Here is a 72,089-nt window from a genome sequence, read left to right on the forward strand (position 1 = left end):
AGCCTGATTTTAGGCTAGAGCAACTGTGCAATTGGACCCACCTCATGATAGCTTGTTCTTGCACCCGATGTCAACATTACGGAGTTCATAAGCTTGGGGTATTTCATCTATTTTCCTGTTATTTCTGTGGTGGGATGAGGCTAGGATGATGATGATGGTGATGTAAATAAATAAAGAAAAAGAAATTCAAACAAAGATTAGTGACTGACCAGGGAGTATTGGTGTGAAAATGGAAAATGGTTGTTAAGCTATTAGCGGCTCTTACTTTTTTGGTTGGAGAGCATTCTGATTACAGTATATCTGCATCCAACATGACTGTTCATTTTCTGATACATATGTATCCCACCTCATATTTGATCACTTTGGTCTTTTTTCTTTTTTCTTTGGGTCAAATTGGGCAAGTTGAGTTGAAGCTTATTGAGTTTGGAGTGTGTCGGAGAAATGTCGAACAAGGCTACTGTGTTGAAATGCATTGAAGCAATTGAAAATGCTGCTTAGTTCTCTATGATCATTACTTGGTGTCACCTTGAGTCACTCTATGATCATTCCACCAATCCAAACAGCTATGTAATTCAATCACCACCCTATATGGCCTCATGGAAGCAACAAGCACACGACATCGATAAGCTGTAAAAGAATTTAGAAACAAACCTGAAAACTAACCCTGAAGCTTGAATCTAAGCAATTGATTATATATATATAATTGCAAATGAAAATCTCTGCTTTCCCTAATAGCTCACTACCTCTACCTTAATAGATTCCTCAATCTGTGGTATCTCATCAGCCAACTGCATCTGTGAAAATATCTACTTTCCCAAACAACTCACTAACTCTGCCTCTTTTCTTTTTTTCCTTTTCTAATTGCAATTGTATTCTGTGAAGAAGATTTGGATAAGGCTACACTATTGAAGTTGAGATCCATGATGGCCCATACAATGTCATCAAGAACTGGAACTACATTGCATTGATTGACGCCATCCACAATGGCGAAGGCAAATGTTGGACAGCCAAGGTAAGTAGGAACCTTTTATGACGCCATCCATAAAAACTTTTGAGGTTTTTATGCTTCCAATGGCAGGTTATTTCTATTCCCAGTCAGGACGGTTAGTTATGGATGATAGGTTATGCTTTAAACTTCATTGATGTAGTGAAAAATAAGAGTTTCCTTGGTATTTCATTGTAGATTTTAATCAATCTCCACCATTCACATTACACATTTCAGCTCGATTGAACTGTAGAAATTTGTACATAGGCACATGCCCATCATTCGGGCACAACAGATTTTTTGTGTGGGTATTTGAGATCTGATAAATGAATTGGGTAAATTAAAGATGGTAGTTTGGAATCCTCATGATTCATTTGTTGTATATTTCAGGTTATGTGAAGGTGGGTAGCACTTAGAATACTTTTCAGATGATTCTTTGTTGATTACGTTTATTAAGTTCTGTCATCATGGTTTCATTGCATTCAAACATGAACTCAAAAGAATCAATCCTGAAGCTTTTGAAATGGACTATTGTGTAGTTTAATGAATTCCAAAATCTGAAAATTTGAGATTGGTGGCTGTTAAGTCGATTGATCTATGGCCATGAATTCTGTTAACAGTTTCAACCCTGTTTGCTACATGCCTAAAAATGATTTCATCTCATTTCATTAACAGTAATTATATTTTAGAGATTAGGAACTCTAATACAGAATTATTGTTAACGTGAACTCACAATGTATTAGAGCACCATATGTCTAATAAAAAATAAAAAATTTACAGTTAATTAAAAATGAGATGAACTCATTTCAGGCAACAACCAGACGGCCAAAATATTTTATGAATAACCTCTGCATTCTTCGAAAACTACTGTAAGATCCTTGCTTTCTGAAAATTTAAAGCTAAGAAAACCATACTACTTGGTTAATTCCGAAGCGACCTCCAGTTTTAACTTTTAAGAAAGAGCTAGAAATGGTTAGGGCTGTCAATGAGCCAGGCTAGAGCCATGTGGAATCAAAATTTTGAATAGGTCTGGTCTCTTGACATCCCTAGAAATATTGTCAATGAGCCAGGCTGGAGCCATGTGAACTCACTATGGGCTATAAGGAATGGCCTGGTGGTGATCTGTTGGATAGGCTGTCAAGGGACCAGGCTTCATACTGCCAAATCCAAGTAAAAAGTCCTCAAAGCTAGCCCAAGCTTTGAAGACTATAGAGTTGTACTATTCTATTTCCGAAAGTAGAAAAAAAAAGCTGTGTCTACCAAATAGGGTGAGTATAAATATCAATTGTTGATTTTTTTTTAGTGTGATATTTTTACATATTCATATGGAAAAGATTACGAAAACACTGCATGAACCAAGGTCAGGCATAACATGTTATTAAAATTATAGTATTTTAATACATTGTACAGGAAGTATCACATAAGAATTCTCATAGATACATAATCCAGTTCAGTCCAGATTCGAGCACGGGCAGGGGTGTAACAACACCTGGTGCATTTATTAACCAGGCTAAAAAACTTACCCAAACCCATGCCCATGCCCATTTAGCCAAACTTTGGGTGCAGGAACCTGTAGGGCCTAGCCAGCTCATTTACAGCCATACTGAAATGTCATTCTTATCCATTTGCACGTTGGATTATGCAATATATGCTGATTTTTATGAAACAACAGGTCTGCATTCAATTTATTTTAGAAAGACCCATGTGATGCTTTGTGGAAGTTGCAACTCTTCTAGTATCGCCCATTGCTATAATGACAGATCCGTTGATTTCTTCCTTCTCCTGTCATTTCAAAATACAAAGGCACCCACTAGTGTTATAATATTGCCAACCCTCCTCCATTATTTGAAATTCACCAAATTCTCTCGATGTGTTGAAAACTTTGTTAAATGCTCCTTATGTTGAAACTGAGTGAGACATTAGAAGTTTGAAGTAGCTCCAGATGAATTGAATTACAAGGTTCCAATGCATCAGGTTGTGTGAATCTTTTCTTTTCCTTCTCTTTCTTTTTCTCTCTTTTTCCCTATTTCTTTTTAGTTCTAGGCATCACACAAAGCTGGATACTCCAACTGGTTAGAAGTATATTGGATATTATATGCATCATAAACCTATTGTTTTGAAAATGTAGCCTGAAACTGACAGGGAAGCAGGAGGAAACAAGGAATCATCAGTGAAGTTTAAGTCTAGCTAGTCCTTTAGCCATTGTCTACTTATAGAGACCTAGAAGCTGTAATGACCCGAAAAATTTCGTGCTAAGACCCGAGTACTACCTCACATCCTTGAGAAGTTATGTGTGGGTTAATTAACGCTAAACTCGATTGCTTGTGAAATTAGTATCAATCACTTTGAATTTGATCTACAGGACTCAAAACCTGTAGAATCGTTAGCGCTAAGTTACTCTGAAATCTGGGATTCAACGCTAAATCCAGTTGCTCTCGAGAATTTTTGGAAGCTTTGGATCGGACTTGGACCGCGCGTCGAAAGTCCGATAGCGATGATCTTAGACAGTTATGGTCACCTTGTTGGGATTGACCATCACCTCAGAAATCAAGTCCAGATGATGTCCTAAGTCGATTTGCTTGAGTCCGGAGTGAAGAGGGTGAGAACGGTGAGAAATTAAATATGATTTTATGAAATCTGAGTCGTGTCGCTTGCGCGACGATTTTAAGCAATCTGACCGTTGGATTCTGACCCAATTTCACTCTTGGATCAGGGAAGGTAGCCCAGGCATGTCATAATGCTTGTGGAGCTGATCGAGTTTCGGTGACCGTTAAATTGAGATTGGTCCGCCACGGCTGATCTGTAGATCCGATCGATACGAAAACTCAGTCTGACCTAGATCCATGGTCAGTGAGCTTAAGTCCGACCGCACGTGGAAAAAGGACCGCCAGAAGTGCTCCGTTGGATCGAGAGTGGCCTGATTTGGTTATAACCTAAGTATACCTTGGCCCTGGGGCTATTTTCATCAATGTTAGGCCTATATAAAGACCTTAAAACCCTCACTCTCTATTCCATACGAATTTCTTAAACCCTAGCTAAAAGAGAGAGAGAAAAAGAGAGAGAAAGTAAGAGAGAAGTTGGTGAATCATTGGAGATTCTTTCTTGTTTTCCTGCATCCTTAAACTATCACTTCTGAATCGTTATTCCGGCGATTCTAAGTTCATCCTTGGGTAAGTTAATCTAACCCTAGTCTATTTTAGAGCTTAGAATAGTCTTTGTGTTGATGTAGCTCATTACTATTCTTGCCTTAGGTTATCTAGTTGCCATTGACGAAGACATATCGTCTGAATCAGTTCGGTGTGCTTTTTCTAGTTTAAGGTGCAGACTATATTCGTATAGGTTATGGTTTTCAAGGCTTTCAATGTTAGATAATGATTTATTATTGTTGTGGGTGTAATTTCACATGCCAAATGTGATGTTTATATTGTGTTCCTGATATATATGAGTTATGTTGAGAATTGTGTATTCTATGTGTATGTATAAAGTATCGTATATGTATATAATACAAACATGTGTTTGCCATGATTAATTGTCGTATACTTGTACTAGTTGTATGTGTGTCAACTCCTTGGCAAAAGGAATTGTCCAAATATGTGTTATCACCAACATATGTTATGTATGTTGGAATATGCAGTCTAAGTGTTTGTAGAAATGTCTACATGATCTAATGTGTAATATATTATCCTATTTACGGGCATTGAGAAGAGATTCTCAACTCTCCTATCGGTGTGTATGATTTTCTACATTCAATTTACAATCTTTGTTCTTTAAGTTCAAGCACTACTTATGTTGAAATCCATGTTAAGTTGATATTCTTCAAATGCTCACATACTGTATGATTTGGGTTGTTGTTCCATTACTGTTCTAAAGTGTTGATATGAATATCTGTTGTAATGGAATATGTTTGGGACTATGGAATAGTCCAGGAAATCGGTAATCGGCCTTGAGTTCATGGCTGAGGTTGCTTTCGCCACGAAGGACGTGTTTGATGAACCCGAGTCGTATTAGAGTTGTCGGCAGTGGTTTGGCCACACGGAGTGTTTGCACACTCTATGTCGTTCAACCCAACGTGCGCTCGTGCTAGTCGAGTTCGTCAAGTAACCCGATTGTCCGATGTATGTTCACCATGTATGGACGCTATTGTTTGAATCTAGGGTACCAAACTTACCGATGAAATCCCATTAACCGTTGTACCTTGATCCGCTAAGACTCACGAGCCGGACATGGTGGTATGGGACACCGTGGTCGAGCTGTCGGACTACGCTGGGGTGACGAGCCTCCCTGTAGTGACCAGTGAGCACACCAGACTCGTGAGCCGATTATGGTGGTATGGGACACTATATTCACGCTGTCGGCCTACATTGATTGGTGACAAGCCCTTTGTAGTGACCTCGCGCATACTGCGATACTGCATTAAGGCAACAAGCCTTAGCGTAGTAACTAAGGTATGATATGCATGCATTGATTGGTGACAAGCCCTTTGCAGCGACCTAGAACCATATGATCGTATGATATTTCCTAGGACTGACAACCCTAGAATGGATCACTGTGTGGAAATTGATATGAGGAAGGTACCTTAGCTTCTCAATCATGTTGTATGAAAAGAACTAATAATAACTTGGTAATCATGTTCATGCACTACATTGCATGTGCGTAGAAGTCGTTGGCACTGCGGGAGGTTGTCATGCGTAACGTAAGATGAAGACACTGAGGGAGTGCAGGCGAGGGCATGCATCATTTATACATACATCCTTGCATTAACAAGAGTACTTTAGACTTGTTTAATTGTATTGCCTTATCATTACTACTTGATTGATTTAATATCATGTTAACTTTTACTGTATAGTTCCACTGAGTTGATCACTCACTCCCACATTCTGGGATGGTGTTTCAACACCAACCAGACTCTGTCTTAGATGCAGATGATGACGCGACCCCTGAGGCAGAGCAGGAGTTCGAGGATGATGAGGATGCGTTTTCTATTATGCAGTTCTCAGGCGGGTTCATGTGAGCCATGTCCTGATCGACGGAGATTCTGGGTTTTCTTTTGGGATTGATAACTTCATTTTAATACTTGTATTTTGAAGATAAACACTTGTATTATGACCTGGCAGAGCATACATACCACAGGGACTTACACATGTACACATATATTTCTTTAAGTCTTCCGCTTGCGTTTTTCACTTATCCCTGGATTATGTTTGCAGTTTGGCTTAATCTATTCCATGTTTTATGCACTCATACAGACAACATACATCCATCATTACATATGTTGCATAAGTGATGTTTTGGAACTCGGGAGCTAAGTTATGCTCGACCCCTAAATTTCAGGGCATTACAGAAGCATTAGCGTAAGAACAGATACAAAGCAATAATTTATTTATTTGTACAGGGTTTTGACAAATCTCTTGATGTGGATCAGGTGAAGTTCTATAAATCCTTTACCTTTATGAGTGTATGCATGTGCTTGTAGTAGGTTTTGTACTTGGGAGTACTTCACTAGGGGTGTTAGACAACTTTATCTGAAGGAATGCTACTCTTGGACCTGCATCCATGGTCATTCACATGTGTAGAGTTGGCACACGTGCATGGTCCAAATTTATTTTGTCCTTTTTGCCTTTTTTTTTGTTGGTAATTTTTCTGTTATACCAAATCTTGCTAGTGACATTTTCGGTCACTGACCAATGGGCTCACTTGTACAAACTAAAAATCGAAATAGTACTCTGTAATCCTTCAGATAGAACATTGTATAATAGATGTTGTACATCATGCATACCAACTGTTGGATGAATTACCTCAATAAAGAATGTTTTGTGTGGATCTCACTTGTGAGACCATCTTTCTCTATCGATGAATGGGCACACATGGATGTATGGTTGAAGACTATAACATTGATGCCCCTTTGGATAAAAGTAGAGCTGGTCTGAGCATTTAAACTTTCCTTTCATCATTGTGTGTTTTTACACCTTATAGATTTGATGAACTTTAACCATTTTTGCTTTTAGCCCTGTTTGAGGGATACCATTCCTATGATAAAAATGCAATTGCCAAAGTAATTTTCAGTCTGTCCAGATACATAGGATCCATCAAAGGAGGGATGTTTCAGATCATCAAAATATACAATCATGTGTGCTTGGCTTGTCCATAATTGCTTGAGCCAAGAAATGGACCTCAACCACCAATTATCCTTATGTCGAATGCTTACATAGATGCATTGAGATCGGAAAGCCTCGAGCGTGTGCAACCCAGCTCTCTTACAATCCAACACAGGCCTGGCTAGAAGGTGTGCAATATCCAAGCTTTCCATCAGGTGGTTCCCCACTTCTTGATGCCACGGTCCAAAAATCAGGCAAGTCCATTCCATGTAAGGATCACCAAAAGCAAGGGCCCCACACCCTTGGCTTATTATTATTATTATTATTTTTCTTACCAATCTTCATTGCTTTAATATAACGAAGGGTTTTCATAATGTTTGACTTGTATTATGTATTTATCTTTGGTTATAAGATGCTTATTCAAAGTGGAAGTAACTATATAGAGTGTAGGCTTAGGGGTCCACAATGCTTACATGGATGCATGATCAAAGCTGCTCATCAGGTACAAGCCACTATATGGCTTTCCTTGTGCTGAATTCAAGTCCATCCATATTGAGTTGCATGCTAGTTAATGCTTCTGTAAAAAGGCTCATATTGAGTTGCATGCTATGATGCTTATGATGCAGTTTTATCCTTGAAGAAAAAGGGAAGAAAAATCTGTCCACATATTTATATATAAAAAAAAAAAAATCCATAGCTATTCTCCTCCATCTACTAGTTACAAGTATTTATTGGTTATTTTATTTTGTTTTGTAAACTTTTGTCTTTGCATTGGTAACTAAAGGTGGAGCATTGGTAACAGACGGGGGCTTTGCTGCTTCATATGGGGATGGATATGGACTTCATTCGGTATGGTTGTTTTTGCAGAAAATATTTATGAATAAAAATTTAATTTTAGATTGTGTAACTCAGATTATAAGTGTACATACTATTTTATTACTTGACCTCTATGCATGGCAGGGTGGTGCTGACAAAGGTCCTCTATATGGCATGAGTTCTGGTTCTTGGGGTGCATTTGAGAAGTCTCACCTTGGGTGTCGTTGAAGTCCGTTGATTTTTTTATTTCCTTTTGCTTTTCCTTGTATCTCAATTTGTAAATTTTCTGTCCATTATGTAACCTTTCATTCTCAGGCCCCCTGTAAATGAGGCTGGTTGTAAATGATTTACAGGTTGTGTTTGAATGCTAATTTAAGTCTGTAAAGGTCTTTTGATTTAGAAGATTCAGCCTAGTAGAATTTTTAATTGTTTCTATTATTTTTTCTTTTACACTGCAAATGATTTAATGGTGTTTTAAACAGATTTTATCAGCATTTTAAATCTATCATTAGCATTTGTTATAGCTTTCTATCGGCGTTTGTTGTTACTTTTAGCAGCGTTTATTGCAAAATTTACTTACGTTGCTCATATATTTTACTGGCGGTTTTAAAGTTTTTACCGGCATTTAAGAAATTTTTACGGCGCTTTATGTCGTTTTTAGCGGCGCTTTTGTAGTTTCTACTGGCGCTTTTACAGTTTCTACCGGCAGTCAGTAGAGTCGCCGGTGAATGATAATAAGCGCCGGTAGAGGCAAATTTTTAGCAGCGGGAGCCAAAAACGCCACTAAAAAGGATGAACGCCGGTATATGTACAGCAACACTCCCCTTTTGCAGCAGCCGCCGACCGCCGGTAAATACCGGCGGTTTTGGCTGCCGGTAATGCCATTTTTCTTGTAGTGAGAGGGAGATCGAAAGAGAAGAGATCGAGAGAGAGAGAGAGAGAGATCAAGAGAGAGGTTGAGATCGAAAGATTGAAAGAAAGGGAGATTGACAGAGGGAGACGGAGACGGCGATGGAGATGCGAAATGAGGGATTTTAGGGATTTTGGCGTTAGGAAAGGGTTAAAACCCATCGGTAGTCTACAGCAGATATAGAGCAACGTGCCTCCTAGGCCTTGTGGGGTCCACTCAGAGGTTTTTAATAGAATCCATTCTGTCTATCTGTTTCAAAATTAAAAAAATAAAACAAAATCATAAGAAATAACAAGATCCAACACTTAATTGGGACACACCAACAAAACAGTGGAAAGAACAACCTATAACACAACAATTCCAATACGGCTGATTACCATTTCCAATCAGGAACGGCTTAGAGCCGTTTCTAAACCAAATTTCCAACCATACCAGTTTGACGATTTTGGTGTAGTGTAATGGTTGGATTATGTTTTTATCGCATGAAGGTACATGGTGTAGGATATACACGCGATTACCAAATTCTTTTTAGATTTATAAATTGTATTTTTTATGGGATTCTTTGTCAATTCTGGGGACTCTGGAAATAGGTCTAGGCATGGTCTGATGCGAAAAGTAAACTAATGGATTCAATGGGGGACACCTACATGTCTTGATGATTGTCATTGTTTGATTTTTAGGTAGGTCATCCAATGGATATGATGTGAAATCTGTTGGACTGTAGATCTCATGAGTTAGATCCCAAAATTGATGATGTACGGGTCTATTAGGCTAAGTTTTTTAAAAAAAAATTATCGCTATTGGGTTCCTAGAAATAGATTTTCTAATGTTCGGTGTCGAGTATGTACATATCCAAACTGAAGATGATCAATGGTTTATATGTAACCATTAGAATTTGATTTTAATGATGTAAAATACTCCTATGTATATCAGGATCATGATGTAAAGCTCAAATTCGTTGATGCTCGGGTATAAATGGCTTAAATCATGTCCATTATCTATTTAATGATGATGTAAGGGTCCACATTAAAATTAAATGATTGGACAGCTTGATTGGTCCACAAGGTGTATTCTCAATGGTTCAAATAGTCGATAGATTAAGTGTGTTATGATATATGAACTCGGGACATATAGAAGAGTTATATGTACATGTACTTGGAAGTGGGGTCATTAAATCTCGATTCCGACGGTAAGTTAAGCTTATACTTGGGTAACAAGTAAGATGAATGGATCTGAATGTTGATCAGATGCTTTTATGGACAGATATGACAATCTAGGGTTTGATTTACTATGATTAGGTGGTCCAAAATCGAAGTGGACGATCAGATATCTTTATCTAGTGATGATTTGTGTTTTCAATGTCTAGTTTAATAAATGATCGAGTATATGATGACAAATAAGGGTTTAAAGTTCATAAGGAGGTGTATGTGAGTCTAAGGGTGTGTACATGTGTGTTCATTTATATAACTCTTAAAAACAAAATCTAAGTGTTAAATTATACATGTTTACACATGTGGGAAAGCACTCGTGTACTTACTCGTGCACAAAAAATTTTAGGATATTACATGTAAGCTCACTCTTCTTAAGACTGATAATATTTTGGGATAAGGAATGTGTTAAGAGGATCGAGGAACGGATCCAAGACTTCAATAAGATAAATGTTTAAGTTCATTATTCTCTATAATAAAGTAGCTAAGTGAATGAAATTGATTTGGAATTTTTATAGAAGATTTTTCCTTATTTATATATATATTTATGTGTGAATGTGATTATCATGTTTATATGAATGAGAACTTAGTCCTTTGAGTATCCAAGCCGGGGTTAGTTATAACCATGGACTCAAAATTGGAGGCGTAACATTAACAAACTTCCTTCAAAGTAGGGTATTTTAAAGTTCAAAAGGAGGTAAAGCACCATATTAGTGTGCATCATTGAAACTTTAATACCTCCTTATTTATAAATCCTATCTGAGAGGAGAGGGGGCTAGAGAAGAAAACCTTGGACACCAGCCTCTCAGGCATCACTTAGTAGAGAGAGAGAGAGAGAGAGAGAGAGAGAGAGAGAGAGAGCTAGACACCTCCCTTCTTAAATTTACACCCTTCCTCATCTCTCCTTCATACATGTAGAATACGTGGGCTAGTGTGCATCTTCCTTGAACCCTACTAGAGGAGTAGACAAGGATTTTTTTCACCTCTCACTTTTAAGATTAATCAGGAAGAGACTTTTTTTATTAGAGGATCGGCATCTACAACTATATCATGGAAATTTTATCTACACAATCTTGATCACATTGAGATAAGATCTAAACTATTCTCTTAGATTTTTTATTAAAGATCTAATTGGATTTTGAAAAAGTTTGTTTTCTATTACATTTCAAAATTTAAATGCAACAAATATCAATGAGGGATTTTGTAATTGATACAATTCATCTTTGCAATGATGAATAAACAGAAGGCTCAATCCTTAATGTGTGACATTAAATGGGATAGGATTTATTGTTGATAACAAATATCTTAAATCTGTCAGCATGGTTCGATGACATCGAACCAGCTTCGATGTCTTCAAAGCCAGTTCGATGACATCGAAGTCGGTCGATGCCATTAAATATTTTTCAGATTTTCGCCCCTACTTGCTGGACATATTCTGTCATTTTTCAATGACATCGACGCTAGTTCGATGTCATCGAAGGTTTACACAAATTTGTTTGCGAAAACGCAGATTCTGTGATTTTTATTTCCTATTCCATGTTGGCTTCTTTCTAAACCTATATAAAGGGGTATATACGGGATTGAGAAGAATTCTAAGGGAATTCTAAAGCATTCTAAGGTTTTTAAAAGAGTTCTAAGGTTTCAAGGGGTGGAGAAAAGGTGAGATTTGAGGATTGCTCAAGCCGGGTAAGTCCTCTATCTTTGTAATATGTGCTTTCATAGTGAATTTTTTGTCGCTTTGTGCCGTGGTTTTTTCCCAAAAGGGTTTTCCCTGTTAAATCTTTGTGTTCTCTTATGTTTGCTTGGTGCTCTTGGATTGTTATCCTAGATCCATCTCTATGTGATTCCGAAGCTCAACCCAGAACAAGTGGTAATAAACCTATCGTTGGGGCACAGATCGAGATCTATAGGATTAGCAATAATGGAAAGTACTAGGTATGATATGGAGAAGTACTCAGGTAAAAATAACTTTGAGTCATGGAAGATCAAGATGATCAGTTCCTTAACCAAGCAAGGGGAGGATAGTGCTCTTGAGGCGAAAAAGTTTACTATGACTGATGATAAATGGAATACCCTTGATAAGAAGGCCTTATTCTCAATCTGTTTATGTCTCACGGATGAGGTTCTCTATAATATTTTGAGGGAGAAAACTGTAGCTAGTTTATGAGCGAAATTATATAATATCTATGCGAGAAAATCCTCTGAAAATCACCTACACTTGAAGCTACAGTGGTATAACTTCAAGATGGCAGAGGGTGGAGATCTTAAGGCTCACTTCAGCAACTATAATAAATTAGTTTGCAAATTGGTGGATATGGAAGAAGTGATTAAAGATGAGGAATAAGCATGTATGTTGTGGAATTCTCTTCTGGCATCGTATAAGTCATTCAAAGACATAATATGCACCGCAAATAAAACCTTGAGTGTCGATGTCGTTATCTTAGCCCTTCAAGGGAAGGCCATGAGAAAGCTAAACAGTGATATGGGGACATCTTCTGATGCACTAATTACGAGGTGAAGGAATACTGATCGAGGTACAGGATCCTCAAGACCTAAATCCAAATCCAAGGGCAAGGGCAAGGGCAAAGGAAAACTAAAGTGCCGAAACTGTGGGATGACTGAACACATGAAAAAGGATTATATCAATCTTAAAGTGAAGAAAGAAAACTCAATGACTTCTTCTAAGGAGGCCAATGTTGTCACATCTTGTGAAGAGACAAGTGGTGGTGATGTTCTTCCGTGTCTATGGTCGAACACTTGCATGACAATCTTAAAGATGAGTGGATCCTTGACACGGGAGCATCATATCACATGACTCCTCATCAGAGTTGGTTCGCCAAGTACAAGGAATGTGATGGTAGATAGGTTTTTATGGGTAATGACAATGCCTGTAATGTTGTGGCTATTAGTACTGTGAGCATCAAGATGTTTGATGGGATGGAGCGTACCCTAACTGATGTCAGGCACGTTCTTGATATGAAGAAAAGTCTGATTTCTCTCAGTGCACTCGAGGCTATAGGGATCAAGTTCACTGATATTGACAGTGTCCTTAAAGTTTCAAAAGGGGCACTCGTGGTTATGAGAGCGCAAAGGTACAGAAACCTTTACAAGTTAATCGGGAGCACTTCAGTAGGTGAAGTGGCAACAACTATTGCCGATTCTACGTCTCTATGTATGTGGCATGCTCATCTGGGCCACATGAGCAAGCGAGGCATCAAGGTACTATCTGATCATTGTTTGATTCCATCTTTTAAAAATTCTGATTTAGATATATGCGAGCATTCTATATATGATAAACAATCTATATTATCTTTTAAATCTAGAAAAAATGTATATAAGGGAGTGCTTAATTATGTGCACTCTGACATATGGGGGTCATCGCTAGAGGTTTCCATTGGGGGGTCATCATGGTTTGTTTCATTCATTGACAACTACTCTAGGAAAGTTTGGGTTTACTTCATAAAATGTAAATCTGAAGTTTTCACCATATTTAAATAATGGAAGATAATGGTGAAAAAACAATCAGGGTGAAGAATTCACTTCCACTAAGTTTAATGAATATTGCAAGGATGAAGGGATTATTAGGCACAACACAGTGCATTACACGCCCGAACAAAACGATGTGGCTGAACGAATGAATCAGACTCTCTTGGAAAGGGCCCGATGCATGTTAAGTAATGCTGCACTGGGCAAGGACCTTTGGACAGAGGTCATCAACACAACCTGCTATTTGGTGAACCGGTCTCCTTCTACGACAATTAAATGTAAGATCCCATAGGAAGTATAGAGTGATTATAAGATTGACTACTCTATTTGTACATATTTGGTTGTGAAGTTTACTCTCATGTACCGTCAGTTGAGAGAGATAAGCTAGACCGTAGAGCTAAAAAGTACATTTTTGTTAGCTATGGTGTTGGTGTAAAAGGTTACAGGTTATTTGACAAGGTCACACGCAAGGTCATCACTAGCCGTGACGTCAAATTCGATGAAAGCTCCCTATTTCGCAAGAATGATCAAGAAGAGAAAGAGGAACCAGAAAGGTTGATCGTAGACATCTAGATTGACACATATGATACTCAGGCAAAGACAAATACGCAGACAGAGGTACAAGATCAGGTGGAGTAGCCACCTGTGAGAAGAAACCCACCGCGTGATCGTAGGTACCGGCAAGGTACAGGAACAAATCTAATATTGTATATGCTCTCGTTACAAATGAGGGGGACCCGTCTGCTATTCAGGAGTCTCTCAGTGATCCTGATGCAGAAAAGTGGAAGGCAGCTATGGATGATGAAATGGACTCGTTGTATAAAAATCACACGTGGGAGCTAGTGGAGCTTCCAGTGGGTCGAAAAGCGATCAGATACAAGTGGTTATTTAAAAGAAAATATGATAGATACAAATCTATATTGGTTGTGAAGGGTTATGCTCAGAGAGAAGGAATCGACTTCACAGAGATATTCACATCGGTGGTTAAGCAGGTGTCTATCAAATTCGTGTTAGCGTTGGTTGCTCAATACGATCTTGAGCTAGAACAGATGGATGTCAAGACTGCATTCCTGCACGGGGAGTTGGAAGAGCAGATATACATGAAGCAACCAGAGGGGCTACAAAATTAAATTGATAGAGAAAAAATTTTACAAGTTAATGAGGTCGTTGTACGGCCTAAAATAGTTGCCTAAGCAGTGGTATAAAAAAACTCGATTATTTCATGTTGAGTCAGAAATTTACTCGGAGTGAATATGATCATTGTGTCTATTACAAGACACTGAGTGATGGTAAATTCATCATCCTAGTATTGTATATTGATGATATGTTGATTATCTATTATGATATGTCTAAAATCAACATATTAAAAACTCAGTTATCAGGGACATTCGAGATGAAAGATCTGGGGGCTGCAAAGAGGGTTCTCGGCATAGATATTCATAAAGACAGGAAGAGAAGCAGGGTATAGTTATCACAGGCAAAATACCTTGAAAAAGTGTTGATCAAGTATGGGATGGACCAGGCAAAGCCAGTAAGCGCTCCCCAGAAGGCTCACTTCAAGCTTTCCTCAGAACAATGTCCCAAATCAAATGAGGAAAAACATGTTATGTCTCATGTGTCTTATTGAAATGCAGTTGGCAGTTTAATGTATGTCATGATCTGTATAAGACCAAATATTTCACAGGCAGTTGGTGTTGTGAGCAGATACATGGTAAACCCCAGCAAGTAACATTGAGAAGTAGTGAAATGGCTACTTCGATACATTTGAAGTACGAAAGACTATGTCTTAACTTTTGAGAAAGCAGGAGCAAAGTTGGTAAGATATGTATATTCAAACGACGCAGGTAGTTTGGATTCCAAAAAGTCTACTTCAGGATACTTGTTTGTACTAGCGGGTGGAACAATTAGTTGGATGTCGAAACTTCAGTCTGTGGTGGCTCTTTCCATAACAAAAGTAGAGTATATGGTAGTGGCGGAAGCGTTTAAAGAATGTGTTTAACTCAGAGGCATGATAAATCAATTGGGACTTCAGCAGGAGGTCATGCAGGTTAACTGTGATAGCGAGAGCGCTATCAATTTAGCTAAAAATTATGCTTATCGATCACGTACTAAACACATTGATGTTCATCACCATTTTATCCGACAGGTGCTTGAGGAAGGAGGCGTAACATTGGAGAAGATTCACAACAGTGTGAATCTAGCAAACATGCTCACCAAGGTCATTCCTACGGAGAAGTTCAAGTTCTGTACAACTTCTCAGGGCTTGGCAATGGCGTAAAAGGAGGACGGAGTGTGCACAAGAAGCGAGGATAAAGCTATGACGTGAGGCAAAGATAAGAGAGGAGGACAAGAAGATACATGTTTGAAGATTGAAAACATGGTGGAGATTGTTGATAAAGATGCCTTAAATCTATCAGCATGGTTCGATGCAGCTTCGATGTCATCGAAGCCAGTTCGATGACATAGAAGTCGGTCGATGCCATCGAATATTTTTCAGATTTTCGCCCCCTGCTCGCTGGACATATTTTGTCATTTTTCGATGACATTAAAGGTTTAAGTAGACTCGTTTGCGAAAATGGAGATTCTGCGATTTTTGTTTCCCATTCTGTGTTGACTTCTTTCTAAACCTATATAAAGGAGTGTATGTGGGACTGGAAAGAATTCTAAGGCATTCTAAGGTTTCTAAAAGAGTTCTAGGCTTTCAAGGGGTAGATAAAATGTAAGGTTTGAGGATTGCTAAGCTAGGTAAGTCCTCTATATTTGTAATATGTGCTTTCATAGTGAAATTTTTGTTTCTTTATGCCGTGCTTTTTCTCGAAAGGGTTTTTCACATTAAATCTGTGTTATCTTGTGTTTGCTTGGTGCTCTTGGATTGTTATTCTAGCTAGATCCATCTCTGTGTGATTCCGCAGCTCAATTCCCAACATTTATATATCACCATCATGCCACTAATACAAATCATAATGGATGTAAAGATGGGAACAAAGCATATAATATAGAATGGTAATGGAGGAGCAACGAGTCCATCATAAATCTTATGCATCACGATGGACACCACCACTCTCCTTATGCTCTATATGATAAATCATATAAACTAGTCAATAGAAGGGACAAGACAGTTCCTCATGACTCGTGGCACACGTTCTTTTAAGAGTTCATGATGATCGAGATGTGATGTCATTAGGTGGCATGCATGGTGAGCACAACATTGCTCATGAGGTGCTTAATTAGGGTGTTGCCAAAATGTACTCAGTAATCAAAATATTGTTCTTTTCTTGGTCATCTGGAGAGCATGAATAATCTTATGCATCTGATGAATTATATTCAAAGACTGACAAACCTGTAGGGTGCACTGGTCATGCATATGGTTGCGTGCTATAATATAGGAGATAGGACGAAACAATTACTTCAAATGTCTTTTGACATGCATTTGATTAAGTTTAGTGTTCTAAGACTATGGATGGATTGTTAAACACTATGATGCATATGATTATGATAAGACAAGTTGTATGTTGCACTACAGGTCAATCCTCTCATATGACTTAATCTCAATTGTCGTTGTTGGGATCGGAAAGTACTGCCTTTACATTTTACAAATTTTGACTAAGTATGGTATTGGCATGACTCAAATTAAGTACAAAATGAAGTTGGCACGGACATTGTTCATGCTGGCGTGGTCCGAGGAATGAAGGACATTTCCCCCATAATCCGGGCCACATAACCTCCAACCACGTTGACAAAAGAGATTCATTGTCCTACATGGCAACATTAGTCCCTCCTAGCTCGGTACAATTGACACATGGAAAAGTTTCAACAATGAGAGCTTGTCCCGTCATCAACAACTCACTTTAGATGCCTATAAACACCCATATTGATGGCTTTATTTGTACTTTTTCACTTATCTCTTTTTCAATTTTGTTGAGTCTTTCTCCTTTAGGCTAATGCGACCATCCCTAGGTAAAACTTGAAAAACATTATAAGGAAAATGGCCAACTTTGAGGTTGGTGCAACTGTGCTAACCCTTAAGCTAAGGGAGGGCCACACCAACTCATATATAAGGCCGCGTCAAGTCCCTTTGTCACTCACTAATGTCCAGATGTTGTCGAATTCTTTGGGACATCCGCACCAACTCCTCTAGGAGTGTGCCTACCTTAATTCTCCTCCATTTTATTATCCATTTCACATCGTGTATTAGAATTATTAGTCTCGTCTTTATTATCACCCACATGGTGCTCAAAATATAATATTAAGAAAAATTGTGTACGGTGGATGAGTTGCCACATTCAGGTGATGTCCAGCAGTGAAAGATAGTGCCCTCTCTCTCTCTCTCTCTCTCTCTCTCTCTCTCTCTCTCTCTCTCTCTCTCTCTCTCTCTCTCTCTATATATATATATATATATATATATATATATATATATATATATATATATATATATATATATATATATATTTATATATATATATATAATGCATTCTCTAATGTAGATACAATGCTTTACTCCCTGTCTAGAAGATTATCATGGATTTGTATTAGAAATGAAAATGTCACACCTCAACTCCAATAACTCGAGTTCGCTCGACCCATTCATGGAGTCAGAAGTGTGACTCGGGTGGGGAAGACATAAAAATAGTTTACATCATCATATTAACCATAATTAACCAATATTATAATCATCATTTAACCCACAAATGTAAATATCCAATCACAATCATCCACTTGGCCAGACTTGATCGAACATATGCATAAACATTATTAAAATTAAACCATAAATAACAATCTTTATTCAACCATCAAATCTCCAGGAGCATGCTTCTCAAATGCATCAATCTACTATGTCTCCAATTCTTTTCCAGAACCTAGATGGTTTTGAAATCAATAATGTGAGCTAATAGCCCAGCAAGGAGTTACACGCATGATTCATAACACGATAAAAATACAAAAGTATGAACAAATAAATCAATATGCCAACTTTTATATACAGTTATAAGGGCCATGGCTGCACATAACGTTCGGCTTGTCAACACCCATTCAACCAAGACCTACACAAATCCATCAGATCTAGGAGCCTATTCACAAAGATAACTCAAGCTGGCCAAACTTCTTCCCCAACCTTGACCTCAGTCTAAGGAGGAGGCTATACTGGTACCAACTCGGATTCAGTAGGACGCTCTCCTGAGAATTTAAGGAATACTCTCTCTCTCTCTCTCTCTCTCTCTCTCTAAAAGTTATTTGGTGTTATAAAGAATCAGTCATCATATAAGGAAGTTGCATACTTAGAATATATCAATAATAATCATAGGTAAACAGGTAGATGTACATGGTATGCCATGAGATACATGTGGGAAAATTCATCATGTAAGTTACTACTTACCCAATGTGTCCACTCTTTTTCTGACCACTCAAGCTTCTTGATCATCCCCCCAATGATCTATTGGCTAGATTCTGATTTGTTTTTTTTTTTTCTTTGCACAGTTTTCTCTATCAAGTCATGAGTAAAATTAAACAATCTACTCAATGCACTACGCAAGGTCTTTTACACTTGGATTAAAAACAAAATAAATAGTCATTAATAATAATCTTACCATTGATCGACAAAGCTGGCCCCTAATCATTAGATCCATGCCATAGATGGTCCATTTTGTTTTACATAATATACCCTTTTTAATATAATATGAACTATTCATCAAGTTTAAAACTTACAATTAGGTCAATATCTTACTTTAAGATATGTTGAATGCTAAGATCTATCTGATTCGACCATTGAATTTCATGATTCGTCTCAAATTTACATTTATTAGTTTTGAATTAATGGGTCAGGTTGAGTGGATTTTACTTTCCATATGTTAAGCCTTTAAAATAAGTGTCTATATTCAGAATGAACAGTTGGATTGGGCTCGATTGCAATATTAACAATCCAATTTGTTCATTTGTCTTTTTCTCTAATTTCCATGGCTCTAATCTAAGATCGGTCCAATGATCATGGTGATTATGGCCAGATAGATGTGATTATACGATTTAGATCACACGTTAGCTTTAGATATCCAAATCTACTGTTAAAACTTAGCGTAGGCAGTGGGGGCCCACTTTTGATGTACAGTTTAGAGTGGTGGGGCTCACTAGTCTATCACTTGATCATTGGTGGATTTAGTATTTAGGTAATTAGATTAAGACTATATTCTCATTTTGGTCCTCATATCGAAGTCCAAAGGTGGAGTCGACATGAATCAAGATTTTCAATATCAACTGAATCCTATTCCGGGACACAAAATTGCCTTTCATGCAAATCATCATTCCTTACGCTATCTTGGTCTTAATAAGATCAAACTATTAAATTTAAATCAAAACTCATGGTGGGGCCCACTAAGATGGTTGTGGTCAGATAAGGTGGGGCCCACACAATTATCATGTCTCAATATCTAGGATCTTCAAAATTATTCTCTATATAGCCATATATTTTACATTTCTAACATCCGATCTCGTGGTGGACCATCCAATAAATCCTTGGGTTAATTAATTAACATTGTCAATTAGGCAATTTAAATCCAGAGAATGAATTGGATTTTCTTACTTTCACCATATGGGGCCATCATGTTTGATAGGTGTTGATCCATACCATTGATCAGTGATCAAAATTTTAGATCTATCTAGATCTACCTTAAATAAGTTTCAAGTCCACATGTACAAAAATACATCATCATTATACAAATCAGCATACACATACGAAACAACTCCACATCTTCATCTCAGGATGGTGTGGTGTGGCCCATTTATAAGATTAAGATCCGAATATGGGTCCCACTACATTAAATGATGGGGAAAATCAAGATCTTACACATACAATCCTATGGCCATGATTGATCCCAAATCTATTGCATTTAAATTATGATGTCCAAAGTATAGTTATCGAAACTCAGATTTGTCCTGCTAGATATATAAAATCATATATCCAACCCAATATTATCATGATTCAAAGTATATACAATCTACATTTCGGAAATACCGTTCATACAAAGTGGGTGGGGTCCACCATTAACATGGGGGAAAACCTCATTTTTTTTATTCATCCAATAGGGTCCATGTGGGGCATTTAAGTGCCTCAGTTTGTCAATAACGAGTATTTGTGTCTTAAATCGGTTGATTCCCATTGGAAGATGAAGATACCAAAGACTTGAAGACTTGCAACATCAATATATGAAGATACAGGTAAATTGAAGTGCCTTGGTGAAATTAGCCCTATACTACTTTAGTTCCAAAACAACCAACATTTAGATGATTCATTCTTTTATAGGAAAACACCTCCTTAGATCTTCAAAGCCTTAGAATAAAAATTGCACAAGTTCATTAGGCTAACAGAGGTGCTCCACGGATTTTCAGTTCAACTGGAACCATTTTTGGTCCAACCGAAAATGCCTAAAGTAGTCCAATAAGCAATTAGAAAATAAATGAATTTTCGGTTCAACTTGGTAAATCCTTGACTCAACTCAGTACGATCGAATTTTCCATTCAGTCGAACTGAAAGTGCCACTTTCTGTCCAACAACCTTTTGGACTTATCATCGCTATTTTTGGTTGAGCCAAAGTTTCTCTGGTCTGACCGACAGATAGCCATTATAGATTCATTGGAGCATTTTTCTAATAAAATGAGCACTTGGACCTTTGCAAATGTGATTTTTTTTAATGGTTTTAGAAGGCATGTGTGCATAACTCTTTTGTTTCTAATTTAGGCTCCAATCCAAGGTGTTCATGTCATCTTCCTTGTGATTCATTACTCTACATGAGCATTCCAAGCTCACCTTAAAGATGAACATGTTCTCATTCATTTTATAAGGACTAGATTTTGATCTCATAAGTAAAACATTAGTATGACAATATTGAAATGCGAATCTAAATGAATCTTTATTTGGAAATAGCTATCTCATTAGTTATAGGAGATTCTACCACCATCTCACTCTCCCTTTACCTTTGGCATTCTCATAGGAAAATTATTATAAAAAGTTGACTATTAGAAGAAAAGACACTTTTACCTACGAACATTTTCGTCGATAAAAGTCTTTTTTCGTAGGCAAAAACTTTTGCCGACGACAATTTTCGTCGAAAAATTCGTTGCTAATAGAGTAAAAGCATTTACCAACGTTTCTTCCGTAGGCAAAAATATTGACAAATCTTTTTACCTACAATTATTTTCGTAGCTAAAACTATTGACAAATCTATCCATGGCTTTTACCTACTAACATTTTACTAACATTTTCGTAGGTAAAAATATTTACAAAATATTTACCTACGGATATTTTCGTAGCTTAAAATATTTACAAAACGTTTACCTACGAATGTTGTCGTAGGTAAAAATAAGTAAAAAAAATTCTCCCCTTCCAATATTTTCATATTTACAAAATGTTTACCTACAAATATTTTCGTAGGTAAAAACGAAAGTCTCTTTCACCACAAAATTCCTCATATACACCTGTCACAATATATTTCATCATATCATACTCTTCCTGGTATACACCTGTTGTATAACATATTTCATCATATTCACATTCACATCCATCTAAACCCAAACTACGTAGATCCATCCAAACATAAACTAAAAGAAAAAGAAAAGCAGAGAGAAATTAAAAAAGTGACGATGCATTGGTAGGTTAAGAGATCATAAGAAGAATGCGTACATGGAGATTCATATGCATGAACAGCTTGATGGAATAGAAAAGAATGTCATCCGTTAATCATTTTGTTAAAAACAAGAAAGATTACATTGAAGCTAAAAAAAATATCCTTGGTTTTTTTTTTTTTTTTTTTTTTTTTTTAAGGATAACTAAATCCTCAGGTAGAAGTTTACATAATTATTGTTAATTAAAATGAGATCAAATCATTTTTAAGTGTCTACCAAATAAGGCCTAAGAATGTCCAGGATTTTGTGATTCTCGGGTAGAAGTTTACCTCGTTGTGCTCTTCTTACCCCGTTTACAGTAGTATAAGCTTGAACCTAAGATGGCCACTCGTATAAATGTTGTCACGCTGGCGAGGATCGCAATTTTTGTTGCTTTCCTATTGTCCCCTGTTTTAACAGTGAATTCTTTGCATTTCAGTAGCAATTCTACAACCAGCCAACTCCGCATATCAACGTACACTTCCAAGTTTTCATAGGAAACCCTTTATCAGACATAAAATCTAACCATTCCCTATGAAATACTATGCCAACTCTAACATCACCCAAAAAACATAAAATCTAATCATTCACTTCTTTGAATTTTTTTTTATAAATAGGTACTTGCACCATAGAATTCCTTTCAATTCTTTCCCAGTATCGAATTCCTTTCAATTCTTTCCCAGTATCCAAACAAATTTTCTGGATACAACATAATCACATTTCCCATGCCCAAATGTGACAAATAGAATCTTTCTCCAAGGATTTGGCTTCCTACAAAATCAAGTCTTTAGGCCCGTTGAAGAAAAAAGGTTTGCATTCATTAAAAAAAAATGCCACTAAATAGTATATACAATATTAAATTTCAAGATTTATATTTTCAGTAAGCAAGTGATATTGAGATGAAATCTTTATCTGAGAATGCATATAGCTCATTCCTTGAGTAAAAGAACCCTGATGAGCAATCTAGCAAATTCATTTACCATATAAACAATCAGAAGACATTATGATAAACTCATGCAAATAACACTCAAATCTACTATAACCATGTGATGTGAACATGATAATAAATAAATAATAATAAATCATAAGGGTCTATTCAATTCCACCTAGTTGCTAGGGCCAGGCTGCACTGCGACCACATCCTTTTTGCCAGATCCATCGCCAGCCTTGGCAGGTCCTATCACCCTCTCAAAAGTTCCACTTAAAGAATTATATATATATATATATATATATATATATATATATATATATATATATATCATAACCTAAAACATATACCCAAACCGGTGTATAACCAAAAATGAAGATGATGTAAATTTTGGTTACCTCCAGCTGCAATGGCAAATCCATCCCCAAAAATCAATTCAAAAGAAAATAAAAGGGTGTCAGTTTAAACTCCTAAAACCTCAAAATGCATGTAACTTTTACCAATTCAAAAAATGAAGACTCTTCTCCATTAAAAAATAACAGCGGACTTCTTCCCATTGCACGCAGGACCATTGGCTATATATTATACTTGCAATCGATCATCAATAGGACAATCAACAAAAAGAAAAAAAAAAAAGAGACTAAATGTAAAAGAGTCATTGATCAAAGGGTTGTGATATTGCTATATAAAGGAAAAACTTTAGTCATGGATGAAAGGTTCACATTCTTATATCAATGACATGGATAACATTAAAATTTAAAAATGTCACAAGGAATTATGAAAGTTTTGCAACAAATCAATATAAAGAGCATTGCATCTATGACCCAAATTAGATTCCCACATATAAATGGAGCTTACCTGCTTAGCTCGTTTCCCAAATACAAAGAGCATTGCATCTATGACGTTGCTTTTACCACTTCCATTCGGACCCACTACCGCTGAAAAACTCTACAGATAACAGAAAATTCAAATGAGACAATAAACACCTGAGTCAAGATGGAGTGCACCAAGCAAAATTGTGTGAAATTCACACTCAAGTAACCAGAAAGGGACCAGATCCAGTGCCATTGGAGGCATGGGAGGTACCATGCCGCATGTCATTGCTACACATGTGACATGCATGCACTAGATCCATAAGCCAATGATAATTTGATTGGCTTATGCATCTGAACAGTGAACTATTTGGCACAAGGACAAAAAAAAAAAGAGTAATTAAAGGAAAGAGAGATATAAAACTTACGGGCACATGCACGGAATATAGATTCTACATAATCTGACTTCCTCAAAAAAACCTTCCAGTAGTCTCAACATAACACATATTTGGCTTGCTGCGAATGGAACGAATATTAGTCTGCAACAAATTCCAGATGTGGTTTAACACAAATAAGCCTCTGATCTTGAAACAAATTATCGACTGATGAAGAAATCATTCTAGCATTGACCTCAGTGAAAGGACGGTGAGGATTTGGATTGTAGCATGCAAGAACAGCCACAGCTGCTTCCCTGTATGCCAACCTCAGCTTTTAACTCCTCCAGAATTTCAGTACTATCTTCTTGACCGGTTTCAAACGTACCCTTTTGCTGCAAGTGAGTAGATTGAGAACATGTGTACACAGTTGAATTAGTGAAACACTATAATTATCCATGTAAGCGGGAAAAAAACAAAACAAAACACCTACCCTCTTCAAGGCTTCCAACGGTTCTTCTCATCCAATGTAGTCTAAATCCTTTCTAGCAGTTAAAATTCCAGGTTCATTCCTACCAATCAGTTGCAAGATGGTTTTAAAAAAATCTCCTAATGGGAAAATAGAAACAATTCATTAGGAAGTAACTAAAATATATTTTGCAGCTTTGCGCCAGTGAAATCTACAGTAAGATTTGCAGTTTCTAGTAGAAGGATCTCCATTTCCTCCTCTGACCGGAAATAATACAAAGCAAATGGACCATAGGAGAAGGTAGCTTTTATGATAAGGTCCAATAACTAAGGGACCAAAAATGAGAACTGAAGAACCAGCATCATTTGAACTAGGTTCCTCTACTAGAACATGTTATGACCAATCTAGAGAAAAGCCCACATGGTATAAATAAGCAGACGTAAAATGACAAAGAAGTATGAAGGCTTATCAACATCTGTCACTGCCATAAGTTTTGAGCATGCCAAACTACATGGTTCAGTGGTTTAAATTGTTGATGTGATGCACTCAAAAAAAAGAAAAAAGAAAAAAAAAAAAAAAAAAAAAGCTAAGATTGCCAGATCCTAGTCATTGATATTTGACCAGTTTTCTATTGAGGGTATTGAAGGGTTGGAATATTTCAATCTTGAGGAACTTTGGCGTGTGGGTCATCAATAGTGAAACCCATCATATTAGTGGTTTGGATAACTGAACCATGAGCCACACTAGCACAAACTCAAGGCATGAAGATCATATAAGAACTGAGGCTCAAAGCAGGCTAGACTACTACTTCCTTATTTTCCACCATCTCTATTACCATGGTGATTCATCCAGCCCACATGGGGGATGCAAGAGCACAAAATCTGAGCTCGTTGGCCATCATACCTACAGTAACGATAAAAGAAAATCAATTTGACAGTTTATGCTTTGAAAAAAGATGAAACTATCCAATCAAATAACAAGAGAAAAAGCTGTCTTTCAAAAGACAATAAATAAATAATCAAATGATAAGAGAAAAATATCAGAACTAGCGAAAACCTTCTCATATATGTTCTAAAATTTGCAAAATTCAGAAAAGTTAATCAGGTCATGGCTTCTGTTTGTGAGCTCCTAAGTCAACTGACTGTCATGTTAAAATGTATAGTTGCATTCCTTCCATTTGCACCAGTTGCCATCAGCTGACGACTTTGTGCAATTAGTTAAGTATATATCTTGTATTTTTTACTTATTGAAGTACCATTTTCATGGAAAAATAATCAACAAACATAAACATCAAAAAAGAAACAAATAAAATCATCTCAAAAACCTAGTTTTGCCTCTTGAAAATTGATACATATCACTCGCTCTCGAATTACATTCATTTGCTATATCCATCCATATATATATGGATATATGGATGGATGTGTGTATGTATGCCTAAATGAGAAGAAGCAAGAGCATGTCCACAAGCTATAAATCACCCTCGCCTTGTATGCAAACACATGATTTTTTTTTTTTCAATGGTGTAGGCAAACGCATGATTAGAACATTTAAAGCTACAAAATTTGAGAAACCATAAATGAGAAGTGCAAATCCCTGGATCTATCCCATACACAATTCCTAACTTAGTGAATGATTTTTTTCCCTTAATGAATAGGAGAAATGATTCACACAGTCCCCTCCTTCCCACCAACCTGTCATGTTTGGTAACATCCCACCTATGAAAAGATGGACCCCACCAAATATCGCCTGCTGTAAAAATCAGGTTGATCTATTTACTTAGATAGGCAACACCTGTTGGTGGACCCTGCTGATTTTTGGATGTTCTACACAAGTGACAGATTGACAAGAAAAATAAGATTTTTGTGATCACATATAATAAGAGTAATCATGGGCAAAAAAGTTTTCTGGATAGTAAAATAGAAAATGTTTAAACATAAAGAAAACCCACAATCACCACATAGGTTTGTGTACATACATACATACATACATATACATACATCTTAGGTATATACAGATATACATATATGCATGTGTGTATATGTATGGAATCAAGGGAGCAAGGTGAGTTTTAATTTTGTTTAAACATACATAAATACATATATACATGCATACATACATATCTGGAAAGCCCAACCCTTGTGGAAATGTCATGTTACCATCTCAAGATGGTGTATTGTAGGGTAACAAATGGGTTCAGCTCGGCCAATGCGGGCCATGATGAACTTAAGTTAAAGAGAGCACATGAGGTAAAGAACCTAGTCCCAAGCCAGCCCAGACTGCAGGCCAAAGATCGCAGCCATCCTTGTTGTCATCGCTTGGCTGGGTCAGGCCATTGACCCAGTGGGATCTACCAAATGGAAGGCTCGCAATCCTCACACATTGCAAGTGGTGCACACTTACAATTGAAGAGTTTGTTAAATCATTTCAAAGTGCCATTTACAATGATGCTATTTGTTTCTGCATTTTGTTCTTTCCAGTTATATTTGACTGATTTGTAAATACTTATTGCTACCTTGTTTCTGCCATGAGACATGAAGCTTTTGCAGTTTAGAGGTGGATTTTTCTGGTTTTGTAGTGATGTTTTCTAGATTGGATTCTTATTACTACAAAGTGGTTTGTCTTATTTTAAAAGATTGCTTTTGAGCTCCATTTTCCAAGAGATGAAAGACTGGTAAAAGGAGTTTTCCCTTTCCCTTTTTATTCTGTGTTGCTATGAAAGTACTGGATGCTGTACTGCTTTGATTTTTTTTATTTTTTTGGCTTTTCTCTTTTGAACAGATAGATGCTTTAGCCTTGTTTTCAATCAAAGAAAACAGGGTATTTTCCTTCTTTCATAGATCCTAGTTTTTCTAGATTCTGTGCTTGAAAATCCTCACATTAAAATTCATATCTCATCTTATACAAGGTGGGTCTTTTTCCTTTTATGTATATGTTTCATTTAATTGAGAAATCCAGATAGATGTTGAATTTTCTTTTATCATAAATCGTTCAACAAACTGCCTCTAATTAGGTTTGTTCTAATGGTAAAAAAGTTCTATTGGAGTTTAGCTGTTTTATCTCATCTTATACAAGGTTTTTTTTTTTTCATATATCTTTCATTTAATTGACAAATCCATATAGATTTTGAAATTTGCTAATCCTAAATCGTTTGATAAACCTCTTCTAATTAGATTTTTTTTGCTAATAATAAACAGTTTTTCTTTTGGGGGTTAGCTAGTTGGGTCCTTTTCCTTTAAGCATAGATGTGTTTCATTTAATTGAGAAATCCATATAGATGTTGAGTTTTCACTAATCCTAAACTGTTCACTAAACCACATCTAATTTGATTTTTTGCTAATAGTAAACAGTTTTATTGGGGATTTGCTGTTTCAAGCCTTCAATTACCATTTAAAACCTCTGATCTTTCAAACTGTAGATCTGCTCCAAAAAGCTTAGAGGAAGGTTGTCATTTGAGCTATGGGCCTAAGTGCCTTTGTGGGTTTGGGGCTAGTTTGATGGGAATCAAGGAGCTGCCATTGCAATTTTCTTTTGATGTTTTTGTCTTTTTAGCCTCATTATCAAGAGAAAAAAAAAAAAAAAATCAAAGACAAAAACATCAATGTGGCTTAGCCTCATTAAGCCCTTCTCTTGATTAAAATTTCCCTGCAATTGTATGGAAGTACTAGAAGGGTAATCCTATCTATAGTCATGTCTTAGACTTCCATCAATGTGGCTTGTATCCCCACTACCTATGTCTGTAACTTTGCATTTTAGCTTCTTCTCCTTCTCCTTCTCCTTCTCCTTCTCCTTCTCCTTCTCCCTCTCCTCTCCTCTCCTCTCTCTCTCTCTCTCTCTCTCTCTCTCTCTCTCTCTCTCTCTCTCTCTCTCTCTCTTTTCTTGTCAAAGATCCTCCTAGAACCTTTTCTATTTCCTCAATCCACCCCAGACCCATTCTTCTTCTCGAGTTTCTTTACAACCATTGTTATTAGTCCGTATACACCCGAATCCTGCCTCTAATGGCCATTCACAATCCTAATCCCTTGCTACTTCCAAGCTTCTAATTCTCTGAAGGCATTTCCCAAAACGAGCCATATTTCTATGCCTACCGTTCCCTAACCTTAGGCCTCACGTCCTCTCGAACTTATGGACATGCTTTTACTTAATAAGATGATCCATGGCCTCCCTAACCCTCACCAAGAAAGTTTCTTCAATGCCTTCTTGTCTACGAAGGAAGGAACATTGCATCTTAAACAAAGACACGAAGTAGATGCAAGGATTTGCTTCCAAGTTAATAATTTACGCTCAACCCTCTCTGTGATTTCCTTTAATACTCTAGAGCCTTTCCACTGAACTCCCTCTATCTCAACTTGGCAACACCCCACGAATGCTTTTGCAGAAACGGCCCATGAAAAACATTATGTTGATTTGTTCTTTCCATATAGCCGACAACCTTGCTAGCATGGATAACCTCGATAACTTCTAAGCCCTTCTCCATTGGCAATCTTATTTACCAGGCTTCTAGACAAGCCCTTGTAGACTCGGGCATCACTCAAGCTCTATGAATGCTATGGAAACCTCTTTGATTTTTGTCATTTTCTCTTGATTAGTTTTGGGCTAGTTTGTCTCGTCTCCCCTACCATGATTAGAGATCAACTTCTTCCAAAGATCGATGGATTTATGCGTAATGGAAACAGTTCTAATGTAAATACTACAATACTAATGTTTAAGTTACAAGATGGAAATAGATCCAAAATGGAACCTTGAGAATGGCAGGGAGATAAATTGCTGTCGCATGTATTTCATGAAGAAAACTACTCTAAAACAGAAAATCCAATGGTAGTAGTAAATGTTAGAAAGAAGCATATACCTTTTTTTTCTTGAAGCTCTTGCAATGGCGCCTCTCAATCTAGCAACAAAGAGGGAAACCAGTAGTCCCAGATGCACACGCGAGAGAGAGAGAGAGAGAGAGAGAGAGAGAGAGAGAGAGGTCAGAGATTTGGGGTTTTTTTTGGGCGGGCGTCTTTTTTGAGAGCGCGCCCAAATTTGGGTCGAGGTCTGGTATGGCTCTGTGGGCCCCACCATGATGCATGTCAAACATCTACCCCATCAGTCAGATGCATCATCCCATGGTGGGCCCAGGTATTAAAAATCAAATCAATCTAACTTGTGTGGGCCACACCACATACAAAAGTTGAGAGGGGTTACCCTCCATTAAAACATTCAAAATTATTTTTTGGGCCCACAGAGATGTGGTCCACAAATCCAGCCCATCCATTATGTGTGTGCCACTTGGATGAGGGGTCATACCAAATTTCAAACGCATCCAAATTTCAGGTGGGGTCCACTAAGTGCTTTTATATGTTTTAGGCATGTCTTCACATGATTTTAGATGGTATGGCCCACCGGAGTTCCGTATATGGCTGATTTTTGGGATATCCCATAATTTAAAGGGGACCAATCAAATGCATGGTGTTGATGTTTGACACACGTCATGGTGGGGCCCACACAGCTTGACCTCATGGGGACGGCATGGATTAAACACATACATCATGGTGTGGTCCACCTGAGATTTATATCCCGAAAAATGGATGAACAATGTGGGTTGATCCCAAATTTTCAGTAAATCCAAAACTCAAGTGGACCATGCCACACGAAACAGTGTGGAATAATGATTTCCACCGTTGATACCTTCCTTGGGCCCATAGTAATGTTTATTTGACATCCAACATGTTCATAATATCACAAAGATATGAATGAAGAGAAAACACAAAAATATATGAATTATTATAGGCCAACTACGATGAAAGTGTAAAATCCACTCTGTCCATCATTTTCTCTGAATCATGATAGAATGAGATCTAAAAAATCAGATGGATCCATTGTCAAAGAAATGGAGAGAAGATACCACCATTTGTACCAAAGTAGCCCATGGGTGCAAGATCTAAGTTGTACATCAGGTGAGTCCCACTGTGTACGTCTCTGATTCCAACATACTACTCAAGTGGATCACATATTTATCTTCCCCGACCTTCAAACAGCTGCCCTAGCTATAGAACCTTGCATCACCCATATGCCCCTAGTTTCTTGAACCGCAGTTTTTTTTCTTTTCTTTTCTGTTGGAAGGTATAATCTCAACAAATGATTCAAGAAGACTTCAACGACCTTGAAGCAGAGACTAGAAAGTCAGATCTTTTGGATCCTCAATGATCTTCACTAGAGTTTGCAAGAATGAAGCCAAATCAACACCATATATAACACGATGATCTGCAATAACATTCACGTGCAAGCATTCATAGTTTTGCCCAGGTGAGTTTGTGGAAGGCTCAAGACTGGAGGTTCCAGGCTTCCAAATAACTCACCAGGCAGAATGTTTCTCACTTGCACAGCTGACTTTTCACACCAATCTGGCCATCCTTGGTAGAAACTATAGTTGGTTGGGATGCTCCAATGGCCATGATTGCACCGTGCAGAACAGTCCATTACAAATTTGGCAGTCAGACTCTCAATTGAAGAGGGGATAATGTATTTGATTTAAAAAAACTAAAACATAGAATCCCCTTGTTTTTCTTTTCTTTTCTTTTCTCAAAGTGGGATTGTGTATTTGATTTACGTGGTGCAGCATCTAGGGAACTTCCTGAAGACAAAAGAGTCAGGAAATTCAATTTTCACCCATGGCATAGAATCACAAGCGTTCCCTACACTTGTTAAAATTAAATGACACTAGCAGTGCCACCGATCCTTTGGCCAAGACATGACCCTGACTGCTTATTGAGTGGACTGCTACTAAATTAGTTTAGTGGGTGTTTACACAAAATTATGCTAACTAATGAAGAAATTTCATGATGCAACCAAATGCACCATTACCCAAAAACAAACACCAATTGGATTATCCTAAATATCCATATTATGGGCTGAAAATGGATATTTAAAAACAAAAATCACCAACACATATATAACAAATAAGAAGAAAATCAACTCTGATAGCTATTGTTGGATTAGGGTAACTTCTGTAGCTATTCCACAATGAGACCCACCAAAATAAATGGTTGGAATTACAGGGGAATATCATTTCCCATACACAATATAAGGATAAAAGAAAACATGAACTCTGTTGTAAGTGACTAACTAGTGCATATACCAAGTCATACTCATCCAAGTGACTAACTAGTGCATTTTTTATCACCCTTTGTGAAAAACTACAATAATGCGGATTTTTTGTACCCTGAAAAACTACAATCATGTGGATTTTCTATATTTGTTAAGAGGAGTTTCTTCAAGGCATATACCAAATACTCAAGGCATCGGTCGGCCTAGTTTCTCATCTCTGTTATGCTCTCTCTGCGAGGTTTTCTTGCACTATTTTCAACTGATCCGAGCTCGTGCCAACCAAAATCATAATGTTAAACAAACCCGGCCCTAGTGTGGGGCCCACCTTGAAGATGTGTTCTATATCTACATCGTCCATTCATTTTACCAGTCCATTCTAGGACGTGGTTCCAAAAATTGAACAGATCCAAATATCAAGTGGGGCTCCTAGACTTGGTAACTGGTGTCGAACATCTACCCCATCAATCAGATGTACCATTCCATGATGGGCCTAAGGCTTAAAAATCAAGACAATCCGTGACTTTTTTGGGCCACACCACATACAAAAGTTGAGAGGGGTTACACACCATTAAAATACTCATAATCATTTGTTGGGCCCACCGAGATGTGGTTCACAAATCCAAACCATCCATTATGTGTGTCCCACTTGGATGAGGAGTTAGACCAAGTTTCATATGCATCAAAATTTCAGGTTGGCCCCACCAAGTGCTTTTATATGTTTGAGCCATTTCTTTACATGATTTTAGATGGTATGGCCCACCTAAGTTCCGTATATGGCTGATTTTTGGCATATCCCATAATTTAAAGAGGTCCCATCAAATGCACGGTGTTGATGGTCGACACGCATCACAGTGGGGCCCATTTAACTTTGACATCCTTTAAACCGTTCATACAACTTGGAGCACGAGGAGCGTCAGCGCATAAACGCTCTCCCGACCCTCTCTCTTTATTCCTCTCTATCCCCCCTTCCCTCACTCTCGTGCCCTAAATATCAGCAGCGAGGGGCCATTGCAGCAGGTATTTCTCTCCTCTCCTCTCCTCTCATTGATTTCATGCTTGGTTGTTTTTCTTTTGTTGAAACTTGAAGAGGATTGTCAAAAATCAGAATTGGATGGGGTCCCATTCTCAAACTGCCTGCATTATTATGATTGCCTCTATTAAATTAAGATCCTCAAAAGGCATTACCATCGAAAATTCTGGATTTTCATAATTCTGGGCTATGCAAGATACTACAGACATATTTTTGAAATCGTTTCATCCCTTTCGAATTCCGAAATCCACTAAAACCGCATGTAATGACCCGGAAAATTTCGTGCAAAGACCCGAGTACTACCTCAAATTCCTTAGAAGTTAAATGTGGGTTAATTAGCGCTAAACTCAATTGCTTGTGAAATTGGCACCAATCACTTTAAATTTGATCTACAAGACTCAAAACTTGTAGAATCGTTAGCGCTATGTTACCTTGAAATCTAGGATTCAATGCTAAATCCAGTTGCTCTCGGGAGTACTTGGAAACTTTGTATCGGCCCTGGACCGCGCGTCGAAAGTTCGATAGCGATGATCTTAGACAATTATAATCACCTTGTTGGGGTGGACCATCACCTCAAAAATCAAGACCAGATGATGTCCTAAGTCGATTTGCTTGAGTCCGGAGTAAAGAGTGTGAGAAAGGTGAGAAATTAAATATGTATTTATGAAATCTGAGTCGTGTCGCTTGAGCACCGATTCTAAGCTTTCTGACTGTTGGATTCTGACCCAAATTTACCCTCGGATCAGGGAAGATGGCCCAGGCATGTCATAGTGCTGATGGACCTGATCGAGTTTCGATCACCGTTGAATTGAGATTGGTCCACCATGGCTGATCTGTAAATTCGATCGGTACGAAAACTCAGCCTGACCTAGATCCATAGTCAGTGAGCTTAAGTCCGACCGCACGTGGAAAAGGGACCACCAGAAACGCTCCATTGGATCGAAATAGACCCGATTTGGTTATAACCTAAGTATACCTTGGCCCTGCGGCTATTTTCATCAATGTTAGGCCTATATAAAGACCTTAAAACCCTCACTCTCAATTCCATACGAATTTTCTAACCCTAGCTAAGAGAGAGAGAGGAAAAGAGAGAGAAAGTGAGAGAGAGTGAGAGAGAAGCTGGTGAATCATCTTGAGATTCTTCCTTGTTATTCTGCGTCCCTAAACCATCACTTCTGAATCGTTATTCCGGCGATTCTAAGTTCATTCTTGGGTAAGTCAATCAAACCCTAGTCTGTTTTAGAGCTTAGAATAGTCTAAGTGTTGATGTAGTCCTTTTTATTCATGCCTTAGGTTATCTAATCGCCGTTGATGAAGACTTATCGTCTGAATCAGACCTGTTGCGTTTTTTCTGGTTTAAGGTGCGGACTATATTCGTATAGGTTATGGTTTTCAAGGCTTTCAATGTCGGTTAATGGTTTATTATTGTTGTGGGTGTAATTTCACATGCCAAATGTGGTGTTCATTTTACGTTCCTGATATATATGAGATATATTGAGATTTGTGTATTCCTTGTATATGTAGAAAGTATCGTATACGTATGAAATATGAATATGTGTTTGCCATGATTAATTGTCGTGTATTTGTGCTAGTTGTATGTGTGTCAACTCCTTGGCAAAAGGAATTATCCAAATGAGTGTTATCGCCAACATACGTCATGTATGTTGGAATATGTAGTCTAAGTGTTTGTAGAAATGTTTGAATGATCAAGTGCATAATATGTTATCCTGTTTACAGGCGTTGAGAAGAGATTCTCAACTATCCTAGTGATGTGTATGATTTTCTACATGCAATTTACATTATTTGTGGTTTAAATTCAAGCATTATTTATGTGTAAATCCATGTTAAGTTGATATTCATCAAATGCTCACATACTGTATGATTAGAATTGTTGTTACATTACTGTTCTAAACTGTTAGTATGAATATCTGTTGTAATTAAAGATGTTTAGGACTATGAAATAGTCCAGGGAATCGGTAACAAACCTTAAGTTCGTAGCCGAGGTTGTTTTCACCACGTAGGACGTGTTTGACGAACTCGAGTCGTATTAGGGTTGTCGGCAGTAGTTTGGCCACACGGAATGTTTGCGCACTCTATGTCGTTCAACTCAACATGTGCTCGTGCTAGTCGAATTCGTCAAGTAACCCGATTGTCCTGGTGGATGTACACCATGTATGGACACTACTGCTTGAATCTCGGGTACCAAACTTACCAATGCAATCCCGTTAACCATTGTACTTTGATTCACTAAGACTCATAAGCCGGGCATGGTGGTATGGGACACCGTGGTCGAGCTGTCGGCCTACGCTGGGGTGACGAGCCTCCCCGTAGTGACCAGTGAGCACACCAGACTCGTGAGCCAATTATGGTGGTATGGGACACTATATTCATGCTGTCGGCCTACATTGATTGGTGATGAGCCCTTTGTAGTGACCTCGAGCATACCTTGATACTGCATTGAGGCGACGAGCCTTAGGGTAGTAACTAAGGTATGATAGGCATGCATTGATTGGTGACAAGCCCTTTGCAGTGACCTAGAACCATATGATCGTATGAGATTGTCTAGGACTGATGACCTTAGAAAGGATCACTGTTTGGAAATTGATATGAGGAAGGTACCTTAGCTTCTCAATCCTGCTGTATGAAAGGACTAATAACAACCTGGTAATCATGTTCATGCACCGCATTGCATGTGCGTTGGCGTCGTTGGCACTGCGGGAGGTTGTCATGCGTACCATAAGATGAAGACGCTGAGGGAGTGCAGGCGAGAGCATGCATCATTTCTACATACATCCTTGCATTAACAAGAATAATTAGGACATGTTTGATTGTATTGCTATATCATTACTGCTTGATTGATTTGATAATATGTTAACTTTTACTGTATAGTTCCATTGAGTTGATCACTCACTCCCACATTCTGGGACGGCGTTTCAACACCAACCAGACTCTGTCTTAGATGTAGATGATGATGCGACCCCCGAGGCAGAACAGGAGTATGAGGATGATGAGGACGCGTTTTCTTTTATGCAGTTCTCAGGCGGGTTCATGTGAACCGTATCCTGATCTACGGGGATTCTGGGTTTTCTTTGTAATAGATGATTTCATTTTGATACTTATATTTTGAAATCAAACACTTGTAATTATGACCTGGCAGAGCATACATATCACAGGGACTTGCACATGTACACATATATTTCTTTAAGTCTACCGCTTGCGACTTTCACTTATCCTTGAATTATGTTTGCAATTTGGCTTAATATATTCCATGTTTTGTGCACTATTACAGACAACATACATCCATCATTACATAGGTTGCATAAGTGATGTTTTGAAACTCGGGAGCTGAGTTGTGCTCGACCCCCGAATTTCAGGGCGTTACACCGCAAGCGCAGAATTTGGGTTCCTCCCTATTTCAATAACCTTACAGACCGCTGGACGAAATCCGCATCTACAGAAACCCTAGAAAAATGAGAATTCGAGTTTTGGTATGGAACACGGAGTCTGATGAAATTGAAATAAAATCCTACTTCCTATTCGTCAAGGATAGTCCAAATAGAGAAGAAAATGCGACAGATATTTCAGGCTTTTGTGATTTATAGGGTTTTGAATGAATCGAGAAATCGACAGACAAAAATTGCACGATTTTTTTTCCTTTTTTCTCCAGATATTCGTTTCATATCATCGCATAAAAAGAGAGAAATCGCGATTTTTTTTTTTCAGAAAATGGAAATTTAAATAGAAAAATCAAAAAATTCGAAGAAATTACCAGAGGTTTTGACGATCTAAAATTCGGAGGCCTGCAAGAGCAGCTAAGAACGAGAGACAGAGAAGCTTCTGCCTTTTGCTGGAAAGGAAGTGGAAAGCCAGATGTATTCGACACGTGGCAGATATGAGAGGGTAAGTGGAGATGGACGGCTGATATTGAAGAAAATGGATAGAGGACGGTCGGAAAGAAAAGTACCAGAATCGTCCACCACACTTGTTTTACGCAGCTCCGTAAAACATCCAATCTCTGTGGGGATCACCGAAATATTTTTTTGGTGTAAATCCACTCCGTCCATAAGGTGAGAAACATTATTCTAACCGCACATACAAATGATCCGAATGATTAGAAACTCTCATGGGAGACACCAAGGGAACAAAACCTTGAGGCCTGCCCAAGGTTTTGTGCCACTGATATAATTAACCCTACAGTGGATAGTCCATCCCTAAAAATCTTCTAGATGAAAGATCCTAGCCACCAACCTTTGACATTTTTTTCAATTGAAAGTTGACCACTGGTGATGCAATTAACTTGAAAGCGGAGAGTTTTGAACTAGCCAAGTGCTTTTCCTTGATCATCGCCGGGATGCATCAACTGTTTTATATTTTTCTTAACCATCTATTTGCAGAAGGGAGTCTACTTGGTTTTGGTGGGCGATGGTAAAAGAAAGTGTTTTAGTGGTCAAAGAAACAAGTCGCTGAGTAATTCATGTTCCAAAACCGGACTGTGTTGGAAGTTGGAACAAGTCTTAGTGAATTATACTGATAGGGCTGTCAACAGGCTAGACCTAGGGTTGTCTTTGGCTTGGATTTTGAGCTGGTTGGGCTAGCTCTATTCAGAACAATAGGTGTAGAAGACATACCAAATTTAATAAAAGCATAGGGCCTGGCAGCAATTTTTATTTGACTCCCATTGACTTTCTCAAATTCGTTTTTGAGGTCTTCTAGGTATTGAAAAGCAAGTTTCTTCGGATAAGAACGATCACACATGGTTAAATAACATACACAACCTTTAATAATATAGCTGCAAAATTAGGTCAGGGTAACAATTGCATTTGATTTAAATGGACTGGACATAAAATGCCTAACATAGAAAAATAGGGAACAGGGGAGAAAATCCATGTTGTTTTCTTAAGTAGCCAGTTCTGGTACATGGATCAAGCTGAAATGCTACTATTTCTTGTTCTGCAATTGGAATCCTTAGGAGAGCACTTCTTATAAACAGGTGGTGTGAGTTGGCCATTTTTCTTATTTGGTGCAATTGCTTCTTAGCTATTAGTAGTACATGTGACTCTGATCTCCTGTTAGAAACTATCTCTGCTCATCCTTCCCTGCTCTCTCCCTTTATGTATATATATATATATATATATCTCGGGAAATACTCACCTGCGCACTAGTTCGCACGAACTGGTGCGAACTTTTTTAAGAACCCATCCTACGTGATGTGGATCCAAAATCTGAACCATTCATGTGAAGCAACACCTCGTGAAACCCCCCAGGCCCAAGTTTTACTTTGATCTAAAACTTTGATGCGCCATGAAAAATGAAAACAATTTCCTCCCTTGATTTGCGTTTCTCTTTGCTATGGCCCACCAGAATTTTAGATCAGGGTGAAAATTTGTCACATTGGGTTTCATGGGATTCTTCATCACATGAACCGTTCAGATCAGACACCCATGACACGTGTGCAAAGGTGCGTATGTGCGCAGGTGAGCATGACTCTCTCTCTCTCTCTCTCTCTCTCTCTCTCTCTCTCTCTCTCTCTCTCTCTCTATATATATATATATATATATATATATAGAGTAAATTCTTGATGTAGTTTGTTTTCCATTCAGCATTGATTTCTTTTGGGGATTGGCACTATTGATTTGTGCATTGCAGGCCCTTTATCTGAATTGCCCAGAGCTTAACGACCTGAATCTCAATTCATGTACAAACTTGCATCCAAGTAGTTACTAAATGTTCTACTTGTATGTAGCTGACATGGAGACTCAGTGTTAGACACTACAAACCTTGAGAATCCAAATGCAAACATCTCTGTATGGGTTATATGTTATTGTCAAAACTCAGAAGATACAATCATCGTCTCCATAACCTTGTCCTAGCCATTTGTTGCGTGATGTGAGATTATACATGCGTACATATAGAAAAAAAAATGTTTCTAGTTAAATAGGAATTTGCCTAGAACTATGTAGTTAGAATGTGGATGGTGCTTGTAAATGAACAAGACCATGAACTTAGATTTTACCCAACCAGCTATTTCAATGTGTTTAGCACAAATGTGCAGCTTATGCCCGGGATGGGTATTGTTTGAAAAAAACAAAGTTCTTTATACATAGATTGGAGGTGGGTGGGGGAAACATTTATTACGTAAAATTATAATTAGGTTCTTTTGAAGCATAATCCTTCTTTCAAATTTGAGGCCTTGCTCTTTTCTGGTTCTTCAAGTTTGCATTACTGCATCACCTTCTTCTCCTTCTTTTTAAATTTTTTATACACATTTTAACCAAATCTGATGACTACAAAGAAACTTAGTTCACTGATTATGTAACATACTTAGATTTCATTTCGTTATACAAATTTTTTATACACATTTAAACCAAATCTGCTTTTTTATATGAAAGAGCAATTTGCACTATTGGAGCCAAATAAGAATGGGTGCATCTCACTAGAAAACATAAGAATGGTTAGTTTCTTTCTGTAATATTTAGATTTCTTACTGGGCATGTTTACAGTTGGTTGTTAAGCTACAATGCTCAGTTACTTCTGTTGATGATTACTATTGAATATTTTGGCCAAGCATTGGTGAAAAATGCAACAGATGCTATGAAGGAATCCCGCATTCATGATTTTCTTGCTTTGGTATCTATTTTACTGTTGACTCTGTAGTTATTCTTCAATTTCAAATGGTTCTGTATGTTTTATAACTTTTTACCAATACTCCTTTCTTCTATGACAATTGAATGCTCTTCAATATAGAAAGATGGACTTTCACACCAGCAGCTTTATGGTCAGAAGCTAACAAACATGTCTACACACAAATAAGAGAGAGAGGATCCATTCCAGTGTAAAGAAGAATCATCAACACCTGATGAAAGGGCGCCGTTCTTTGAAGTGGACATAGTCCTTGATGTTGTCTCCTTCCAACTTGAGGCTGGCCCACCACACCAAATCGCCTTCCACCTTTAGAGAACCCCCCCAACAGTGGTGGTAGAAGCAGCAGCATTGTCACAGGGAACTTGAAGAGGACGATTATTCAGCTTCGGACATCCACTCACTCTCAGTTTCTCCAATGCCGGCAGGCACACCTCACCACAAATACTCTCCAGCTTAGGTAGCTCCCACAAACATTGTACGTAGTCTTTGGAGTGAGCCTTTAGCTACCCCTCGAAACACCGCCTCCAGTCTATTGCAGAATTTGATATGGAGAGTTTTCAGGCTTTCTAAGCATACAACCGAGGAGAAGACGACCACGAGTCTCAGGCAACAATCTAGATATATGTGCAATTCCTGAAAAAACACAACCAAGGAAAAATTCTCTCAATGAAGCCAGCAGCAGCGGCAGCAGCAGCAATGACAGAAATCCTGGATGTACAGCAACAACAGCAATGGCAGTGTGTTTGTTTTGAAAACTTTAAATATACGATTAATTGTTTTGTTGGTATTGTGCTGATTGTTGTCTTGATGGATGTTAAATGGGTGAAACATGCACAGTTCAATCATTGGTTGATTATAATATTGTTAGCTTTTGTTGATAGAAACTAGATTTAGCCTCGGTTATTGCTAAATGATGTTAAAAATTGAATTTAGCCCCAGTTGATGCCAACAAAGGCTAAATCTATCTTTAGTCTCAATTTTGCCTCAATTACCTAAACTGAGACTACAACTCCCGTGGTTAAAGGCTTTAGCCTCAGTTATTGAGAACTAAGGTTAAAAATGGATTTAGCTTCAATTGGAGGCAACTGAGGCTAAAATTTGGATTTAGTCTCAGTTAGAAACAATGGAGGCTAAAATTTTGATTTAGCCTCATTTCGAGAAAACTGAAGCTAAAATTAAAGGTTCTTTTAGCCTCACTTGAAGAACTGAGGCTATAAAAGTCATTTCAGCCTCGGTTGCTAAAACTGAGGCTAAAGCCCCCTTTTCTTGTAGTGTTATAACCTAAACCTATAACCTAAACGTAAATCTTAAACTAAACTTAAACCTATAACCCTAACCTAAACCAAAACCTATGAGTTAAACCTTAATGTATAACCTATAACCTAAACTTATATCCTATAACCTAACCTTAACTTTAACCTAAACCTAAAACCTAAGCCTTAACCTATAACCTAAAACCTAAACCTAAACCTAAACCTAAAACATAAATGTATTCTTAAATCCCTAAACCTACTTACACCTAATCCTAATCTCAAGTCCCTAACCTAAACCTAAACTTGAAAACCCAAACCTAAACCCGATCCTGAACCCGAACCCGATTTCCTAAACCTAAACCTTAACCTATTCTCAATTCTCTAAAGCTATAACTTATAACTTAAACCTATAACCTAAACCAAAACCTATGAGCTAAACCTTAACCTATAACCTATAACCTAAACTTATATCCTATAACCTAACCTTATCCTTAACCTAAACCTAAAACTTAAACCTTAACTTATAACCTAAAACCTAAACCTAAACCTAAAACCTAAATGTATTCCCAAATCCCTAAACCTAAACCTACATTTAATCCTAATCTCAACTCCTTAACATAAACCTAAACTTAGACTTGAAAACCCGATCTCTAACCCGAACCCGATTTCTTAAACCTAAACCTTAACCTATTCTCAATTCTCTAACGCTATGAATAATTTTTTGTATTTTATTTATGATGTTAAACTTATATGTATTTATGTGTGGATGAATGTCATGTGGATAAGATAATTTGTGTTTGGATGGATGTAGTTTATGTTTGGATGAATGTAGTTTATGTTTGAATGGATTTACGTAATTTGAGTTTAGATGGATGTGAATGTGAATATGATGAAATATATTATATAACAAGTGTATATCAGGAAGAATATGATGAAGTATATTGTAACAGGTATAGATCAGGAATTTCGAGCTGAAAAATGTGTAGTTACAAAAAAAAAAAAAAAAGACTTTTACTTACGAAATATTTCGTAGGTATTTTCGTAGGCAAAGGTGTTTACCTACGAAACATTTTATAGGTAAAAGGCTGATAAATGTTTTTTGAAAGTCCCATACACGTTTCGTAGGTAAAAGCCTCATCTAGAACTCTCTCATAAAAGTTTTTACCTACGAAAATAATCGTAGGTAAAAGTTTCGTAGATGGTTTTTTTACCTACGAAACCATTGGTACGTAAAAGTAAACTTTTCAATTTTTTATTTTGTCAAAAATTGAAAACACACTTTACCTACGACAACTTTTATAGGTAAAGATGGGTTTTACCTACCAGATTGCATTTCATAGGTAAAAGTAATCTTTCGTTTGTTTGTATTTTGAAAAATTGAAAACACCCTCTACCTACAAAAATTGTCGTAGGGAAAGATGAAATTCAAAACACCTTTTCCCTTTAAAAAAATTCGTAGGTAAAGATGACTTTTACTAGGTAAAAATAAACTTTTCATTTGATTGTATGTTGAAATTTTGAAAACACCCTTTACCTACAAAAATTGGCGTAGGGAAAGATGACATTTACCGAAAATACCTTTTAGCTACGAAAATATTCGTAGGTAAACATGGCTTTTACCCACATTTCTTAAGTAAAAATATTTAATACAAAAAAATTGAAAACACCCTTTACCTACGACAATTTTCGTAGGTAAATATGACATTTACTAACTTTCGTTGGTAAAAGTAAACTTTTCGTTTTTAGAAAGATGGAAAATTTGAAAACTCCCTTTACGTACGAAAATTTTCGTAGGTAGAGATGACTTTTACCTACGAAAATTAATTTCGTCGGTAAAAACCATATTTCTTGTAGTGTGAAGAAGATCTACTTCAAAGATCGGAGGATCTAAAGAGAAGCCGCATCAAGATTGATCGAGCATCTCAAAACAGGTGCTAACAAGTGGCTCATCCAAACTAGTAAAAGTTTATTTAAGAGTTCATTGTATACTCATTTTTTATGTGAATTTGAATATAGAGTTTGATACTCAAACTCAATTAAGCCTTATGTGAGCCACCGACGGGTGTGTACGTAAAGGTTTCTGGTGACCTTATAGAAAACCTTGTGAGTCTCTGTATAAGCCACCAACACAGGTGTATATGTGTAAGGATACTGGTGAACCTATAGAAAACCTTTTGAGTATTTGTGTGACCAACACGGGTGTGTATATGTAAGATTACTGATGACCCTATAGAAAACCCTTAAGAGTCTCTATTCGAGCCACCAGCAGGTGTGAATGTGAATCATAGTGTATGATTGTAAATGTTAAGGTTAAACCTATAAAAAATCATTGAGATAATGCAATCTGAAATTCGAATTTGAGTTCGTCATTTGTGAGTGGAGGAAGTATTTAGTCAAACCACTATATATCGTTGTGTTTGCGATTGTTGTTGTGTATGCAATCTTATTTATGTCTATGATTAGATTTTATTTTTATTTTATTTAATACAGATGCTTGAATAGATTGTATGCTAGGAGCTTAATTCTTTGCACACGCTAAATATCTCACATCATAAACTACTTTGCACATATAGTTGTATTTTTATAGTTTATGTCATCGGACCCATTCTACCATGTGAATTAAATTGTATTAATTGATAAATAATTTTAAAAGGTCATATTCACCATTATCCAGGACTTATCCATAATTCTAAGCTTCCGCATTACAGTTTCATGTTAAGCCTCATAAGCTTCCTACTAGATATATACAATCATACATCAGACCGAATATTATCATGATCCAAAGTATACATAATCTACATTTATAAGAAATACAATTCATACAAAGTGGGTGGGGTCCACCATCAACACGGGAAAAACCCTATTTTTTATTCATCCAATGGGGTCCATTGGAGGCCCACTGTTGACGTGGCAGCATCCCTACATGGGGCTGCCCACGTGACAACATGCGGGGCCACCACATTGCCTACGTGGACAACGTGCGCGGCCCACACGGCTACCATATGGCAGGTGTTAATTTCCACACACGGTGTAGTCCACTTGATCCTTGCATAGTTTTGCGCATGATCTAGATTCAACAGTTTTTCTTCAAAAGATTAAACTACATTCTAATCGTTTGATCACAAGGAAAAATAAAAATTAAAAAATACATTTATAAGATGCAAGAAGGGTGATGGACGGTTAAGATCACATCACGTCAAGGTGGGGCCCATAGATTCGGGTCACACTCTTTCTATGTACGGGGTTCCCACGCACTGAAGGACGCGGATTGCGCACTACCCCCGCCCATCCCTAGCTCCGAATGGGCAGTTCTGTGGGTGGGCCCACTGTGCTGTATCTTTACATCCAAACCGTCTATCCCTTTTCTTAGATTATTTTAAGGCATGAAGACAAAAATGAGCCATATCCAACGCTCAAGTGGACCACACCAAATAATGAACTTAGTTGTATTAAAATGCACAAAGCATTAAATGTCAATTGCATTAAATGCAAGAGATATCTGTGGTGTGGTCCATTTGATCGTTGGATTTGTCTTACTTTTGTGTTCATGCCTTAAAATAATCTGAGAAAAGGGATAGACGATTTGAATGTACAGATACATCATGGTGGGCCCGCCCACAGAACTGCCGAAGGAGCTAAGGACCGGCGGGGGTAGTACGAATTGGGGTGCGTCAACTCCCCTTTGCGTGGGGGAAGTGGATTGGCTGGTGTACCACACATCAGCTCTATAGCGGGGACCAGCATTGACGCTCCCCAAGCTCTGAGTTGTACTAACAGTTTAAAGGAGATCAAAGTTACATGGGCCCCACAGTGATGTACTTATTATATCTATACCATTCATCTATTTTTAGAGATCATTTTAGAGTATTATCCAAAAATGAATCATATCCAAAGATCATCTGGACCACACCACAAATAGCAACGGAGATGATGATTTTCACCGTTAAACAATTCGTAGGGCCCACCATAATGTTTATTTTCCATCCAATCTGTTCGTAAGGTCACAAAGACATGATTGAAGAGGAAAAAAAAATCATATTTATTTAAAACTCCTGTGACCCCAAAAATGATTTCAATGGTATACATTCAATCCCTCACCATTTATTATTATTATTATTATGGTCCACTTGATAACTTGATTTGCCTTATTTTTCTTCTCAAGCCTTAAGACGAGCTTGCCAAATGGATGGATAGTTTGGATATGACACATACCTCATGATCAGACTCACATAACTTGCTAAGGTCAATACAGCAGCTATACGGCAATTGTGAGGTAAAATGCCAATCCATGCGAGACACGGATTGTGTACTATCCCCACCCATCCCTAGCTCCAAATGGACAGTTTTGTGGGTGAGCCACCGTGATGTATCTGTACTTTCAAACCGTTTATCGCTTTTCTCGTATTATTTTAAGGCATAAACACAAAAGTGAGACAGATCCGACGATCAAATGGACTACACCACAGATGACTCTTGCATTTAATGCAATTGACATTTAATGCTTTGTTCATTTTAATGTAACTAAGTTTATTATTTGGTGTGGTTCACTTGAGCGTTGGATATGGCTCATTTTTGTCTTTTTGCCTTAAAATAATCTAAGAAAAGGGATAGACGGTTTGGATGTAAAGATACATCACGGTGGGCCTGCCCACAGAACTGCCCGTTCGGACTAGGGACGGGCGGGGGTAGTGCGCAATCCGCGTCCATTCGGAAGATTCTCTCCATGTAATGTCTGGACAGAAAGAGGATTTCGGAGAGATTTTCGGTGATGGACGGATCTTAGGAGTAGGAATAGTTTAGGGTGTAGTCTTGAATGAATACACATGTCATGGATAAAATGGGTCCCACATAGAAGATCACTACCATCTGAAACGTCCACCCCATCACTAGAGATGGTGACGTTCTTATAAAATTTGTCCCATGGTCAGATGACACCTCGACAAGGAGATGCGATCCTAAACCGTTTGAAATTCTGAGGGTGTATCTAATAAAGGTGCTTACTCATTTTCATGAGTGAGAGTACACACGTGTGTGCGTGGACATCATCTGAGTAAAGCTGAACACAAGCCGAATTAGCTCAGCTCACTCGGCTCGACTTGACTGGGTTAAGCATGAATCAGCTCAACTCAAAAGCTCCAGCGTGATTTTTTTGGCTCTAGGCCCACAATAGGATTTCATACTTAATTATTTGTGCTGAAAACTAAGAAACTATACTTCAAAGGAAAAGATGCATGCATGTTGAATCTAGATTGCTAGACTTTTTTGTTAACAACTTTTTCTATCAACAAGTTTTTGACGTGTTTGACCATAACATTGTCATATATATATATATATATATATATATATATATATATATATATATATATATATATATATCTCAGCATAAGCTTTGGAAAATGGCCCAGATCTTGAGTTGGATGGTCCAAATCTACAATAAGTATATATATATATATATATATATATATATATATATATATATATATATATATATATATCAGAATATTTGGAGTGTAATCTATATAACGCACAGGTCTAATCTTGAGTTGGTTGGTCCAAATCTACCATATGTAAAAAATCCATCTGGCATTTACCCACACTTCAGGTCTCTCCTTCCTAAATATCCCCAGAATGTTTACATGACCTTCCACGGGGAAATAGAGGATTGCTTTCCCGGACTTATAAGGAAAGAGTTCACGTGGAGTAAATCCACCCTGTCCATCGTGGCCCAGTTTTTTGAAAGCTAAGTGTAACGTGGACGCGGATTGCGGACTACTCGCGCCCGTCCTTAGGTCCAAACAGGCAGTTCTGTGGGTGGGCCCACCGTGATGTATTTGTACATCCAAGCTGTCAATTCCTTTTCTCAGGTTATTTTAAGGCATGAGCACAAAAATGAGGCAGATCTAATGCTAAAGTGGACCACACCAAATAATAAGTTTGATTGCATTACAATGCACAAAGCAATATATGTAAGTTGCATTAAACGCAAGAATCATCTGTGGTGTGGTCTATTTGAGCGTTGGATCTGTTTAATTTTTGTTTTAATGCATTAAAATAATCTGAGAAAAGGGATAGACAGCTTGGATATACAGATACATCATGGTGGGCCCACCCACAGAACTGCTCGTTCGGAGCTATGGACGGGCAGGGGTAGTACGCAAACCGCGTCCGTGTAATATTCGGGGTAAATTTAAAGTTAACATTATAGTGGTCCACCAAAACCGGTCACTCTTTTCCAAAGTGCGTCTGCCAGCATTACGAGGATTAATTACCGCCTTGAATTATGGGACGCGTATTTCATAGGAAACCTTTTGTAGGAAGTTCCTGTGTGCTAGAAAGCTAGGTGGGGCCAATGTGATGTTTGTGAGAAATCCACTCCGCTCATCCGTTTTTGTGAGATCACTTTAAGATATGAGACCAAAAATCAATTGGATCCACCACTCAAGGAAGCCATATGAGAGGGAAAACTAGAAAAAAAATACCTACTACGGAAACCTTCGTGGGATCTACCTTGATTTTTATATGCTCTCCCAATTGATGCTAAAATTTTGTAGCCATATGAATGTTTCAACTGTAGTTGTTCACTATCCCACTTTTGTTTTGAATTCATCTGATTTTTGGTCCTATGTTCTAAAATGTTCTCGTAAAACAGATCCACGGAGTGGATTTCTCACGAACGTTAAGATGGCCCCACCTAGCTTCCGGCAGAGGAACTTGCTGTGAAAAGCTTTGGAACGAGACGTCTTGAATTACGCCACTTCTCTCCTTATTATAAGCATTTATTATCACCTTAAATTACGCCTAGTAGCGTTGTGGGAATAAGAACCACATGCACTCCCATTTCTAAATTTTTATGGGCCCACTCTGACATGTATATGAGATCCGCTCTGACCATTAGATGTATAATTCAGTAATAGGCTCTGATACAAAAGATCAGGATAACATATGATTCAGATGGACCACACTAATGAAAACAATTAGGAGAGAGACATCAATCCTTGATTTTTACAAGGCCCATCTTGACCAAACTGTGAAATCCATTCCAACCATTAGATTTAACACCAAAAGTAAGCCCGGGTCCTAAAAATGAGGTTCATACATGATTTATGTGAGCCACACCATTGAAATAGTTTGGAGGGTTAATCCTTTCAAGTACACTGTTTCCAATCATGTGGTCTACCTGAACTACTACCGGTGGAGATAAATTTTGAGATCTTAATCTAACATGGGTTGACATACCTAATAGTAAGAGTTGATTTTACATTAGCACTAAGATGGGCCCACCCAAGCCATTACTCCTTTTACATCAGGAAAAAAAAAAACTAGAATGCGGTGGAAGCATTTATTAAATGCATAGCTAGTTTTAGGGAAATGTAATGTCCAACCCACTACGGCGTGAGTGTGTGGGCCGTGTGTGCGTGGATTTAAAAAAAAATGTAGTGTCCAACTAGTTGTGTGTAAGCTTTAGATCTACATCATTCTTTGATTCATGCCTTAAAATGATCTCTCCAAACGGATGAACACTGTGGACACAACACAGACATCAGGGTGGAGCTCACAGAATGCGGTGACATTACTTCAGCAGCTAATCCGCGACCGCCAAGCGTGACGAGCATTAACTACCGCCTTATATTGGAAACAAATACTACAGGGACACTCAACCCTGATTTTTTTATAGGTCTAACCTACATGTGAGATCCTCTCGGTCCATTAGATGTATAATCAAGTAATAGTCCTAGTGCCAATAAATCAGGCTAACCCGTGATTCAGATGGGCCACACCAATGAGACTAAAAACCAGGAGAGAGACATCCACCCTTGATTTTTACTTGCCCATCATGACGAAACTGTGAAATGTATTCCAACCATTGGATGTCACACCAAAAGTAAGTCTAGGTCCCAAAAATTAGGTTCATAGATGATTCAGGTGAGCCACACTAGGCTAGGCGAAACTGTTTGGAGGTTGAATCTATCCATGTACACTGATTCCAATTGTGTGGTCCTCTTAAACTACTGATGTAGATAAATTTTGAGACCTTGATCTAATATGGAGTGACATATGTGATGGTTGGGGTTGATTTTACATTAACACCATGATGGGCCCACCCAAGCCCTGGCCGCTTTTCCATGCTAAAATGAAATTAGAATGTGATGGAAGCATTTAGTTACATTAATTAAGAAAAAAAATTCATTAAATGCTCCAACTAGTTGTGTGTGAGCATTACTCTATACATACATACATACATACATACATACATACATACATACATACATACATACATACATACATACATACAAAAATACATATATATATATATATATATATATATATATATATATATATATATATATATAGGAAAAGGTACTATACGCTCAACCGTATTATACCTTCCATAAGGTTGAGTGCTGGCGGTACGTTATTAGTTTATATGGTGAAAATTTTAAACAAATGAGGAGATTTTACAGGAAAAATGGAAAAATAAAACTGGTGAAACAGGTTATTAAAATATCCCTCCACCTCTCTCACGCGTATTTTCTGTAAAAGCCTTGCGCCTGACGATGAAATTTTCCTAAGGCCCACTATGATGTTTATATGAGATCCAACTTATTCATAAGTTAAGACATGCATGAAAGAAGGGAAAACACAAATTTCAGCTTGATCGAAAACTTTTGTGCCCCTTAGAAATTTTTAATAGTGGGCATCACTTTATCCACTGTTTTCTGTGGTGGATACATTCCAGCTTTGGATCTGACTCATTCTTTGTCTCATGCCTTAAATTGATATCTCCAAGTGAATGGACAATATGGATATAACATATACATCATAGTGGGTCTCACAAACTTAGTGACATAACCTGTCCGTAGCTAATTTGCGTATACCTAGCGTTGGAGTCCATTAGGACTTTTAATAGGAGTATTGCATCGTCCGAACGACCAGTGCTCTGTGGGGCTCACTGTGATGTAAGTGCTTTATCTATGCCATTAAAAGATTTTCTCGTATCGTTTTAAGTTATTATCTTAAAAATGAGGTAGGTCCATAGCTCCAGTGGACCACAATAAAGGACGTTGTATCGATAATGATACTCACTGTTGAAACCTTTCTAAGTGTCTACATTATGTTGTTTTACCATCCAACCTATTCATAAGGTCATGTAGACGTGGATGAATTGAAAACACAATTATCAACTTGATCCGAAACTTCTCCAGCTCGCAAGAAGTTTTTAATGGTGGACGTTTGATCCCCACCTTGTGGTCCACTTACGCCTGGGACTCGTTTCATTTTTCGGTTCATATATTAAAATGATCTGAGAAAATCTTTGAACGGAATAGATAAAACACTTACATCACATTAGGCCCCACAGAGCCTCGCCCGGACGAATCACTGTACGGCGGGAGTAGGATGCATTCCACGTTCCTTTTAATATAGAAGTGGATGTAGGTGGATTAGATACTGACAGGTTGAGTAGCAAGTCGGCTGGAGAAGTTACATCACCAAGTTCTGTGGCCCCACTATAATGTATGTGTTGTATCCACATCGTCCATCCATTTTGAGATATAATTTTAGGGCATGAGACAAAGAATGAGGAAGACAAAAATATGTAGTGCACCCCACTATAGAAAATAGTGGGGAGAGTGATTCCCACCGTTGAAACTATCCCAAGGCCCACCATAATGTTTATTTGAAATCCAACCTGTTCAAAAGTTAAAAAAGACATGAAATAAGAGAACACAAATATCAGCTGGATCTAAAACTTTCGTGGCCTTTAGAAGTTTTTAATGATAGGCATCATTGTCCCCACTCTTTTCTATGCTAGGCTCCATTGGAGCTTTGGATTTAACTCATTCTTTGGTTATTGCCCTAAAATGATCTCTTCAAATGAATGGAAGGTGTGGATACAAAATATACATCATGTTGGGGGCCTACAAAACTTGGTAACATTGGGTCCTTGCTCTTGCTCGGGTGGTAGACTCTCAGGAGTTTCAACTCCTGGTCAAGGGTTCGAGTACCAATAGGTGGTGAAATTCCACCAGCGTGAGTGTGTGAGGTGCGTATGCGTGTGTTAAAATAAATAAATAAATAAACTTGGTAACATTACTTCAGTAGCATGTCTACTACTCAACTTGTCATAGCTAACCCGCGAGAAATCGGATTGCGTACAGAGTTACTTAGTGCGCTTTTATCGTACAACTCAGTTGGGCCCACTGTGAATGTACGTGGTTTATCCACACCATCCATCCATTTTTCCTGCTAATTTTAGGGGTTGAACCCAAAATCATAGTAAATCCAAAGCTCAAGTGGACCATGCCAAAGGAAATAGTGTGGAATAATGACTTCCACTATTGAAACCTTCCTAGGGCCCACATTAATGTTTATTTGCCATCCAACCTATTAATAATATCAAAAAGACATGGATGAAAAGAAAACACAAACATCAGCTTGATCCAAATCTTCTATGGCCTCCCAAAATTTTTCAATGTAGAGGTTTAATCACACTTTACTGTGGTGTGGTCCACTTGAGCTTTGTATATGCTTTCTTTTTGTTCTCAAGACCTAAACTTATCTGTGACCATCATTAAATGGACAGTGATGCCCATCATCCGTACCGTTCATAATAATATTCCTACGGAGATGAACTAAAAACAAAAATATTATCCTAATTTAAAACTTCCATGGCGCCACGAATATTTCAACTATGGATGTTCAATCCTCACGTTTTCGGCCCACTTGAGTCTTGGATCCGGCTCATTTTTGGCCTCTTGTCCTAAAATGATATCAAAAAATGGATGAACGGGGTGGATTTCTAAAAAAAAAACAAAAAAAGAAGACCACGGCAGGTCCTATGTAAGTTTCTAGCGCAAAGTTTTTGGCATAAAATAAGCGTGAGAGAGATAGAGGTGGAGGGGTATTTTAATAATCGTTTATACCGGTTTTGTTTATCCAGTTTTCCTATTAAATTTCTCGATTTGTTTAAAATTTTTACCATCCGAGGAATAATGTGCTGCCAGCACTCGACCTTATGGAAGGTATAATATGGTCGAGCATATAGTATCTTTTCCCTATATATATATATAGTGGTCTCCTGCCCACCGTCCCACAGGAGACATTCGTACGCACCAAGGCAGGCTTGCTTACACGGTGGGCTAGGGTTAGGTCCCATTGTGATGCATTCATGAAATTCATTCTGATGATTAAGTCTATGATGAAAATTTAGCCAAAAAGTTGATAAACTATGCAGGTTCATGATTTAAATGGGCCACACCAAGGAAAAGTGGGAGAGGACGCATATCATTGGATTTTTACAAGGCCTACCATGATGTTTATACGAAAACCACTTCAAACATTAACTGACTCATGAAAATTCATGCATAGAGACCAAAATTTAGGCCTATAAGTGATTTAGGTGGGCCACACCCAGTGAAATAGTTTGGATGATGGCCATCTCCACTTGAATGTTTCCGCTCATATGACTCAACTGAATTATGGATGTGGGTGGTTTTTGGTATCTATGGCTAAAATTTTGTCACTCACCTCACCGTCAGAGTAGATTTAATATTCATCATTGTGGGCCCACCCTGGCCTGGCAAGACTGTCAGGACATGGATTGCATCCTAACCCTGCCACCAGGGCCCTACTTGTTGGTGCTCGTGGTCCCACAATGATGTATGTATTTTATCCTAAGCTTTCCATCCATTTTAACATCTTATTTTATGGCATTAGCTTGAAAACATGATAGATCTAAATCTCAGCTAGACCACACCATAGGAAAATAGTGGTGATTGAACGTCCACAGTTAAAAACTTCCTAAGAGTCTCATAACATTTATTAGCTATCCAACCTGTTGTTGATTAGGCCATACAGAGCTGGACGAAGGGAAAACACAAATATCAGCTTGATCCAAAATTCTTGAGATATCTAGAAAATTTTTAACGGTCGTTGTTCAGTCACGACTGATTCCTGTGGTGTGGTCCACCGAGAATTGGATCTTACTCATGTTTGGTCTCATGCCCTTAAATGATATGGAAAAATGGATGGACAATCTGGATCATGCATGTATCATGGTGGGCCCACGTTGCAGTTTCAACACCATCCAGTATAGGTTGCCACTTGCGAGACTCACGTAAACATACATGAGACGGGTGGGAAAACCAAGGTGGGAGGGCTGGAGATGGCCCAATCGTGTTGTGTACGTGAAATCAACTCCAATCATATAGTACATGAGGAAAACATAGCCATAGGGATCAAACATAAGACACATTTATGATTTATGCTGGACCACATCTGCGTAAACAATGCAAGGGATGCCTGCCATCCAAACTGTTTAACTTGGTGCAGCTCACATAAATCACTTATGGGCATAAAATTTGGTCTCCATATATGAATTTTCATAAGGTAGATAATGTTTGGAGTGGATTCTAGATAAACATCACGGTGGACCCTGTACAAAGTCAACAGTAGCCGTCCCCCTCTCCCACTGTTTCCCCTCGTGTAGCCCACATGAATCAAGTATCAACTTGATGTTGGAGTCTCACAGCTTAATTTCTCTCACAGGCCTAATGGTCCCGTGGATTTTCCGAATACATCACAATGGGCCCACCCTAAGCCACCTGTCTAACAAAGCTTACCTTGGTGTGTACAAAGGTCTCCAGCGGGACAGTGCGCAGGAGACCACTACTCTATATATATATATATATATATATATATATATATATATATAAGATTTTTTATTTTGTAAAGCATGCCCAGTACATTCACGAGGCGATCTAGCCGCTATTGTCCCGTATGCCTAAATTTCTGCCGGCATATTAGTCAAGTGGGCCACACGTGTATGAGATACGAACTACCAGGAAAGTAACAACCACTCACAAGCTGCACTCCGCTTGCATGTTTTCCTCACCGTTCTCTCCTGATGGCATGACAGAGCGTCTCGAATCCAGCACACGTACTACATGTTAGCATGTGCAGTGCAACATGTTTGGTGCTCGTAGAAAGATGCATTCGGAATCAGTACTAACAATGTTACAAAAAACTCCTATTTTGAGGAACATCGATGGCCTGCTTTCATCCATCTCTCAATACACATTTCCTAAAAAATTGATATTTCAGATGAAAGTTTTGTTGTTTCAGTGCCCTCTTCTCTTCTAAAAATCTTCCCACCTTTTACGAGAATTTTCAGATCTAGCTGATTATCCGAGCTTCCATTTCCATCTTTTTATCAAATAGAAGAACTCAAATTTCCATTTTAGCCAAATTTAGAGCAATTTTCTTAAAATATATATATCGTTTAAGAATTTGAGCACCCTTCATGACTTCCATATCAACTTGTTTTGCAAAATAGCACCGGGCTCGAACTCAGCTTGAAAGCTAGAGCTCAAACTTAGCTCGAGCTGGCCCGAGTTGCTGACTGAACCGAGTTGAGTTGGCTACAACGGATTGAGGACCGGGTCAAGCCAAACTCGAGCTAAGGTAGGCTGTTGGCCGAACCAAGTCGAGTTGCGCCAAGCTCGACTCGTTTCAGCTTGGTGTCCAGCTCTGCATCTGAGTGCGATCTAAATCGATCTGAGAGTGTCATCTTGATGCTCATGATGCTTATGCTTAGGAAAAAATACTTTGGTGAATAAAAAAATGCATAATAGATGATATAATCAATGATCATGATGATGGGCCATGTAAATGCGCATGATAATCATACTTTCACATGCTTTTTACAAGATCTAATTAATTGGATCTATAGATCTAAGCAATAGAAACATACTAAAAGAATTCAATTACATATTGGTCCACTAGATTAAACTAAAAATTCAATGAATCATGACTATCTATACTCTTAGCCCAAGAGTGGTAGACTGAGTGAAAGATGACCTCTTTTCAACACTGAGGTCTTGGTATCGATCCCTAGTGGGGGTGGGTAACAGCTATGTGTGGACTGACAATGGGGTGTACTAACATGCTAACAAAAAAAAAGAAGAAGAAAAAGAGTTGTACTTTAGATAAAATTATAAAAATTATATCATTTTGAAGCTAATGACGAGAGGAATAAAGTGAATGGTTAATATAAAATGGGTCATAAACTAAACAAATTAATTTTAATAATCTAAGTGATCCATCCATTACTTTGGTAATTTTCAACAGTTCAAATGTCAATCTGAATGTCATGCATTAGTTTATATGGTCTGGATGGATGATCAAAGTTGTCGATTGGTATTTTAATGGACAGATCCTCATGGATCTAAGTCAAAATGGTTAGATGGCCCACCTAATGGTAATTTTTATCAATATTTAAAAAAAATATATATATATATATATGTACCCTTAAAATTTATCAAGTGTATTATAGAAAATACCTAAAAGGGTTATTGTAGATACCCTACCCCAACAGATTGTGCACCTATCTTGAACCGAAATAGATGACTTAAGAGCTTAAAACCCCCTAACCAATCAACCCAAAACCCAATACACTATAAAGCCATGGGCCCTGTTGGGACATTAATCTTCATGAGCAAATTTGGAAGGTAGGCCCCTACTCAGACGGTAATGATACTGCCAGCCTGTGCCATTTATGAGGATGATGGCACATCACAAAATTACAACGGCGCAATGGCGGCCACAATGCTACCTGCCTGACCCATGTCAACAAGTCCAAATAATGCATGGGCCCCCTAAGATCATTAGGACTGAAAATGCAAAAACCATATAAGGGTGGTTGTAAGTGCTATGTTTTTATGCTCCTTTGGTTATCAAATTTTGTGGTGCCAAAACTTCAATCTATGTATTGCGTAGTTCGTTGTAATAAATGTTCAAGACATTGCATTTGTAACGCCCTGAAATTCGGGGGTCGAGCATAACTCAGCTCCCGAGTTCCAAAACATCACTTATGCAACATATTTAATAATGGATGTATGTTGACTGTATTAGTGCATAAAACATGGAATAGATTAAGCCAAAGTGCAAATATAATTCAGGGATAAGTGAAGAAAGCAAGCGGAAGACTTAAAGAAATATATGTGTACATGTGCGAATCCCTGAAATACATACACATACCAGGTCGTATGACAAGTGTTATTATTAAAATTACAAGTATCAAATTACATCATTTAAATCCTAAAAGAAGTCCCAGCATCCCGCGCATCAGAACAAGGCTCACTAGAACCCGTCTGAAAACTGCATAAAAGAGAAAGCAGCCTCATCATCATCCATCTCCCGATCTGCCTCAGAAGTCGCATTAGCATCTGCAACATCAGCATCTAAGACAGAGTCTGGTGAGTGTTTAACACCGCCCCAGAACGTGGGAGTGAGTGATCAACTCAGTGGAACAATAAAGCAAAGGTTAACATGTTATCAGTTCAATCAAGCAGTAATGATAAAGTAGAACAATTAAACATGTCCTAAGTACTCTTGTTAATGCAAGGATGTATGCAGTATGATGCGTGCCCTCGCGCGTACACCCTTAGCATCTTCATCTTACGTTACGCATGACATCGCCTCAAAGTGTGCCACGTCTACAAAGCACATGTAAATGCGGTGCATGAATATGATTACCAGGTTGTTATTAGTCCTTTTCATACATCAGGATTGGGAAGCTAAGGTACCTTCCTCATATCACCATCCAAACAGTGATCCATTCTAAGGTCGTCAGTCCTAGACATCTCATACGATCATATGGTTGTAGGTCGTAGCAAAGGGCTCGTCACCAATCAATGCACGCCTATCATACCTTCGTTACTTCACCAAGGCTCGTCACCTCAATGCGATATCCAGGCATGCTCGAGGTCACTACAAAGGGCTCGTCACCAATCAATGTAGGCCGACAGCAAGAATATAGTGTCCCATACCACCATAATCGGCTCACGAGTTTGGTTGCTCACTGGTCACTACGGGGAGGCTCGTTACCCCAGCGTAGGCCGACAACTCGATCACGGTGTCCCATACCACCATGTCCGGCTCATGAGTCTTAGCGGATCAAGGTACCATGGTTAATAGGATTCCATTGGTGAGTTTGGTACCCTAGATTCATACAGTAGCGTCCATACATGGTGAACATACATCGGACAATCGGGTCACTTGACGAACTCGACTAGCATGAGCGCACGTTGAGTTGAACGACATAGAGTGCGCAAACACTCCGTGTGGCCAAACCACTGCCGACAACTCTAATACGACTCGGGTTCGTCTAATCACATCCTACGTGGGGAAAGCAATCTCAGCCACGAACTTAAGGTCGATTATCGATTTCCTGGACTAATCATAGTCCCAAACACATTACACTACAACAGATATTCGTATTAAATATAGAACAGCATTGGAACAACAACCTCAACCATGTAGCATATGAGTACTTGAAGAATATCAACTTGACATGGAATTTCACATAAGTAATACTTGAAATTAAACAACAAGGAATGTAACTTGCAAGAAGGAAATCATACACACTAGTGGGAGAGTTGAGAATCGCTTCTCAATGCCCATACTAGGTTGATATATCATACTTTAGATCATTCAGACATTTCTACTAACACTTAGAATACATAATACAACATACATGACGTATGTTGAAATACACGTATGTGGACAATTCCTTTTGCCAAGGAGTTGCCGCACATATAATTAGCATAAGTACACGACAAATAATCATGGCAATCACATGTTCATATTTTATACGCATACGGTACTTTATACATACACATGGAATACACAAATTTCAATATAATACATGCATATCAGGAACACAGAATAAACATAAGATTTGGCATGTGAAAACTCATCCATAGCAAGAATAAACCATTCACTGACATTGAAAGCCTTGAAAACCATAACCTATACGATTAAAGTCCACACCTTAATCCAGAAAGAACATCGAATTGATTTCAGACGATATGTCTTCGTCAACGGCGACAAGATAACCTAAAGGCACGAATAGAAATGAGATACAACAAAACCAAGACTATTCTAAGCTCTAACACAGATTAGGGTTAGGTTAACTTACCCAAAGATGAACTCAGAATCGCCGGAATAACGATTCTAAAGTGAAGGTTTAAGGATGAAGAAGAACAGGAAAGAATCTAAGATGATTCACCAACTTCTCTCTCACTTTCTCTCTCTTTTCCTTTCTCTTTCTTAGCTAGGGTTAGGAAATTCGTATGGAAAAGAGAGCTAGGGTTTTAAGGTCTATAAATAGGCCTAACATTGATGAAAATAACCCCAGGGCTAAGGTATACTTAGGGTATAACCAAAACCGGCCTCTCGCGATCCAATGAAGGACTTCCGGTGGGCCTATTACCACGAAAGGTCGGACTTAAGCTCACTGACCATGGATCTAGGTCAAGCTGAGTTTTCGTACCGACCGGATCTTCAGATCAGCCGTGGCAGACCACACTCAATTCAACGGTCACTGGTCCACAAGCACAAGGACATGCCTGGGCCACCTTCCCTGATCAGAGGGTGAAATTGGGTCAGAATCCAACGATCAGATTGCTTAAAATCATCGCGCAAGCGACACGACTCAGATTTCATAAAACTTAATAAATTTCCAACTGTTCTCACACTCTTCACTCCGGACTCAATGAAATCGACCCAGAACATCACATGGACTTGATTTCCGAGGTGATGGTCAAGCCAAACATGGTGACCGCAACAGCCTAAGATCATCGCTATCGGACTTTCGACGCGTGGTCCAGGTCCGATTCAGATCTTCCAAAAATTCTCAAAAGTAACTGGACTTAGCGATGGATCCCAGATTTCAGAGTAACATAGCGCTAACCATTCTACAGGTTTTGAGTCATGCAGATACAATTTAAAGTGATTGATGCAAATTTCACAAGCAATCGAGTATAGCGCTAATTACCCCAAAAACAACTACTAAGGAAAAATAGTACAAAATTTTTTGGGTCATTACAATCTACCCCTCTTAAAGAAAATTTTATCCTCGAAATTCATACCTTCTCATATTCCTCAAGGATCTGAGGGTAGCTCTTTTTGACCTCAACTTCCGATTCCCAAGTAGCCTCTTCCTCACTATGATGCGTCCATAGCACCTTCACAAGAGGGATAACCTTGCTACGCAATACCTGCTCCTTCCTGTCAAGAATACGCGTCGGTCGCAGTACATTAGTGGCATCCTCACTCAACTGCACCTGCTCCCAACTGATAATATGCGAAGGATCAGGAACGTACTTCTTCAGTATAGAAACATGAAATACGTTATACACGCCTGCAAGAGGTGTGGGCAAAGCAAGGCGGTATGCTACCACTCCCACTCGATCCAGAACTTGAAATGGACCAATAAATCTCGGCGTCAGCTTCCCCTTCTTACCGAACCGCAGAACTCCCTTCATGGGAGAGACCTTCAGAAAAACATGGTCTCCAACCACAAACTCAAGTGGTTGACGCCTCGTACCAGCATAACTCTTCTGCCTACTCTGAGCTGTCAGAAGTCGACGTCGAATGATGTCAACTTTCTCTGAAGTCACCTGCACTAATTTCGGGCCAAGCAAACTACGCTCGCCAATTTCTGCCCAGCAATGCTGTGCTCTGCACGGGCGACCATACAGCGCCTCATAGGGAGCCATGCCGATACTCGCCTGAAAACTGTTATTATACGTGAACTCTGCATACTGAAGACAATCATCCCAACTGTTCTTGAAATCCAAAACACAAGCTCGCAACATGTCTTCCAGGACCTGATTCACGCGGTCCGTCTGCCCATCTGTTTGCGGATGAAACGCGGTGCTGAACTTCAGTTTCACACCCATCGCTTCCTGAATACGAGTCCAGAAGATAGATGTGAAATGCGTGTCTCTATCAGACACAATCTCCAGGGGAACTCCATATAGACATAATATCTCCTTGATATACAACCTAACCAACTCGTCTGCAGAGTTTGTGATTCCGATAGGTAAGAAATGAGCCGACTTCGTCAATCGGTCGACGATCACCCAAATAGAGTCATATCCCTTCCTCGTTCTCGGCAACCCAAAAATAAAATCCATAGAGATGAAGTCCCACTTCCATTCTGCTATGGGCATGGGCTGCAACAACCCAGGAGGTCGGCGATGCTCTGCCTTGACCTGCTGGCACGTGAGACAATGAGAAACAAACTCAGCAATATGGACCTACATGTTGTCCCACCAATATGATCTCCTCATATCCTGATACATCTTCGTGCTACCGGGATGCATTGCAAGCTTAGAACTATGGGCTAACTCGAGAACCTCCTGTCTCAAGTCAGGGATGTCAGAAACACATAACCGGCCAAGAAATCGTAAGCCCCCATCAGAACTAATACTCCAGTCGAAATTCTCATCTGTACCAACCCACTTCCTCATCTTCACCAAAAGCTCATCATCTGCTTGAGCTGCAACATTCTTCTCGTCGATAAGGGGCTGCACACAAATGTGTGCGATAACCTCATACGGTTCAACCACCGTAAGCTTCTGCTCAAAATCTCGCATGAACTCCAACATATCCCACTCTGCTATCATCAGCGGAGCCGCAAACTCAATAACCTTCTTGCGACTCAACGCATCTGCCACAAGGTTCGCCTTGCCCGGATGGTAAGAAACATCGAACTTAAAGTCCTTCAATGTTTCTATCCATCGGCGCTGCCTCATATTCAAATCACGCTGCGTGAAAATATACTTAAGGCTCTTGTGGTCGCAAAAGAGCTCGAACTCCTCACCATAGAGGTAATGTCTCCAAAGCTTTAATGTGAAAATGACAGCTGCTAACTCCAGGTCGTGCGTAGGAAATTTTCTTCGTGTTTCTTCAACTGACACGAAGCATAAGCAATCACCCTGTCCTTCTGCATAAGGACACAACCCAGGCCAACGCTAGAGGCGTCAGTATATATAATATACTTAACCCCTTACTCTGGCAATACTAGCACAGGGGCGGACGTCAACTTGTCCTTCAGCTCCTGAAAAGCTAACTCCGCCTTCTCATTCCAAGCAAACTTCAAATCCTTCCGTGTCAACTGCGACAACGGTCTGGCAATCTTCGAGAAGTCTTGAATGAAGCGTCGATAATAGCCTGCAAGACCTAGAAAGCTCCTTACCTCAGTAACTGAACCAGGCTGCTTCCAGTCCTGCACTGCAGCTACCTTGGCAAGATCGACAGCTATCCCTTCCTTGGACACCACATGTCCCAGGAACTTGACTTCCTCTTTCCAGAAATCACACTTCTTGAACTGCGCAAAAAGCTGATTCTTCCTAAGAGTATCCAAAATCACTCTTAAGTGCTCCTCGTGCTCTTCCCGACTCGCCAAATATATCAAGATGTCATCGATAAAGACAATGACGAATCGGAATAAGAATGGCCGAAACACCCTGTTCATCAGATCCATGAACATGGCCGGTGCGTTCATCAGACCGAACGACATGACAAGGAACTCATAGTGATAGAAGCTAGTCCTGAAAGCGGTCTTCTGCACGTCCCCATCCTTGACGCGCAACTGATGATACCCTGACTGCAGATCAACCTTTGAAAAGTACCGTGCCCCCTTCAATTGATCAAACAGATCATCAATCCTGGGCAAAAGGTACTTATTCTTCACAGTTACCAAATTCAGCCTGCGATAATCAATACACAATCGCAAGGAACCATCCTTCTTCTTCACAAACAAGATAGGTGCTCCCCAAGGAGACATACTAGGCCGAATAAATTCCAAATTCAACAAACCATCTATCTGCTTCCTCAACTCCTCAATTTCATTCGGAGGCATATGATAGGTGGGTAAAGAAATGGGCGCCGCACCAGGCATGAGATCGATAGTAAAATCAATCTCACGCTGAGGAGGTAATCCAAGAATCGCCTCAAACACATCTTCAAACTCCCGAACTACCGGCGTGCTAACTAACGCCGATTCAGCCATACTCTCCAACAGAGAAGTATAATAATTAAGACGAAGAGAGTAACTGACCTGAACTGGGAAAGTAATAGTCTCGCCCTCAGGTCCATGGATCGTCACTGATCTTGCTTCACAATCAATCTCAGCTCGCATCCTCGTGAGCCAATCCATACCCATAATAACATCGTAATGATAAAGAAGTGCGACAAAAAGGGCCAACAACATGCATTCCATTAAACAAAATTGTCGCAATATAAGAGGAGCATTACATGAATCACGACAAGGAAAGTATGTGAACTACAACATCTAACACTTCAAGCAACAACAAACAACTACAAACAACTCTAACTACAAAGCCAACAATGGCTACACACAGAAAGAAAACAACAAACAAAGCAAAGGACGGCCATAACGACAACTACTCGTCAGAATCAGGAGATGGAGGCGGGGCACCCTTATCTTGCAAGCAACACAGGATAGACTTTAGAGTTCGAGTCACCTTCTTGAACTTATGCTTCACAAGGCCTCAAAGATCTATAATATCCTGGTGTAGAACAGCCTGCCCTTCTTCAAGCTAAGCAATACCGGCATCCCTGGTAGTCTGATCTGCGCTCTGCTCTGGTGCCACAGGAAGAGAGCTCTCACTCGTATCCTGTGCCTCAACCTCTTCCTCGTCCTGCTCTGTTTCTTCCTCAATCTCAACACCACCTTCAGCATAACTCTCTTCATCATCGCTCTCTAACTCATCCTCACTCTCTGAGGCCTGCCAACGAGGACCAATCTCCATCAGCTTAAGGGTCGTCAGGTTAAGATGACGAACTAGAACCGGCTTCTCTGCTCCAAGCCTATAGCCAAACTCATGTGCAAGCTTACAAATGAGGCGGCCAAAAGGAAGCGATTCGGTCCTCCTAGTCGAACGAGCGATGAGAATAATCTGGTGCAAGATGTACGTCGGCACACACAACTTCGCTCCTTGCCCCACCTGATATAGGAAATCTACCATCAGGCGCGTACACTCGCTGCGGTTGCTCCACCTTGGATATACATTAAACGTACACATGTGGTGAAGCAAACGAAAGTTGTCCGTCATGTTGGTAGCCAGAAGACTCCTATTAGGTTGCCATTCAACCAGACGACCACACAGGAATCGGGTGCGACGGTCCCTCTCGCGCATACTGTTCTAATTCTTCTCACTGACATGCACCTCACCAAGTGGCACATTCAGGAGTCGGAATATCAAAGTGACATTGACCGTAGCTTCCCGACTACTACCACAAGGAATCTTGAACTACAGAGGCTCCAGCGAATGATCACGAATATTGACATAAAAAGCTCAAATAGTACTTGCATTCGCGCGATACTCGCCCTCAAACAAGAGACACCAACCAGCCCCTTCCAGGCGCTCCAACAACAGAAACTCACTAAACAACAACGGATTAACATGAGCCTCAAAAAGGACTCTACGGCCTTCATAGACTCCATGCGACAACTCCGCCAACAAGGTTCTACCAATGGGAGCTCGAGGACCGAGGTCCCACTTGGTCTGGAATTCATAAGTGGCGGACGTGCTCGCGGCGGCACCTCTCGGCCTCCGTGCACGGGTTGGGCGGCTAGGCTCGGCTTCATCCATGGGCGCTCTCTTCTTCCCCATCAAAGAAAGAAGGCTAGAAACGGAAAAGATGGTCGTGATAAACTCAAAGAGAGCCATGAGAAATGAGAGAAAGAGAGAAATAGGAAGAATGGGAAACTTCCACACACTTGAGATCCCAAAGATGGATTTGAGAGCCCAAATGAGAAGAAAAGAAAGGATAAACAGCAATGGAGGTGAGGGTTTTGAGATGGGTGGATAGGGTTTGCACGAAAATGGAGAAAGAAGAAGATTTGGGAGAGATTTGGAGAAGTTTTGAGAAGGATTTCAAGAAAAGGAGAGCTTGGGAGGGAGGTTTGTGAAGGAAGTAGGGTATAGAAGGAGTTTTAATCAACAAACCATGGAGGGGTGGGCCATACTAGGCTAAACAAACGTCGGCCTGAGCCGGCCCGGCCGGCCTAGCCCACTGATCAGCTAGGCCTCGCCAAGCCGGCGATGACATCGCCGGTCTCTGGACCATCCGACGATGCCTCGCCATTTGGGCGAGGTCCTCCTGGTCCTCCATGCTCCAAATGATGTGTGTCCCCCTTGGGCCCCACTAAAAATGCCCCGATCGGCCCCTTTGCTTGGTTCGACGCCTATCGGGCCATTTGGGCAGAAATCTGATACAAACAGAGATTTCTTGACAAATGAAGGGTTGAAATGGGAAGATAGACCATCTAGACTCATTAATAGATGGTCTAGGAAAGGTTTCGGGTCGCTGTGTGTGATCAGGAGAGAGCACAGACTCGATCTCGGTGATCGATTTCAGTAAACGTTTGCCGACAGAAGCTACGGAACACAAATACACAATCTACGATAGACGCACACCCAAATACACTAAAGTGGCGACAGTGTGCGGTGTATGACCATAACCCAGGTGCGGTTTAATCCAGATCATGCTCTGATACTAACTTGTAACGCCCTGAAATTCAGGGGTCGAGCATAACTCAGCTCCCGAGTTCCAAAACATCACTTATGCAATATATTTAATGATGGATGTATGTTAACTGTATTAGTGCATAAAACATGGAATAGATTAAGCCAAAGTGCAAATATAATTTAGGGATAAGTGAAGAAAGCAAGCGGAAGACTTAAAGAAATATATGTATACATGTGCGAATCCCTGAAATACATACACATACCAGGTCATATGACAAGTGTTATTATTAAAATTACAAGTATCAAATTACATCATTTAAATTTCAAAAGAAGTCCCAGCATCCCGCGCATCAGAACAAGGCTCACTAGAACTCGTCTGAAAACTGCATAAAAAAGAAAACAGCCTCATCATCATCCATCTCCCGATTTGTCTCAGAAGTCGCATCAGCATCTAAGACAGAGTCTGGTGGGTGTTTAACACCGTCCCGTAACGTGGGAGTGAGTGATCAACTCAGTGGAACAATAAAGCAAAGGTTAACATGTTATCAGTTCAATCAAGCAGTAATGATAAAGCAGAACAATTAAACATGTCCTAAGTACTCTTGTTAATGCAAAGATGTATGCGGTATGATGCGTGCCCTCGCGCGTATACCCTCAGCGTCTTCATCTTACGTTACGCATGACATCGCCTCAAAGTGCGCCACGTCTACAAAGCACATGCAAATACGGTGCATGAACATGATTACCAAGTTGTTATTAGTCCTTTTCATATAGCAGGATTGGGAAGCTAAGGTACCTTCCTCATATCACTATCTAAATAGTGATCCATTCTAGGGTCGTCAGTCCTAGACATCTCATACGATCATATGGTTATAGGTCGTAGCAAAGGGCTCGTCACCAATCAATGCACGCCTATCATACCTTCGTTACTTTACCAAGGCTCGTCACCTCAATGCGGTATCCATGCATGCTTGGGTCACTATAAAGGGCTCGTCACCAATCAATGTAGGCCGACAGCACGAATATAGTGTCCCATACCACCATAATTGGCTCACGAGTTTGGTTGCTCACTGGTCACTACGGGGAGGCTCGTCACCCCAGCGTAGGCCGACAGCTCGACCACGGTGTCCCATACCACCATGTCCGGCTCATGAGTCTTAGCGGATCAAGGTACCATGGTTAATAGGATTCCATTGGTAAGTTCGGTACCCTAGATTCATACAGTAGCGTCCATACATGGTGAACATACATCAGACAATCGGGTCACTTGACGAACTCGACTAGCACGAGCGCACGTTGAGTTGAACGACATAGAGTGCGCAAACACTCCGCGTGGCCAAACCACTGCCGACAACTCTAATACGACTCGGGTTCGTCTAATCACATCCTACACGGGGAAAGCAATCTCAGCCACGAACTTAAGGTCGATTACCGATTTCCTGGACTAATCATAGTCCCAAACACATTACACTACAACAGATATTCGTATTAAATATAGAACAGCATTGGAACAACAACCTCAACCATGTAGCATATGAGTACTTGAAGAATATCAACTTGACATGGAATTTCACATAAGTAATACTTGAAATTAAACAACAAGGAATGTAACTTGCAAGAAGGAAATCATACACACTAGTGGGAGAGTTGAGAATCGCTTCTCAACGCCCATACTAGGTTGATATATCATATTTTAGATCATTCAGACATTTCTACAAACACTTAGAATACATAATACAACATACATGACGTATGTTGAAATACACGCATGTGGACAATTCCTTTTGCCAAGGAGTTGCCGCACATATAATTAGCATAAGTACACGACAAATAATCATGGCAATCACATGTTCATATTTTATACGTATACGGTACTTTATACATACACATGGAATACACAAATTTCAATATAATACATGCATATCAGGAACGCAGAATAAACATAAGATTTGGCATGTGAAAACTCATCCATAGCAAGAATAAACCATTCACTGGCATTGAAAGCCTTGAAAACCATAACCTATACGATTAAAGTCCGCACCTTAATCCAGAAAAGAACACCGAATTGATTTCAGACGATATGTCTTCGTCAACGGCGACAAGATAACCTAAAGGCATGAATAGCATTGAGATACAACAACACCAAGACTATTTTAAGCTCTAACACAGATTAGGGTTAGGTTAACTTACCCAAAGATGAACTCAGAATCGCCAGAATAACGATTCTAAAGTGAAGGTTCAAGGATGAAGAAGAACAGGAAAGAATCTAAGATGATTCACCAACTTCTCTCTCACTTTCTCTCTCTTTTCCTTTCTCTTTCTTAGCTAGGGTTAGGAAATTCGTATGGAAAAGAGATCTAGGGTTTTAAGGTCTATAAATAGGCCTAACATTGATGAAAATAACCCCAGGGCCAAGGTATACTTAGGGTATAACCAAAACCGGCCTCTCGCGATCTAACGAAGCACTTCCGGTGGGCATTTTACCACGAAAGGTCGGACTTAAGCTCACTGACCATGGATCTAGGTCAAGCTGAGTTTTCGTACCGACCGGATCTTCAGATCAGCTGTGGCGGACCACACTCAATTCAATTTGAATACATAACTCAATTGAATCATTTTACATGGAATTGAACTGTTCTAAGACTAGTCCTGAACCTTGTTCGACTAGTCCTAGCACTGCCTCGACCAGTCCAAGAAATTCTAAGACCAGTTTTAAGTTGGTTGCAATTTTTTAAAATTTTCTGTGCGTCCACGACCAGTCCTGGACTTTGTTCAACTGGTCGTGTGAACAGTGTCGACTCATCCTATGATCAGTCCTGGTTCTACGACTCAAACTACAATAACCAATCTTTGAGTCCTACGACCAGTCGTGGGTATGCTACGACCAGTCGTAGAACGATTTTATCCGATCGCGCTCAAAAATTCAAAAATCCGTTTCTCCTACGACCAGTCATAACCGAGTTTCTGCAACTATAAATAGATCACGAATTTCAGAGATTGATAACTCAATTCTAATAAAATCAAGGGATCACTCTGCGATAAGTTTGTATTCATTTTAAGCTACTTTGTGCATAATTTATATTCTCTTTTGTTAGCTTTATTAATTTGATTTTATTTCTACATTCCAATCTTAATTGAAAAGAGGAATTGTGATATTCCTTCTTCTTGGAATCAAAATCAAATATGGCTAGCCCAACTGGTTTAATTAAAAAACAAGTAGATCCTAGAACCATTTTAAAGTGAGTATTGGACTTTGAACTTCTACATATGATCTTCTATTCCGATTGGTTCTTCCGGGCTGCAACAAAAGGAGAAATCTAGGTATTTTACATTTATGTAAATTTTCATTTTAGTTTTATTTGAGATTAAGCCAAAAAAATCTCATTGTGTTGGTTATCCGAAGAGAGCTAGAAAACTCAGAAGTGAGGGTTTTTGAATTGTGTAAACCCTTTTCTAAAAAGACACAATTGTGAAGGTTTTGGGTGAACCTGTGAAAACCTATTTTGATAGTGAATGCTAATATCCCCTGTGTGAGGATATTAGGAGTGGAGTAGCAATCTGTGTGGCTATTTTTTAACAGTTGGTGTACACACAGGTGAACTATTATAACTCTTTGTGTTTTGTGGATGTGTGATTTATATTTTCTATTTTTGATCATTCAGATTTGTGGGATGTATATGTGAATGCGAATGTTATAATATTTACATTTCAAGTATTGTGGGAAATGTTGTAATAGTTTAAAATTTATTTCTTGCCATTTCATTTATTTCTTTTCTGTTTGAGTTTTTGATATTCAATTTGTTCTAGAAATAAGGTTGTCCTGCCATAAACCTTTGGTTTTTATGGTGTAAGGTTATCCTTAGAACAACATTGATATCAATCTCTCTTTTTGAGGTTACTTTACATTCCAATATAGTGATTTATTAATAGTGCTATCTTTTATTCATTTATATTCCGCTATTATTGTTTAAATTTGGCATTGTCCTATTCACCCCTCCCCCCTCTAGGACATATAGCTTGGCCATTTCAGGCCACATAAAGCTCTCTCTCATAGAGCTTGCTTGGACGTGGGTTGCTTGGGAGGAAATGAGAGAGAGAGAGAGAGGTGTAAGAGAGAGAGGGATGGGTGAGGGATGGAGTGTGATGGGTGAGTGAGTGATGGATGTTCCTTAAATCCATGGATGAAAGTGTGTGGCTAGCCACAGTGAATGAATGGACCCCTCCTACCACTGAAGTAACTGGGATCGATGGTTCAAAATCAATGAGAGTAACACCTTATTTCTTATGGACCATACTTCAGAAAAGTGAGAGTAGTGCAAATGCAAAAGCACTAAATGCAATCACTTGCGCACTATCACTGGATGAATTCAAAAGAATTATATCATGTGATTCTGCAAAGCAAGCTTGGGATATTTTAGAAATGACACACGAGGGTACATCAATTGTTAAGAAATCTAAAGTCCAAATCCTCACAACCAAATTTGAGGAAATACATATGGAAGAAAAAGAAATGTTTATGGATTTCTACACTAGATTAAATGACATTGTGAACTCTATATGGGGTATTGGAGATAAAATCCTAGAAAGTAAAGTGTGTACAAAAATATTATGCTTACTTCCTGAACGGTTTAATTCTAAGGTAACTGCGATCTAGGAAATTCGTGATATAGATACTATGAGGGTAAAAGAATTAGTTAGGTCTTTACAAACCTACGAGTTAAATTTTAAAGCTCCTAAAGGAAAATCTATTGCCCTTAAGTCTTCTAAAAATGTTTCTCAAGAAAACAATTCTGATTTAGAAAATTCTGAAGACGATATGGCCCTTTTAGCGAAAAAGTTTTACAAAATTTTCAAAAGTAAAAAGAGGGTTGATTTTCAAAAGGCAAATGATAAGAAAAGATCTAAATCTAAATCTAAGACTTGGAAATCTTTAAAAAATAGTCAATGTTACAATTGCCAAGAATATGGGCATTTAGCAAACAAGTGTCCTAAAAAGGACAAACCCAAAAAGAAGAGTATGTTGGCTACTTGGGATGAATCCTCTGATTCTGAAGCCTCTTCTGATTCAGAAGATTCTGAAACCGAGTCGGGCAGTGAAGTTAACGCCCTTATGACTCTAGCCAAATTCACATTTTCAGATAATGATTCAACAAGTGAAGAAAATCTGAACAGTGAATGTGAAAATGAAGATGATCTTCAAGATGCTTACAATACCCTATATAAGGAAAGTTTTAAAATTGTTGAGAAACTTAAACTTCAAAAAGAAAAAATTTCAAAGCTTAAAGAAAATTTTGAGTCTCTTGTTTTAGAAAAATCCCATATTTCATATTGTTTTGAAAAATGCAAATGCGATTTGGAATTCAAAACCTCCCAGATTGAAAATCTGAAATCTGAAAATGAAAAACTTGAAGTCTCTTCTCTTTTGAGTTTAAAGGATACATGGAGATATGCCCAAGGTGATCCAAAGTTAGAAAAACTTTTATCCAGATCAAGAAAATGTGGCGACCGATCCGGTTTGGGCTACGATAAGAATATTCCTCCTAAACAGAATAACACTCCCAAGTTTGTGAGAGTAGAAACTTCAAACTCAAAAGGGAAAAGTAATCAAAATTTTTCTAAAAATTCTAAAACTTTTCAAAACCCTAAAAACATCTATATCAACTATAAAAATCAGAACTGAAACCCTTTAGTTGAGAAAATAGTTGATCTTCTTAAGGAGCTCTTAAAATCTAACTCAGTGGGTCACTCTAACAATAACTACAATCAAAAGAAGACCCACTATACTCCTAAACTCAAAACAGTTATGAAATGGGTTCCTAAGGTTACCTGCTTGGTTGCCCACACTGCTTTCAAAGCTACAAGTCATTCAAAGTGGTACTTAGACAGTGGATGTTTAAGGTATATGACTAGTGATAAAAGTTTACTCACCAATCTCAAAGACATGACTGATGGTTCAGTCACATTCGGCGGTGGTAGCAATTGCAAGATTATTGGCCAAGGTATGGTTCAACTCTATAACCTCCCTTTGTTTAAAAGGTTTTATACGTTGAAGGGTTAAAACACAATTTATTAAGCATATCTCAAATTTGCGATAACAATCATAATGTAAGATTTTCTAACTAAGGTTGTGAAATTCTAAATAATAAGGGTTCAATAATATTAACTGGTCACAGAACTTCTGAAAACTGCTATATTGTTAGTGAATCCAGCTCATCTAGTCAAACGTGTTACATGGTCCATACCGATGAGACTGATTTGTGGCATAAATGTCTTGGACATGTACACTACTATAATTTATATAGACTGAGCAAAAGAGAACTAATAAGAGGTCTACGTAAATTACAAAAGATAGACAAAATATGTGGCGAATGCCAAATAGGCAAGTAATCAAGGAGCTCTCACAAGAAGGTGAACTCCAATGCCACATCAAGACCACTCGAGCTTCTCCAAATGGATCTTATAGGACCTACCAGGACGGAAAGTCAAGGTAAAAAAAAATACATTTTGGTAATAGTGGACGATTTTACCAGATTCACTTGGATAGCTTTCTTAAAAGATAAGTCAGAAACCCTTGATGAAATAAAAAGAGTTCTCAAACAGATTCAAACGGAAAAATGTTCTCAAGTTTGTAAGATCCGTAGTGATCATAGATCTGAATTTGAGAATAGCAGTTTTGAGAAATTCTGTAGCGATCAAGGAATATTGCATGAATTCTCTGCGCCCAAAACTCCTCAACAAAATGAAATTATAGAAAGGAAAAATAGAGTGCTTCAAGAAATGGCTAATGTAATGTTGAATAGTATGAAGCTATCTAAAAATCTTTGGGCTGAAGCTGTTAATACTGTCTGTTATATAATTAACCGGGTTTATACGAGTAAATCTAATAATAAAAAGGCTTATGAAATGTGGTTAGATAAGAAGCCTACTGTCAAATACTTTCGAGTTTTTGGCAGCAAGTGCTATATTCTACGTGATCATGAAAATCTGAGAAAGTTTGATACTAAAAGAGATGAAGGGATCTTTTTAGGATATTCTTTAAATAGTCGCGGATATCTAGTACTAAACAAAAAAACCGGTGTTATTCAGGAATCTATTAATGTAGTCATAGACGATCACTTGAATACACTTGCCCCAAGTTCAGATAATGATGAAGTTCTTTTAATTGACAAACTAGATACTTCATCAAGTCAAAACAATTCTGAATTGAGGACTGTTAAAGATCATCCAACCAATCAAATTCTTGAAAACCCTCTCACTGGTGTGCGCACTCATAGACAATTAGAAGATATATGTAACTACGTGTATTTTACATCCTAGATTGAACCAGTAAACGTAAAAGAAGCTCTTTCTGATGAAAACTGGATAGTAGTTATGCAGGAAGAACTTCATCAGTTTGTTCGAAATGATGTCTGGTACCTTATTCCTAGACCTATAGATAAACATATTATTGGAACAAAGTGAATTTTTAAAAATAAGTCTGATGAACTTGGGAATTTTATTCGAAATAAGACAAGACTGGTTGTACAAGGGTACTCTCAAATAGAAGGGATTGATTACGATGAAACCTTTTCCCCAGTTGCTCGCCTTGAATCAATCAGACTTTTTATATCTATTGCATGCTTTAAAAAGTTTAAAATTTATCAAATGGATGTAAAGAGTGCTTTTTTGAATGGCGATTTACATGAAGAAGTATATGTTGAACAACCTACGGGGTTTGAAGACCCTAAGTTTATTAATCATGTATATTGTCTTAAAAAAGCTCTATATGGTCTAAAACAAGCTCCCAGGGCATGGTACGAAAAATTGACTAAGTTTTTACTAAGTCATAAATTTCAAATGGGAAGTATTGATAAAACTTTATTTGTTAAGAAGCATAACGATGATATCTTAATGGTTCAAATCTACGTTGATGATATTATTTATGGATCTACCTGTTCTAACATGACTGTTGAGTTTACAGATTTAATGAAATCTAAGTTCAAAATAAGCATGGTTGGGGAATTG

At 38.6% G+C, this 72,089-nt stretch overlaps 4 long non-coding RNA genes across 9 annotated transcripts; 2 read left to right on the forward strand and 2 right to left on the reverse strand.

Annotated features, from left to right (window-relative positions):
• Window positions 1-2,945: 2,945 nt before the first annotated feature.
• LOC131251390 (uncharacterized) lies at window positions 2,946-6,574 on the reverse strand. The gene is made up of 2 exons (XR_009173807.1): window positions 6,345-6,574; window positions 2,946-3,212 (listed from the first exon to the last, which is right to left on the reverse strand). It is a non-coding gene; the product is annotated as an uncharacterized LOC131251390 (long non-coding RNA).
• A 606-nt stretch (window positions 6,575-7,180) lies between these two features.
• Window positions 7,181-8,315, forward strand: LOC131251389 (uncharacterized). Of its 6 annotated transcripts, none has more exons than XR_009173803.1 (5): window positions 7,181-7,349; window positions 7,493-7,582; window positions 7,707-7,804; window positions 7,865-7,929; window positions 8,041-8,315. It is a non-coding gene; the product is annotated as an uncharacterized LOC131251389 (long non-coding RNA). The 6 variants fall into 6 exon arrangements; XR_009173806.1 differs by having other exon boundaries at window positions 7,205-7,268; XR_009173801.1 differs by having other exon boundaries at window positions 7,185-7,349; window positions 7,493-7,804.
• Window positions 8,316-23,052: 14,737 nt separating this feature from the next.
• On the reverse strand, window positions 23,053-25,216 carry LOC131252107 (uncharacterized). Its single transcript, XR_009174187.1, has 6 exons — window positions 24,754-25,216; window positions 24,517-24,655; window positions 24,315-24,425; window positions 23,933-24,022; window positions 23,253-23,478; window positions 23,053-23,109 (listed from the first exon to the last, which is right to left on the reverse strand). It is a non-coding gene; the product is annotated as an uncharacterized LOC131252107 (long non-coding RNA).
• A 13,930-nt stretch (window positions 25,217-39,146) lies between these two features.
• On the forward strand, window positions 39,147-40,346 carry LOC131252108 (uncharacterized). Its single transcript, XR_009174188.1, has 2 exons — window positions 39,147-39,472; window positions 39,590-40,346. It is a non-coding gene; the product is annotated as an uncharacterized LOC131252108 (long non-coding RNA).
• The last annotated feature ends 31,743 nt before the right edge of the window (window positions 40,347-72,089 follow it).

This window comes from Magnolia sinica, chromosome 7 (assembly GCF_029962835.1).
Source record: "Magnolia sinica isolate HGM2019 chromosome 7, MsV1, whole genome shotgun sequence".
NCBI lineage: Eukaryota > Viridiplantae > Streptophyta > Magnoliopsida > Magnoliales > Magnoliaceae > Magnolia > Magnolia sinica.